This window comes from Lycium barbarum, chromosome 7 (assembly GCF_019175385.1).
Source record: "Lycium barbarum isolate Lr01 chromosome 7, ASM1917538v2, whole genome shotgun sequence".
NCBI classification, from domain to species: Eukaryota; Viridiplantae; Streptophyta; class Magnoliopsida; order Solanales; family Solanaceae; genus Lycium; species Lycium barbarum.
In genome coordinates this window covers 114438022-114510110 of record NC_083343.1, presented here as the reverse complement: position 1 = coordinate 114510110, position 72089 = coordinate 114438022, and the positions used below count along the sequence as shown (strand labels likewise).

General features: G+C 38.1%; 2 pseudogenes; both read right to left on the bottom strand.

The window, feature by feature from the left end:
* Nucleotides 1–40091: 40091 nt before the first annotated feature.
* On the bottom strand, nucleotides 40092–41953 carry LOC132602457 (cytochrome P450 71AU50-like; annotated as a pseudogene).
* A 16927-nt stretch (nucleotides 41954–58880) lies between these two features.
* On the bottom strand, nucleotides 58881–71594 carry LOC132603881 (cytochrome P450 71AU50-like; annotated as a pseudogene).
* Nucleotides 71595–72089: the final 495 nt, after the last annotated feature.

The window sequence follows — 72089 nt, the reverse complement described above, 5'->3', positions numbered from 1 at the left end:
CCCAAAATCCTACCCGAGAAAATTCTGAATCTTCCCCTACAAGACCCGGTCTGAGTGACAAGGGAAATGAAAGGTCTGACTCAGATAACAGCTATCGGTCTATGACTACATCACAATTCCTTCAAATCATGAAAGAATTAAGTGAGAAAAATAATGGAGCAGAGGTTTTTTTTGTAAGCCTAAAGATGCTAAGGATAAAAATGTTAAAGAACAAAGTGATGGTGGTGAAAAGAATGATCAAGGTGTCATGCGTGATACTGGTAATGTTGGTGATACAACGATGCTTAAAAAGGGAGATGTCTTCAAAAATGCTCCTTCAAGTTCAAGTAATCCTACTTCTTTTAGTAGTGATAAAAAGTCAGAGGATGCGTCTACAATGGTTGATAAAGAATTGGCAGATGTTAGGGTTGAAAATGTTAAAATTTTAGTTAGTAATGAAGAACGTGTAAATGAAAACATAGAGAATGTGGGTGTTAGCAATGTTAATAAACCAACCAACTGAGGCAATAAGTGTAGAAAATCAAGGTTTAACAAAATCAGGTGAGATAAATGAGGGACCTGGTCCCTCGGAGGTAGAGTTGGTAGATGCCTACCAATAAAGAATTGTTACCATCCATGTACCTTGGGGAAAACCTTCTTCCGAAAAGGAACCTGGTTCTCTATGTCATGATCAAGAAGATGTTTCCGATGATGAGCTTCGTGTTACTCTATTTCATGGAGCAAGTCCTTCTCTGAAAGATGTAGCTAAAAACACCACCAAGGGAGGTAGCTCAAGAAAAAGCAGTAGGAGGTTGGTTAGAAAAGAAGACCTAAATAAGTTGATTGATGAAGAGGAGGTTATGATAGTGTCGAATAAAGAGAAGGAAAAGGAACAATTTCCAGCAGAGAAGAAAATTACTCGGAATAGCAGGCAAGAAAAAGGGAAAAAGTTGGTTGTGGAAGCTGTTGAATCTGCTAAAGGTGAAGAGTCTGAGGAAAAGGAGAGACTGTCCCGATACACCAAGAAAAGAAAAGGATGTGCTAAGGAGGAACCTGGTTCGTCTAAGAAAAGAAATCAAAACAAAGATGGGAAGAAGAGAAGGGAAAACAACCTGAAAAATCATAAAGTACTGTTGGGAAGGGTTTTTGACCCTAAAATCATTAAGAGGCCAGAAATGAAAGAACTGATGGAAATTGTATACTTCCAATAGTGGCAGCACTTGTTTTCTCTCCGGCCACTAGTGTCTTTAAAGAGAAGATAGCAGAGTTCTACTACAATCTTGCATGCACTGATAACTCAACCCTAACATGCTTTGTGAATGTAGTAGTGTTTGAATTGAATAAAGAAATACTTGGGGAGATTCTTGGAGTTCCCACAGATGGAGTAAAAAAAGTTGGAGGAAAGGCTTCTGATGGGGTTCAAAAGCATGGTTCAGTGACAAGTGAGACACTATTCAAGAAGCTACTCAAGGTCCAATATCAGCTTTTGTTTGAGTTCATAAACAAAGTGGTGCTTCCAAGGACTGAGGGGACATGCATCGCTTCCATCACGGACCTGGTCCTTTTAGAGCTGTTAGCCGATTTCACTTCCGTTAGCTTGTCCGCTATATTGATTGAACACATGATTAAGGTGGCAAATGCTAGAGAATGCAATCATGGTCTGCCATATGGGTTCTTCCCGACTAAAGTCTTTAATCACTTCAAGATACCAACAGGTAAAGCCCCAAAGTAGATTGCACGCGGATGTTCACAACTTCCACATAGGAGGAATGTGAATGCGTGCCAAAGAAGGATGGAATGAGCAACAAATCCACTATCTCCAGCTTGATTGAAGCCCAAGAGAAGGCTACTGCGGTTATTGCGCACTTACAAACCTGAGAATGCCTTGCTCAAAGCTCAGCTGGTAAAGCAAGCAGGCGAACCTGGTCCAAATAGCGAACTGGTAACAGCGTTGCAGGCTGAGAACGACAGATTGAAGCAATAGAATGAGGAGCTACGAGATCAAATAGTCAAGGATCAAAGGGCTGCCAATGACCAAATTGATCTGATCCTCAAGCCCTTAAGAAAAATTGATCTGTCCCATCTTGCCTATCCCTGCTCTTTCAGCTCATCTTCTTTCCTCTCAAGCACTCTCCTGATTACTCCCTCTCTTAATGACATTGATACTCATTGCAATTGGTTAAATTTTTTTGTGCTATGCAGATTACTGATCGATCCTACTGTTTTTATAACTTTTTTTTTCGTGAATTTACTCTAAATATGCAATGCTTGCCTGTTATGTCACAACCTATTTTGCCTAAGCCGTGCGGGCACTTACCTTCCTACCTCGGTAAGCGAACCCTCAACCCCAAAATGAATAAATATGTAAATAATGAAATTAAGCAACGAAATAAAATAAATATGTAAGTATTACGATATATATATATATATATATATATATATATATATATATATATATATATATAAGTAGTAGAATAGTGCAAAATAATAATAACACCCCCCAGGGTCTAGTCTGAATGATACAAGAGCATCTAAACGGGAAATAATACAAGTCTGAAACGATAATACATAAAGTGTCTATGTCTCTGAATGAATAGGACATAAAGATAGAGACGTCTTCAAAGCAGTGGACGGCCATGCTCATCCTGGAAACTCGAAGATAAAGCTGAAGCGTCTATCAGCCACGCGCCACAGAAGTGGATCCGACCTGATACTCTGCATTCATAAAGGAATGCAGCAAGTGCAGGTCAGTACAAAACAACGGTACTGGTAGGTATCATCAGTCGACTAAGCATAGCTAACACAATCCAGATAATAAAGCAGATAAACCAACAAGTATAAGTCACAAGTAATCGAATCCAAGTACACGTCATCATTTAAGTAAAGCATCTAATCGCAAATGAGCCAAGTCTGAATCCAACATCACAAGTACGACACCAAAACATCTCAAATCAAGCCAGAATGCAATTCAATGCAATAGTGTATGAATGCAATGCATATGCTGTGTAGACATGTACTCCGGACGAAAATATCGACTACTCGGTAGCACAACCCAGTGTGACTCGTGAAGTCTAAGTGTCACCCATCCCAGGATCTTTGCCTAATAGACAGACGGGATCCCGGATCTTTGCCCACGGGGGGTTCTCACCGGTACCACTCTGGGGGACCCACGGAGTCCACACACTCACTCAATCAATGATTCCGGGACAAACATCAAATATCAGCCATAATCAACCATTTCGGAATGAACATCGGATATCGGCCACCTCACGTCACTAAAGTAAAATCGAGCCTAGCTCATCAAAGTGTTTCATCAAATATCATCAGTATCTCAACAGTGTATCACGAAAATGAGAGTGTGTGCAATGCATGTATCAACATCAATAATCATGCTCAATATCACAAGTACTAATAATGGGTATGCCAACAATATATCCGAATCACAAATACCAACAGTGGGTATGCCAATAATATATCTGAATCACAAATACCAACAATGGGTATGGCAACAATATCATAATCAAGATGATAAACAGAATCCAACATCTATCAACAACTCACGGCATCAAGCCAACGCAATAGAACACTCAATCACAAAATAACGAGGTGGCTAGCCCCAAACACACAACATGGCCCAACCTAAGGCAATATCCAACCCAACTTCATACCCGAAGGTTCACATGCTATCTCCGACAATATTATCTAAATATGCGCTTCGCTATATGAAGTATCACCAAGGGTAAGCTATAACCTACCTAGATGGTTGAACCGTAACACCAACAACTCACTCATTTGCTTTGCCTTTTCGCTGAACCCCAGAACCAAAGTAGTCTAAGCATAATCGAAATCTAGATTAGAAATCATGAAGAATGATACTAATATTGCTACCATTCAATTTAGGTCAATTCCAACCCTAGAAATTGGAAAAACGAGCCCACAAGAGCAAAAAGGGGAAATTCGGAAGCAAAAAGTCAAATTAAGTAGTAGGTGATCATAACCCAACCACTAATTGTTGATTTAACTCAAGGATTAGTCTAATTTCTGATTTCAAGCAAAATCCCCAATTTGGGTATAAACCCTAACTTTTTGATTCCGAAATTCAATACTAGAAATGGAAGATATATGATTAACAAGCTTAGATTCATCAAAATCTAACATAAACCCCATCAATTTCATCATTTATAAGCCTAGAGAATAAGTTCATCAAAACCCACATTCATCTTCCATTACTAAGGGATTATTAAAGGAAAGGGGGAATCTGTGATGATTAGGATCAATGGAATAGTAAAGGGATTAGCAAGGTTTACCTCCTAAGAATATTCTCCAAATATCTCTAGGAACAGTCCCCAAAGCTCTAATTTTGAAGTGGAAATAAATGAGGGTCTAAAGGCTTATTTAAATCACATTTAATGAAATAACAGGCTCGTTACCACCATGACGGTAACGGCACCACAACAGCGGCGCCGCTATAGCGCCCCCCAGACCGCCTCAGCAGTCTGGGCCAATATACTCTTTGCCGCCCTAGCAGCCAACATACCACCATAGCGGTGCCGCTGGGACGGACTTGGTGCTGCCAATGCAGGCACCAAGTACAAGAATTCCTCAATTTTTTTTAAGTCCCAGTCAAAATCCCGAACCATTCTCGAGGTCATCTGCTCACAAACCACATACACAGACCCATACAAAAATACGCTACGAACGCGCCCGTGACCTCGAAATTCCCAACAGAGGTCTCGTTGACTAAGTTAACCCCAATACCTCATTTTCATTTCCTATCCCATGTCCAAAAATGAATATGAGTGCATCGGGAACCGAACTAGATATACACATAAGTCATAAATGACCATATGTACCTCTCTGAATCAACGGATCTCTGAAAAGGGTTCGTTTACCCCAAAGTCAACTTCGAGTCAACTATTTTTCACTTTAAGCCTATATTTCACAAAAGTTGCCCGAATCGATCTAGACACCTCGGGAAGTGTACCAAAGATCCCCTCGGATCAAAATAAGCTAATCAATGCTCGGGAACGGGCGAAAATGCCGAAAAGACTATAATGACCAAAGGGGTCGTTACATGTTATATGCTTTGCTGCTCCTGCTATATGCTTTGCTGCTCCTGATTATGTTCATTATGTGTTGGCCGTATGGCTCAGAGTTTATACCGCTAAAATTCCTTTTACTTGTCTTGTCTTGTGTTCCTCTTTTCGATGATGCCAAAAGGGGGAAAAGAAAGAATATAGATGTATTTTGATTGGTAATGTGTAAGGGGAGTAAGAGAGAAGAACCTCAGATAATGATATGGTTGCTATTCCTTGAAGAACAAGTGGGATCTAGTTCTCAGGGGGAACATCACTTACAAGTATGTCTGGTTCTCGGGGGGAGCATTAGTTCGAAGTTTGTCATCATCAAAAAGGGAGAAATTGATAAGTTATGCTATGATTTTTATTGTTTTGATGATTTGACAAATATGTATAAAGAACCAGATACACTAGCAGGGGGGATATAGTTGTCTAGTTATTTCAGACTTTGTGATATCATGAGAGATCAAATGAGAGACCAGGTAAGGAATCAGATCTCTGTCCGTACAAAGGCAACATTACAGCTGCAAAGCTGCTGGCACAACAATAGCAGTACTGCAACATAATAGCAGAGTTGCTGCGTCTTGACCAATGGTCCAAGGTTTATGACTTGTCACTCTCTTGCCTCTCCTCTATATATACACAACATATCCCAAGGGAAACATCATTCTTGAAACATCCCAAAATTGTTCAGATCTTGAGTGCAAGTCTCCACCTATCAAGGTGTGTTCAAGAACAAAGCTTCAACTAATCCAAGGACCTGTTCCTTACAACTGAAGATGTGTTAAGTCCTAGGAGTGTTAAGTCTTTCGTTATTTTGTTCTATAACTTGTAAACCTACTCTTCTCAAAAGGAAGTTGTTTTGTAGGTAGCTTAAATTCTCAGAAGAAGTTGTTGTAGGTAGTTTGCCTCTTCAAGCTTTTGAGTAGTGCACTTGTCTAGAGGTAGTCAAGGTGTATTAGTTTGTTTGGCTAAACATAGTCAAACCTTGCTGAGTTCTTGGATAGAGTTAGTCAAGAGTTGCTTACAATAGGGTTATTGTAAGAATGAGGGATTAAGAGGTTAATTCCTAGGTTACAATAGTGGAGCTGAAATCCTACGTGGTAGGTCGTGATTTTTAATCCCTTAAGCAAGGAGTTTACCATGTGAATATTCCGTGTCATTTACTTTCTGCACTGCATAAGGAAACTGGTAGATAACCAGGTCCGTTCATACATTGTTTGGTGGACGCATAGCTTCTAACAAGATTCTTGTAGTTCAACCAATTTTGCTTTGATATTATGAGTTCAGAGTTTTATCACAATTCATTTATTTTAGCACTAAAATTTATTTTATCTATATATAAGAGGTCGAGTGATCTGTAACTTATGCACTACATCAACCTCTATCTAAACAATGACAACAAATTAGGTGGAGATGAGTGTCGACCGAGACTTTCACTAATAAACTAATAGGCTTAAAAAAATTATTAGATATATGGGTGAAATGTTTCGACATGACAAACAGATTTTCAATCTATTCCAAGTTGCTTCCACGCCAACAAGTAATTATAGAAGACGTGAAATTAAATCGATAATAATAAAATAGCGAGTCAAAATTTGTTCTGTATCTGCCATTTTCTTTAATTAATTAATTAATTAATGGTGTGTTCCTTTCCTATCCGTCGTTTCAACAGTTTGCTCAGTATGTTTTGAGTGGTCGAATTGAGAAAAAAAGGAGAAGAAATGGCCACACTAAGTGCCTGAAACAAAATTAGATTCAAAGTAAACAACTAAAAGAAAATGACTTTAAGCAGAGACAGAATTAGGATTTAAAGTTTTTGGGTTCGGAATTCTAGTTCTTTTAAATTATTATGTTATAAACTAAACAATTTATAAATATTTAATGAACTTTTTAAAGATAAATACAATATTTGGACTAAAATTACCGGATTCAACCGAACCTACAAATTGTGTGCTAGCTCCACCCCCTACTTCTAAGTTCTAAAGGAGGGTATGAAGTACGTTACCAAGAGCCTGTTTGGATGGGCTTATGCCTATAAGCTGTTTGCAGCTTATAAGCTAAAAAAAATAAGCTGGGGTAGTCTAACTTATTGTTTTTGGCTTATAAGCTGTTAACAGCTTATAAGCTGCTTTAGATAAGCTAAGTCAAATGGACCCAATTATTTTTTTGAGCTTAATTTAAGCACAAAATGACTTTAAGCTGTCCAGCCAAACACTCAAAAAAGCTGAAAACAACTTATATGCAACTTATAAGCCAATCCAAACGGGCTCCAATCCCATTTCCACAAAAAGTGCTAGAGGCACAAGCATTATAAGCATGACTAGCTCAGAGGGGACGCTAGTGAATTTTACTTAAGGCCCCAATTTTTTTAATTAATAGTGAATTTTACTATTTTATTTTCGCTTTGACAATATTAAAGCTTGTTGAAAAAAGAAAAAAAAAAATCACTGCCCACTTTTTATAGTAGAAATATTTTAGTATTTTGAATTAAACTACTCACATCTTCATATTAGTAAATAAAATTTTATACAACAACATCCAAAAGATTGTATTGCAAACACATGGCTAACATCTTATTAACTTAAGTTAATCCTTACTAATATAAATAATAGCAATAGTATTACTATGTGAAGTTAAATAAGTTATGTTTAAGAATAATACACTATAAACAACAAATATGAAAGGAAAAAATAATTTAGTACACTAATTTTATTAAGTCAACCTTGATTACAATTTGAAAATGCATGTGCATGTAGTGGGGCATCCCTGGTGAAAACCGTGGTAGTTGTGGAACTACTCTTTCTGTCACGCTTTGAGATTTTAAGGATTTGTGACCAACATTAAACTTGTCAATCAGGTCGGATCAGGCCAATCTGATGCCTTAAAAGTTATCCCCACCATTTTTGTCAAATATAACTCCATTTCTAATGTTCTTGTGGGCAATCCCTACTTTGTTAATGGCTTGCATTGCTAAGTCATTTTTGTTGAAACACTTTTCTGAAGTTTGAGTCAAGACGATATATGTTTTGCTTAAACACTTTTTTAAATACTTTTATTGAAACACTTTTCAAACTAGAATCAGTGAAAAAGACCAAAATTTGTAGCAAAAAATGCATTATATAATTTTTGCTCTAAGCATTCCCAAATCAACTAAAACAGGCGAAAAATTGAGAGAATTTCTATCTCCATTTCTAGGGAAACAGTCATAGAATTCCTGCGGGGAAAATAAGATGGCGCGCTGGGGAGCCAGGACAACTTCTGCACCACCTATGCCCAGAGGAGCAACAACACCTCTGCCCACAGCACTACCTCTGCCCGCAGCACCACTCTGCCACGAAGAGCCACATATAAATCCCTCTTACGAATTGCAAGCTTTGCAGATATGCAGTCGCAAACGGCATGACATAAACAAGACTCTGCAACAAATAAAAAAATTAAAAGGATTCTCTTTTTCAAACAAGCAAACATGTTATATAGTTAAAACTTACGTGTATTGAGTTGGTCCCTGAAAGGGGTCATAAATTGAGGCCCGGTCCAATTACAATGGGCCTAATGGAAAGGAAAAAAAACAATTAGGACAAACTTACTCAAATGACAACCTTATTGTAGCTTCCTACCATTTACAGCTACCTTTTTAAATATTACCATTTGTAGCTACATTTTGGCAAAATAGTGTATGTTTTCACGTGTATTTGTTGCCAACAAATACATGAGAACACGATAAAAAAAAACAGGATCCTTGATTTTAGCCTTTAACGGTGAAGCTATTAAATTAGATATTAATATATATTTTTTTTTATGTATTTTAGTGATTTTTTTTTATTTGCTTTGATGTATTTCACTGATTTTTTTTTGATGTATTTCAGTGATTTATTTTAATGTATTTCAGTGATTGTTTTTTCTATATTTTACTGATTTTTTTTTTTTTTTTTGTTTTTGATGTATTTCAATGGCTTTTTTGGATGTATTTCATTGATGTATTTCAAATACATTGTGTACATTCCAACTACATATGAAGCTAAAATATATTCAAATTTTCGTGTATTTGAATAGATTTCAACAAATACATTCAGATACAAAGACAAAAAAAAAAAAAATTCAAATACATTAAAAAACAATGTGTCTGGCTATTAACAAAATACACTCAAAAATACACTCAAAAAATACATTAAAAAACAGTGTATTTGTGAGATGTAAATTTTGGAATGTCTTTGTATTTGGTTTTTAACAAATACACGTGACCAGATTTGAGAAACTACCACCACCAAAAAACGTAATCTCTCCACCACCACCAAAATCCTAATCTGAGACATCACTACCACCAAAAACCCAAATCTAAGACACCACCACCACCAAAAAAACCCTAATCTTTCCACCACCAACAAAACCCTAATCGTCTCCACCTCCACGTCATCTTCTCCGCCGCAATCTCAAAATCAGTGTCATCGTCCCCGCCACCAACAATACACACGGCCAGATCTGTGCCATCGCCTCACTGGATAGAGTGAAAAGAGAGAGAGAGAGGGGGGTGAGCACTAGAGGGAGAGGGATAGGGAGAAGAGAGAGAGGGGCAGCGGAGAGAGAGAGGGGTGAGCATAGAGGGAGAGGGAGAGGGAGAAGAGGGGGGGGGGGGGGGTGGCCATGGTGGTGGTGGTTGAGAAAAGGGGAGAGAGATTTTTTCGGATTTTGAGAAATGAAAAATCTGAAATGGGTAGTGATTGGGAAAAAAAAAGATATATGTGTTTAGGTATGTATTTTTGATATAGCTGCCATTTGTAATTTAGAAAAGTTAATTAGCTACTAAATATAATTAAATAAAATGGTAGTTAATATTAATAATTAGGTCTTAAAAGAAGCTACAATGAGTAAAAATTCCAAAAAATTAAAACCACATCATATCCGTCCAAAAAATTTACTGAGTTAAGATTATTACATTTTCTTCAACGGGTTGTCCATAGTCTTGAGCTACAACAATTTTTCACTATAGGGACAAATCAAAACATCAGCTCGCCAAAAATTTTAACCATAACACAACAATTAAAAGCATGCACAAGCAATAAAAACTACAATTAGGGTTAAAAAAATCAGATTTAGGGGGGAAAATCCATATTTAGGACTAAAAGTCATGTTAAGGGCTAAAAACCTTATTTAGGGCAAGAAAACCATATTTAGGGCTAAAAAAAAAAAATCATATTTAAGGCAAAAAGCATTGATAGGAAAATACCAATAAGTCACAATAAGACTCACAAATAATCTGCTCAACGTAATAGAACATGTCACTAACAACAACTCATCTCTGAAGGGAATATATGAACTCCTTCCTTTCAACAATATCAAGAATACAATGCAAATTTATCAGCCTCGACAATGGAAAACCACTTTACACAATTAAATCATACAACTAACAACACTCACCCAAACTCCATATCCGAAGTCCTAGACATGCTTTCTCCCATATATTCTACGACATATACAATCAACTAATCAAAGTCTAACTCAAGTAAATCGTAACCTACCTCGAAGCCGAACTGGAACAATGCAATCACTACGCAATAGCTTTTTCTTTCCTCAAAGCTTCGGAATGTTCAAAGTCTAGAATTACAATTCTAAGTAAGTAAAGGATCATCAACTTAACAATAACAAACTGGGGATGACAAGCCTACCAATTCTACCCTTAATTAAATGGGTTAACTACCCTTAGGGTCATAATCATCCTAATGCTAGTCTCAAGCATCATATTGATTCAATTAATGGGTTCCCTAATCATTTCAACCCTAAAATTGTTTTTAGCCAAATTTTCCATTTTTATTGGAACCCTAGGTCTCAACAACCAATTTTCATCATTGAATATCAAGTTCTCATGCTATAAAGCGATAATATCTAATCTTAAATAATTAAACAACCATAAACAATACCCATTAATGTTCTACTATTTTCTTGGTATTTGTGTTCTACCCTTCAATTCCCATTAAAGGTCCTTTGATTGAAACAAGAATCGAATAAGAATATTATGCGAAGGAAGTTAGTGATTAAGGCTTACCTTTGATGGAGAATAGTGCCCTAGCCTTAAAAAGTCGCCTCTATTCTCTTGGGAAGTGTTTTTGGGATTATGTGAGGAGTGGGGTCGAAATAAGATATTTAAATCGGGTTTCTGACATAACGAGGCCGGCTGCAGCGAGTAACACCTTCACTGCAACGGGCATTTGGAAAGCCAACCCTTCGCTGAGCGGGACCCTTTCTCGCTACAGCGGTGGATTTTGGGCGGTGAGCACGGAAATTTTTCACTTTTTATACTTAGTCTGTAAAAATCATTCTTAGGACCTATGAACACGAGCCAGCAAACAACCAAGTTAAAAATACCTCACAGAGTCACTTATAAGTCACAAAACACAACGTAAAACACACCCCAATTTATTTAGGCCCGCTCATTCCTAACCTCGGGAAAGTACTAGCTAGGGTAGAATGGTCAATGCACGCATAACGACCAAGCGGGTTGTTACAGAACGGATACTGAGAGAATGACCATAAATCATGTCTCTAAGGTTGAGGGATAACAACTTGCCTATGAGGCCAAGGCAGTATCATGTTTCGCGATCAACTCTTATACCCCTGCAAACATTTCGAGTCTGTTTTTACATATTGTAGAATTAGCATCAGCATATTAAGTTATGTATTTCTTATTGTCAATTTCATGTTAAGGTGTAAAACAGTATTGTTATATAATTTTAAGAGGTAATATTGTTTGTCTTGTTTTGTTTCATTATATTATGTTTTTTTTTTTTTTTAATGTAATTTGCTGGTGTGTAAAAAATGACAGTCGCGTCCTTCATTATAAGTTGCTACTCAACAATGGATTACAATTTATCCAAGATTAATTTAAGCCAAACACAAGTCGATAAAGTGACCGTGCTAGAACCACGAGATTCGGACGAGATTTGGGGAATGCCTAATACCTCCCCCGGTCTAAGAAGGATAATGTTGTAATTATGTCAAAATGAAGAAACTCTATTGGCTGATAAAAGATTTACTGTAGCTCGCATACAAATTTATGACTGCACTATCCCATTTATCCTTGCTACGCTCAACCCGTACGTGGGTCCCATTTCCCATCTCAACCTCTTCTTTAACTTTTTTATCCTCACTTTTGTTATTGTTAATAAGTTATATTCGTTCCAAAATAATTTGAGTAATTTAATTAACTTTTTAACTGATCAAGTTATTTATGAAAATTTTGATCAGTTTAAATAATTGAAATTCGTGTATGAAAACATACAGCTGAACATAATGGCATGAAAATAATTCAGCAAAGGCTCAAATATGCCCCTGAACTATACGAAATTGCACATATTTGCCCGTCGTTAAAAGGTTGGTGCAAAGATGCCCCTAACGTTTTTTTTTTTGCTATATATGCCCTTGAGTTAACGGAAAATATTGGAGGGCATATTTGTTCAGTTTCGCATAGTATAGGGGCATATTTGATCCATTGAAATTCGTGAATATTATGGTACGAAATATCATTGCATTCCAAAACATAAAAAAAATATTTGTAATTACAATTCATCCACCATTGCATTACATCAAAATTATACAATTAAAAGAGCAAATGCAATTACAACCATCTTTTAAAGACTGTTTTCACAAACAAGAGCACCATTTCCCCTTTCAAAAGATTTTTTTTTACTAATGATAATACCATTTTTATTTTTCAATTTGTTGATGATCTGGATAGTTCTTTCTGGATTATTTTTCGTCTTCTCAGTCCCAATATATACATGATAATGGATGCAACAATTGCCGCAATAAAACATAAACATAAAATAGGAGATAACTTACATTAGACTTATGACACATGAAAAAATGTCTCCCGCAGTGCTAAATTTTTTGACAATAATAATAGAAAGAGCATCACATTTTAAGCATTTATTACGATTTCTTACATAACATTCAATGTGGTTTGACCCTTTCGCGAATTTCACGCATAATCGAAATTTAGTAGAATTATTTGAAGTCCATAAGTGAAATGGAGTGCAGTAACTCCACGTCCACAAACCCTTCCACAACTCCACATCCACAAACCCGTCACAACTATTTAAAGAACTCGAAGCTTCCGACATTTCATAAACAAGTGAAAGAATAAGAGAGAAAAGTGAGGGGTTGTACGATAAGTGTGGAGTTTCAAAATGCAGTTGCAATAAATCATTGGCTAGCATAAAGTGCACTACAAAAAAATCTGAGAACTATTTGTGCCATAATATTCACGAATTTCAATGGATCAAATATGCCCCTATACTATGCGAAACTGAACAAATATGCCCTCTAATATTTTCCGTTAACTCAAGGGCATATATAGCCAAAAAAAAAATGTTAGGGGCATCTTTGCACCAACCTTTTAACGACGGGCAAATTTGTGTAATTTCGTATAGTTCAGGGGCATATTTGAGCCTTTGCCGAAAATAATTACGTAAGATGTAACATTGATGATATAAGAAAAGGGGTAAATTGGTCAAGGGATCAAAATATTTATACGGCTACAATAGTAAATCAGTTTCTTGACCATTAGCATTGCATCACTTTAGTACATTTACAAAACTAACCTCCTGGGCCCATATTACAAAACATAGGACAAGCATGGCATTTGAGGGAATGATTTTTATTTTTTTGATATTGTGAGCTACAAGAAAATACTAAAAGCCCGGAGAACAAGCAAGTAATGCACAAGAGTAAAGCCAGACCAGAAGCTAACATGTTGACGGAGAGCTGCTTAACTCTCACTTATAAGAGGAGAAAAACATTTCTGATAATTAACTCTCACTTATAAGAGGAGAAAAACATCTCCGATAAGTTTTCAGACTTTAGAAACTAAATATTAAGAGTTTTCAGCGATCGGTGCACATATATACATAATTCAGCTCATGCATCACCTTACTGCATTTCAGCGAGACTCCTAAACTGGAAATCGTCTTGCTATATTTCCAACCTAAGGAAAGATCAAACAATCATGAACATCAATAGCATTGGAAGACTTCATAAAAGGTAAAAGAAACTATAAAAATGAATAATAAGAGATTGCTCACCGTCGGATTGTAGACATTAAACCCTCCCCGAATGCCATAATGGCGGGTAGCAGCGATTATTGGGTGACTATCCAACGCTTCCAGAACTGCAACTTCTCCAAAAAACTATTGGCCAATCTACGACTTGCAATTTTGTGTCCCTATAACAGAAAAAAATGAAATTACAAGTACCCAAACTAAATATTATAGAAAGAAAACAGATTTTCACTTACTTCAATACCAATTACACAATCTTGGCGACCGGATACCACGGGAAACGGATAGTCACTGAGAGTGTGAATCCCACACTGAATAACATAGTTCATGCAATTATTAATATTGACAGAATTTTATCTCCATTTCTAGGGACATAATCGTAGAGTTCCTGCGGGGAAATACGATGGTGCGCGGGAGAGCCAGGACAGCTTCTGCACCACCTATGGCTAGAGGAGCAACAACACCTCTGCCCGCAGCACCACTCTGCCACAAAGAGCCATATATAAATCCCTCTTACGAATTGCAAGCTTTGCAGATATGCAATCACAAACGGTGTGACATAAACAAGACTCTACAACAAACAAAAAATAAAAAGGATTCTCTTTTTCAAACAAGCTAAACATGTTATATAATTAAAACTTACGTGTATTGAGCTGGTCCTGACAGGGGTTATAAGTTGAGGCCCGGTCTAATTACAATGAGCCTAATGGAAAGGAAAAAAATAATTAAAATCACATCAAATACATCTAAAAAATATACTGAGTTAAAATTATTACCTTTTCTCCAATGGATTGCCCATAGTCTTGAGCTACAACCATTTTTTACTAGAGGGACAAGTCAAAACATCAGTTCGCCAACAATTTTAACTATAACACAACAATTAAAAGCATGCACAAGCTATAAAAACCACATTTACCCGGGGGGGGGGGGGGGGGGGGGGAATCATATTTAGGGCAAAAAAATCATATTTAGGACTAAAAGCCATATTTAGGGCTAAAAATATTAATAGGCAAAAATCATATTTAGGGCTAAAAAATCATATTTAAGGCAAAAACATTAACAGAAAAATACCATATTTAGGGATTAAAAATCATATTTAGGGCAAAAGAACCATGCTTGGGGCTAAAAGAAACATAGAACCAAAATCAAATTTTTTAGCTGAAAACACAACATTCACACACTCAGAGAATGGAAATAGCCAAAGATCATGGTTTTTCTTAAGCAAAAAGAGAGATTTTGTTACACACAAACTAAAAGCATTGAAAATGGTCAAAATTTGTAGCAAAAAGTGCATTATATGTTTTTTTCTCTAAGCATTCCCAAATCAACTAAAACAGAAAAAGAAAAAAAACGCATAATTTGGAAATACAAAAGTAAGAGGAGTTGAACTAACATTTGCTATGGAATGAGGAGCTCTACAAGAATGATAATGACAACACTTGATGTTTTAGGAAGCTGGGCAAAACTCACTTGTAACACAGCTGGGGGATAAAGAGGGGACTTCCACAATTAGGGTTTAAAGAAACGGGAAACTCCTTTTACTTGTTTTATTTCTTATGTTATTTAAGTTACAATTACTATTATCTTTTTTCAAGACACATATTTGTCAAATTTAGCTTATATCTGTGAATTCAATATATTGGTTAAAAACTGTTTAGAAAAATAATGTTAGGCTTTAAAATTAGGTCTTAATAAAAAATAATATATATGGCTTAAAAGGTGTAAAAAGTGTAGGGAAAAACATCAAATCTTAAGAATTGTTAAACATGTTGATGAATACCATTACGCGTATCAACAATTTCTCCAAGTTCAAATTAAAAGTTTTCCATGACGAGCTTATACCTTGATTCCTATCTTTCCCCCCAAATCAGTGGCAAGATGAGTTGATTCCATCAATTTATATCTTTTCCCCCAAACTCGTAAACAGATTATTACAAGCGTAAGGAACTGGTAATGACAAATATATCTTTGAGCAAAATATAGAAGGATGGATTGTTAGGTTGAGAGATTAGGGTTTAGATAGTTCACATGGCTCAATCTATTTGTGAATTTGGAAGTTGGTGTTATATTTATTATGTGTAATTGCAATCTCTTTGCTCTTTTTAAGGAGTTATAAAAGATTTTTGAGTTATCATTGGAACTCTCTTATTACTTATAAATATTATATGTAACTCTCATTTACCGTGTTGAAATACCTTTCAAACATATGTATGTGATTGTGATGTATCAGCAAATAATGGAAATGTATTAATGTCAGGCATGCCTATGGCCCATGTCTTGCACGGGCATCCAATTTTTTTAGCTATGTACATTTTACATCAATGAGTTTTTTTGCTTACAATTTTTCACGAGCTATTTTGCCTAAACCGTGCGGGCACTTATCTTTCCACCTCGGTAAGCGAACCCTCAACCCAAAAATAAATAAAGTCACAAATACATAACTAATCAAGCGGAAAAGAATAGATAAGTAAGTCTCACGATAGATATATAAATATAATAAGATAGTGCAGAATGATAATAATACCCCCAGGGTCTAGTCTGAATAATACAAGAGCATCTTAAAGGGAAATAATACAAGTCTGGAATAATAATACATAAAGTGTCTATGTCTCTGAATAGAATAGGACATAAAAATAGAGAAGTCTTCAAGGCAGCGGACGGCCATGCTCACCCTGGAGACTCGAAGATAAAGCTGAAGCGACTATCAGCCACGTGTCACGGAAGTGGATCCAACCTGATACTCTGCATTCATAAAAGAATGTAGCAAGTGCAGGTCAGTACAAAACAACAGTACTGGTAGGCATTATCGGCCGACTAAGCATAGCTAACACAGTCCAGCTAATAAAGCAGATAAGTAGATAAACCAACAAGTATAAATCAATGAAATCGAATCCAAGTACACGTCATTGCCTAAGTAAGCATCTAATCCCAAATGTGTCAAGTCTGAATATATCAAGTCTGAATCCAACATCACAAGTACGACACCAAACATCTCAAAGTCAAGCCATAATGCAATGAAATAGTGTATGCAGTAAGATGCCATGTAAATGTTGTGTACACATGTACTCCGGACGGAAATATCGGCATCACAGTAACACAACCCAGTGTGACTCGCGAAGTCTAAGTGCCACCCGTCCCGGATCTTTGCCTAACAGACAGAAGGGACCCCGAATCTTTGCCTACGAGGGGTTCTCACCGGCACCACTCTGGGGGACCCGCGGAGTCCATGCACTCACTCAAGCAACGATTCCGAAACCAACATCGGACATCGGCTATCTCACGTCACTCAAGTAAAACCGAGCCCAGCTCATCAAGTGTTTCATCAAATATCATCAGTATCTCAACAGTGTATCATGAAAATAAGAGTGTGTGCAATGCATGTATCAACATCAATAATCATGCTTAATATCACAAGTACCAACAATGGGTACGCTAACAATATATCTAAATCACAAATACCAACAGTGGGTATGCCAACAATATAACCGAATCACAAGTACCAACAATGGGTACGCCAATACTATCGTAATCAAGATGATAAAACAGAATCCAAAATCAATGAACAGCCCATGGCATCAAGACAACACAATAGAACAATCTAATTACAACATAACGGGGTGGCTAGCCCCAAACACACAACAGGGCCCAACCTAAGGCAATATCCAACCCAACTTCATACCCGAAGGTTCACATGCTGTCTCCGATAATATAATATAAATATGCGTTTCGCTATACGAAGTCTCACCAAGGGTAAGTCATAACCTACCTGGATAGCCGAACTGCAACACCAACAACTCACTGCTTTGCCTTGCCTTTCCCCTTAACCTTAGAACCAAAGTATTCTAAGCATAATCGAAATCTAGATTAGAAATCATGAAGAATGATACTACTATTGCTACCATTCAATTTAGGTCAATTCTAACCCTAGAAATTGGGGAAACATGCCCACAAGGTCAAAACGGAAAATTCGGAAACAAAATATCAAATTAAGCACTAGGTGATCATAACCCAACCACTAATTGCTAAATTAACTCATAGATTCACCCAATTTTGAATTTGAAGCAAAACCCCCAATTTGAGTATAAACCTTAACTCTTTGATTCCGAAATTCAACACTAGAAATGGAAGATATATGATTAATAAGCTTAGATTCATCAAAAACCTAGCATAAACCCCATAAATTTATCATTAATAAGCCTAGGGAAGATGTTCATCAAAACCCTCTTCCAACTTCCATTACTAGGGGATTATTAAAGGAAAGGGGAAATCTAAGATGATTATGATTACAGAAAGAGTAAAGGAATTAGAAAGATTTACCTCCAAGAATATTCTCAAATTATCTCCAAGAAAAGTTCCCCAAAGCTCTAATTTCGAAATGGGAGTAAATGAGGGTCTAAAGGCTTTTAACACATCACTAATAATACACACTGGCCGTCACCAGCTTTAGCGACACTTGGACCGCTCCAGCAGAGCAACTTCAGCGGTCAAGGCAAAATCCTTAGACCGCTCCAGCGGTACCATGCCGCGGCGCTGGTGCCGCCAAAGTGGGCACCAGACACCAGAAACTTACCCAAGTTTCACCATTTGATCCTATTTTTCAACTAGTTTCCGAGGCAATCTGCTCACATACCATACACATAAACACATATAAAAATACGCTAAGAACACGCCCTTGGCCTTTCAATTCCCAACGGATGTCTCGTTGCCGAGTCAACCCCTAATGCCTTAATTCCAATTTCCCAACCCAAGTCTCAAAATGCATCCGGGTGTATTGGGAACCGAACCAAATATGCACACAAGTTCTAAACAACCATCCAGACATCTCGAAATTGACAAAATTCCGAAAAAGGTCTGTTTACCCAAAAGTCAACTTTGGATCAACCATTTTTGCACTTTACGCCTATATTTCACAATAGTTGCTCGAATCCGGTCTAGACACCTCGAGAAGCATGCCAACGGTCCCTTCGGGTAAAAAATGAGCTAATCAATGCTCGAAAAAGGGCGAAAATGCCGAAAAGACTATAATGACCAAACGGGTCGTTACATCAGATACCTATTGAACTGTCGCTCGTCCTTGAGCAAAGAAAAGAAAAGAAGCAGGGAAATACCTGAATTAGTAAACAACTGAGGATATCGGCTACGCATGTTGGACTCGGTCTCCCAACCAGCCTCCTCAACTGGACGTTGCTTCCATTGCACCTTCACAGAAGCAATCTCCTTCGACCTCAACTTTCGAACCTGCCTATCTAAGATCGCGATAGACTCCTCCTCATAAGTCAAATTCTCATCAAGCAATATAGAAGTCCCGCCAAGCCTGGCGACAAAGCTAATTCAGAAGCTACATCACCCATACGGTCAACAATCTCAAACGGACCAATATACCTGGGGCTCAACTTTCCCCTCTTAACGAACCTCAAAACACCCTTCATGGGTGAAACCTTCAATAGAACCTGATTACCAATAGCAAACTCCAAATCCCGGACCTTACGGTTCGCATACATCTTTTGCCTACTCTGAGCTGCCAAAAGCTTGGCCTGAATAACTCTCACTCTATCAAGGGACTCTCTCAACAAATCTATACTCCAAGGCCGAGCCTCGAACCCATCAAACCAACCAATCGGAGATCTACATCTCCTACCATACAAAACCTCAAAAGGGGTCATACCAATACTCGAATGATAACTGTTATTGCACGAAACTCTACCAAGGGAAAGTGTTTATCCCAATGACCGCCAAATCAATAACACACGCTCTTAACATGTCCTCGAGCACCTGAATGGTTCGCTCGGACTGGCCATCGTTATAGGAATGAAAGGTTGTACTAAGATCCAATCGGGTACCGAACTCCACATGAAACGCCCTCCAAAAATAGAAAGTGAAAATAGTACCCCGATCAGATACAACAGAAATAGGAACCCCATGCAATCTCACAATATCCCGAATGTACATCTTGGCTAACTTCTCCGCGGTATAGAAAACCTGAACTGGAACAAAGTGAGCGGACTTAGTCAACCGATCAACTATCACCCAAATAGAATCAAACTTGCCAAGGGTCTTCAGAAGACCCGTGAAAAAATCCATGGTAATTCTCTCCCATTTCCACTCGAGAATGAGCATCCTTTGAAGCACCCCACTAGATCACCGGTGCTCATACTTTAGCTGCTGACAATTCCGACACTTAGCCACAACATCAACTATATCTCTCTTCATCCGATGCCACCAATAGTGCTGCCTCAAATCACGGTACATCTTAGTCGCTCCCGGATGAATGGAATAGCGGGAACTATAAGCCTCAGACAAGATCAACTGAATCAAATCACCAATACGAGGAACGCACACGCATCCTCTAATCCTCAGAATGCCCTCTGAATCAATCACGACCTCTAGAGCTGTCAATATGGGCTTAGCCCGCGAGGCCGGCCCAACCCAACCCTTTATTTAAGTAGGGTTGGGCTAAGATTTCGTTGGCCCATATAAAAGTGAGGCTCAAAAGCCTAGACTTTCTTGGCCCGCCGGCCTTATGGGTTGGGTTGAGGCCAGAAAAGAATAATAAATTAATTAATTTAAAAAAATATATAACTAAATTAAACAAAAAGAATGTACTTACTACAAAGTAGTAATTAGAAACTGGAGTAATACTTTTTAGTCTTAGAATTTATATTATGTTTAATTTCTTTTGAACGTGATCTGAGTTAATGATTAAAAATAATAATTTATATTTGCTCTTGATTTTTTTTTTCTATGATATGGATTTGCACAAGAATGGGTGGTAGAAGATTCTATTTCATATTGCAAAAGTTTCCTCTATTTCATAGTGCAAAAGTTTCATATTCAAATTTTACTAAAAATCACTTAGAAAATATTATTTGGAAGACGAAAAAACTTAAAGGGCTGGCCCGTCCTAGCCCGCGGCTCGCTTAGGGTTGGGTTGGGCTGCCATTTTACAGGCCCTTCAATTAAAAGCGCCAGCCCGTCCTAACTCATTGAATTCTTTGGCCCTTTAGGGCTGGGTTGGGTTGGGCTGGGCTAGCCCATTTTGGCACTTCTAACGACTTCCTTGGCCTCACCTCTCAAAACTCTGTCTCGAACCTTGCTCAACTGAGCATCCTCAAACTGATGAGTCCTGATCCGATCCAATAAAGATGACCTCGCCTCTACACAAGCCAAAATCCTGCCCGGGGCTGAAATATCAAGACAAATTAAACTGTTGGCCAGAGTCCGAACTTCCATGGCCAACGGACGCTCGAAAACAATCAATCGAGCTAAACTCCCCATACTCACTGCCTTGCGACTCAAGGCATCAGCCACCACATTGGCTTTCCTGGGATGATACAGAATAGAGATGTCATAGTCCTTCAGGAGCTCCATCCATCGGTGCTACCTGGAATTAAGATCTCTCTGTGTAAACACATGCTGAAGACTACGGTGATTCACCCATTGCACAAATAACCTCCAAATCTTCAAAGCGAAGACAACGGCCAGTAACTCCAACTCATGGGTAGGCTAGTTCTTCTCATGAACCTTCAACTGACGAGAAGCATAAGTTATCACTCTACCCTCCTGCATCAACACAACACCCAAGCCCATACGGGAGGCATCACAATAGACAGCGAAATCCTTACCCTCCACGGGTAATGCTAAGATCGAAGCTGTAGTCAAAAGAAGATTAAGCTTGTAAAAGCTCTCCTCACAATCATCCGTCCACTGGAAGGGAACATCTTTCTGAGTCAATCTGGTCAAGGATGAAGCAATAGCAGCAAAACCCTTCACAAAGCGACGGTAATAACTGGCCAAACCTACAAAACAACGAATCTCAGTAACAGTAGTGGGACTCGCCTAACCTTGCACGGCCTCAATCTTCTGTCGATCAACCATAATCCCATCCTTAGACACAACATGGCCCAAGAATGCTACATACTCCAACTAGAACTCACACTTAGAAAACTTAGCAAACAGGCTATATTTCTTCAACAACCCAAGAACAGAACGAAGATGGCTCTCATGCCCCTCTCTACTCTTGGAATACACCAAGATTTCATCAATAAACACAATCACAAAGGAATCAAGGAATGGCCTAAAGATGCCATTCATTAAGGTCATAAATGTAGTCGGGGCATTGGTAAGCCCAAAAGACATCACTAGAAACTCATAGTGGCCATATCTCATCCGAAATGCTATCTTCTGAATATCCTCTGCCTTGATCTTCAACTGTTAATAGCCGGAATTCAAATCAATCTTCGAAAACACCGAAGCACCCTGAAGCTAGTCAAACATATCATCAATACGAGGCATGGGGCAATTGTTCCTAATAGTGACCTTGTTCAACTGGCGGTAATTAATACACATCCTCATGGTCCTATCTTTCTACTTCACGAAAAACAAAGGAGCACCCCAAGGGGAGACGTTCGGTCCAATGAACCCCTTGCTTAATAAATTCTATAACTGCTCTTTAAGCTCTCTCAACTCAGCAGGTGCCATCTGATATGGCGGAATAGAAATAGGGTGAGTGCCCGGATCCAAGTCAATACAGAAATCAATGTCGCGATCGGGTGACACACCAGACAGATCCGACGGGAATACCTCCGCGAACTCGCTCACAATAGGTATAGACTCAAGGGGTGGAGATGCAACAGTCGTATCACGAACATGAGTCAAATAAGCTAGACACCCCTTACTTACTAACTTTTTCGCCCGAAGAAAGAAAATGATCTTCTTCGGAGCGGGACTAGGAGTACCTCTCCACTCAAGCCTAGGAATGTCCGATATGGCTAAGGTGACTGTCTTGGCGTGACAGTCTAATGTCGCATGATAAGGAGAAAGCCAGGACATCCCCAATATAACATCAAAGTCCACCATATCGAGGATCATCAAATCTACCCAAGTGTCATACCCCATAAAAGTAACCAAACAAGACCGGTAGACTCGATCAACAATCACAGAATCTCCGACCGGAGTAGACACATGAACAGGTATATCTATGCTATCACAAGGCAAATCCCAACCAACGGCATGAAATGCAGATACATATGAATAGGTGGATCCAGGATCAAATAACACAGATGTTGCTCTATGACGAACAAAAATGGTACCTGAAATCACAGCATTCGAGGCCTCTGCCTCGGGCCTACCAAAAAATGAGTAACAATGGGCTCCATCACGCCTATTATGAGATCCCTCTCTCGTACTCTAAGAACCACCTCTAGCTGACTGGGAACCACCTTTAGAACCATTGGAAGTATCGCGGCCTGACTGAGCACCGCCTCTCTTAGAAGTCCCACCTCGACCACCAAATGATATAGGAGTCCTCGACAGCTGATAATCCCACCTGGGTCGGGGACATCTCCTAGCAACATGCCCAATCTCTCCACAAGAATAATAGGTAATAGGAGATGAATGCTGAAACACGGAAGCTATAGACCCGGATGAAGCAGCCCTGTCCACAGGTCTGGAGAATGAACTCTCAGGAGCTCTCTGCCTGGGTGGCTCACTAGGGGAAGCTTATAATGCTGAATGCACATGACGGACGGAATATGGCTGATGTGGCCTCAAAAATTGACCGGCACCTTTTGAACCAGAACCCCCAAAACTACCAGTCTGACGTGGCCTCTTGTCACCACCACCAAAAGCACGGGCCTTAGCGCCCTCAACCATAGAAGCATGCTCGATAATGGATTGAAAAGAAGCCCCAATAGACTCTATCTGAAGACAATGAATCTGTAGAGAGCCCACTAGTCCCCCTGCAAAGCGCCTGATCTTATCAGCCTCAGTTGGGATCAACGGAGTAGAATAACGGGCCAGATAAAAGAAACGGGTCACATAGGACTCCAAAGACATGCCCCTATGCTCAAGGTGTAGAAACGGGTCACTTGTGTTAGATTCAGTTATTTTTATTTGGGCTTTTTCCTACACTTATAAATTTTCATAAGCCACAATTTTTAGACATTTTTGGCATAAAACTCAAGTTTGGAGGCTAGGGTTCCTACGTAAATATTCTTTCTTTTATTTGAACATTGTTTATGGAAATTTCTTTGTGACAATTGAGATTGATACTCTTGTTTTGATTATTTATTCATCGACATTATTTTTAAACAAGTAAGTTCTTGTTATTTTAATTATTCTTATTCTTCAACGTTTCTCAAGGGAGTAGCTAACTCTAGGACTAGCCCATTTACTTTGTTTGAAACTCGGAAGAGGAAGAACGGGGTTGGGATATGTTACACCTTGAAAATTTTCCCCGCGAACGTACAGTGAATAGGCTAACAAAGGGCATAGCGTGTACGATGTTTTAATAAGAAGGGAACGACGTTTGACGACCTTAAGTAAGATTCCAAAGGCAATTGCAATAAGAGATAGGTTATGCTCCATAATGACTAACTATAGGTTCTGAAAATGTGAAAAGTTGCAGATTTGCACTTTGGCCAGTTGATCGTAAAATGAAATACGGATCGTAAAGTAGTTTACGGGCCGTAAACTGCCATGTCGTATTTCAACTTCCAAAACATCAACTTTCTATCAAATGCTTGAATGGTTAAAGACGACTTGAAATACGGTCTGTAAACTGAAATACGGCCCGTAAACTGTGTTCGTAAATGACCATGTCTCAGCCTGACTTTCTGGTTCTGTTATGATTAAATACGTCCACGAAATACGGCCCGTAAATTGGAATACGGACCGTAAACTGAGTTAACGACCACTGTTGTACTTTCGACGACTATTCATTTCAGATCAGATTTTGGGTTATTAAAAGGGGGACCAAGTTTATTATTTCATTTCCATATTTCACCCCTTCTCTCTAAAACATCTCTCTACATTTATTCCACAAGAATTCAAGGATTATTAGTGATCAACAACATAAACCAAGTGAATCAAGTGTAAGAAAACCCATTAAAGAACATACAAGTCAAGAAATCACATTAGAGATGAACAAGGGTTTTTGCTCAAGTGGAGTATTATCAACCAAGGCTTGTTCCTACGACATCTAAGGTAAGATTTATGATATTTCTATGTTGTGTAAGGTATTTGAGAGTTTAAATACTTGGATTGTAGAAGGGTATAGAAAAATGGGTCATGAATGTGGAATAGTGCCATTTTGAGAAATAACTTAACTTGAGTTACGATTCTTGATGTGTTGTGATGTAAATATGTTATAAATGATGTTGAGAACATGAGATGAGCAATGTATGAGAATAGACGTCGTCGTGCGTTATGTCCATGGATAATGTGGATGAATAATGACTATCGTTATAGTATTGTGAATGTATTATTGACGTTTGAGAGTTGATATACGCTATAGAGGAATGTCGTATAAATAGAGGCGACGTTGCCAGATTTTCTCTAGTTTTTTTCATCATATATGCTAGCTATCGATTTTAATGATAGTGTGACTTTAATGAAGGTAGAGACGTGAGCTTCGGAGTAGAACGTGCAAGTGTAGAATAGTTCAACGGAAAGGTATGTAAGGCTAACTCTTCTTTCATAAGGCATGGTTCTTGGCCAAACGTCTAGATCTTCTATAAGACTATGATATCTTTCAAATGATTTGATCTTCCGAGCTTGTAAGCTCACGATTCTTGATACGCCACGATTGTGCTAAGTTCCTCGTATGACGAGTAAGCCTATAAAGATAGATATGATGAATGACGATAATAGTGACAATGATATGGAAGACAACTATGGTGGTAATAGCGATGACGATAACGATGCCGACGATGATAGTAACTATAATAGTAAAGACGTTTATGAGCTATTATGTATATGTATCTATGTATGACTATTATGGAACCCCGAGCTTATGAGGCCGGGTAGGATATGTAAATAAATATGTATATGATTATGTAATGCACGCACACCTCTGCAGATGGTACGGATAACCCTGACGCCTTGGTAGGGCCAGGTAGATATAACCATGACGCCTTGGTAGGGCCAGGTAGATGTAACTCTGACGCCTTGGTAGGGCCAGGTATGTGTAACCTTGAGCCTTGGTTGGCCAAATATGTATGAAACACCGATCCTGCATGGTCGGATATGCTATGTATATGATATGATTATGTATATGATATAGATACGAGTACGAATACGAATACGAATACGAATACGATACGATATGAGTACGAATAAGGGTATGTATACGAATATGAGTACAAATATGGAACGGATAAGATTATGGATACGGATATGGATGTATGTGCACAAATACACATTAGAATGGAAAGTTTCTATGAAAGGCAAGTAAGTGCCTATGACGATGATATTACCATCTCCCATCTTGTGCTATTCCTCATGTTGTTCATTATGCTTCTATATTGTTATTGATTATGCTTTACATACTCAGTACATTCTTCGTACTGATGTCCTTTTGTTTGTAGACGCTACGTCATGCCCGCAGGTGCACAGGGAGACAGGCTTGACCTATAGCTACATTCTCAGGGACTACATAGTGGAGCTCCATTTTATTCGGAGCTATAGATTTTGGGTACTTATTCTTTTGTGTACGTAATTATGGGCATAGCGGGGTCCTGTCCCGCTTATGTGATATGACATACTCTCCTTAGAGGCTCGTAGACATATGTACGTGGTTAGATGTGTTTGGCCTTGTCGACCTATATTTTGTATATCATTTTGTTAGCCTTGTCGGCTCATGTACATTGATGTGGTATAAATGCCAATGATGATATAAAGGCATTCTTGTCCAATGGGACTAGTATGACTGATGAATAGAAATGTATGTTTAATTTTGTGGCTCACCTAGATGTAAGTGTAAGTGCAAGCCAAGGGTGCCCGGGTGGGCTAGCACCCGGCGCTCGTCGCGGCCCCCTAGACGGGTCGTGACAAAAGTGGTATCAGAGCAGTTCAGTCCTAGGGTGTGTCTGCGAGCCGTGTCTAGTAGATTCTTGGTTATGGGTGTGTTGCGTGCCACACTTATAAACAAGAAGATGCGGGCATTTTAGGAATGATTGACCTTCTTTCCTCATAAGAATCGTGCGATAGAGCTATGATGTAAGAAATTCTTGTTCATTAACCGTGTGTTGTGTATTTCAGAAATGCCTGTAAAGAGAAAGGCTACAGCAGCCCAAAAGGGCAAGACGGTGAAAATAAAGTGGGCTGAAAGAGCACCGCCACCGGTAGTAGAGGAAAGTGAGTCCCAGTGTGCGGCTCAATCTCAGTCCTCTTGTTCAATACCTATATTAGAGGAGCGTGAGGGAGCCTCAGCTCCAGCTCCAGCACCTGCGGCTCCTCCACCGGATGCTTCAGGCCAAGATGTAAAAGAGGTCATACATTTGCTTACTTAGTTGGTTGCTTCCCAGACTCAGCGGCAAAGTACAGGGCAGGGTGATAGGGCTGTTAGTGCAAGGGCCCGTGACTTCATTACCTTAAACCCTCCGGAATTCTTTGGATCGCCGGAGGAGGACCCTCAGGACTTCATTGATGGCATGTTGAGGACGCTTCGATTGATACATGCTTCGGACACCGAATCGGTGGAGTTAGCGTCGTATAGATTGAGAGATGTCTCGATCCAATGGTACACGGTTTGGATGGCTTCACGGGGAGCCAATGCACCTCCCCCGGTATGGCAAGAGTTTGTTGATGCTTTCCTCCGACACTATATGCCTCCAAAAGTTCGGCGAGCTAGAGCCGATAAGTTCTTAAATTTGAGGCAAGGTAGCATGAGTGCTCTAGAGTATAGTCTCTGTTGACACGCAATTTTGTCCCACTTCTTCTTCAATTAATTTATCTGCGTTTCTTGATCGTTGGTAATTTGGACGAGTTATTTCAAATTTTAACAAAGCACTATATTAATACTTTCACCATTAATTGCGCGGTTATTTATAAGAAGTTATATCACATATTTTAAAGTGGTTAATCCTAGCCCAAATTATTAAGATGAAGATGTCCACATAAATTAATTAAGGGAGGAAAAGGGGACAAAATTTCGGATCCACCAGCCCACAAAAGCTCTTTTTAGACCAGCCAATTAATAGCCCAACTTAAACTTCCAGCCCATCACCCTTAAACAAATTACCCGACCAGCCCAACTCAAACGACCTAGCCCAGTACCCATTTCAACCGACCCGACCCGGCCCACTATTTCTATTCACCTAACCTAAACAAAATACCGATCAGTCCTAATCCCTTCAGCCGCACACACGCTCCCTTCTCTCCATATCTCTTCTCTCTTATTCATCTTCGTTTTTCCTCTTTCAAGGAAGAGGTTGTGCTTCATAACAATGGCAGATCCTAAACAAACCCATTTTCGTGCAACACCTTTCCGTTTCCTTGTCGTCTTCTTCACCCCTCTGCTCAGCCTTTCTCTCTCCTCCCTCTCTCACCTTCAACGAAAATAAAAAATCTCAAAAGCTCCTTTGTGTTCTTACAGACCTTGCATGACTTAAATCGGGTGGGATAATTAATAGGTACATTGAAAGAGCGTGTTCATCCTTTTTCTTTTGTTTTCTTGTGTTTGTTTCGATCCGAGCTTTAATGATTTTCGTCCATTTGTGAAAAGAGAATCTGCTTTATTAGCCTTCTAATTTCTCGAAGTACAAGTTTTCAAGGGGATTTTGTCTCCATCTTCTTCGTTCCGGAAAAAGTCAGCACAAGCCCAACGTTCGGATTTGAAAGATTCCAACTTTAAATCCCGCCCAAAAACGAGCAAAACCCTAGTCATATTTTACCTATAAATACATCCTTAAGTCATAGCCGAAAGAGGAGACTGGGAATGCTTTACCATACTCGACATTTTCCACCTTTTCCACTACTACTTTAAGTCTCAGCTTCGTTCAAATTCGATTCTGTTTTCGAGTTCTTTTTTCAACCATAAAAACCCCTTTTGAAATATATACATTTTTTCGATCACTGTACCTCGGTTTATTTTTTATTTTATTTTTGGGTCTTGAACATCTGGGGGATTGAACACTGATTGGGGGAACAACCGACTTTACCACATTCAACATTTCGACCTTTCCATTACTTTAGATTTTGAATCTGTTCCAGTTCGAGTCTGTTTCGAGTCATTTTTTTATTTACGTTTTAGGATTATTTAAAAAATCAAACCAAACTTCCTTTTAAAAAGAGTGTTCGGTTCTGTCGAAATTTTCGATTCGAAAGACTTTTTCTCGAGTTCGAGTTTGTCGCGTTCGAGTGTAGATTCGAGATTTGACGTCCCCACTTCACTGCACCCACAAGAGGTAAAATCGTTATCCTTATTTCTATTTTGTTGTTCGTTGCTGTTAAGACAAGTCTCTGTGTAGTATAAGATGTATGATTTGCAATTTTGTTGCTTTCCTCTGTTAATACAATTCTGTGAATACGAATGCATATGTCGAGTATAATCTCGTTTGCTGAAGTTGAGCTCGTCCTTTTTTCCAAATTTGAAATGTTTGGTTGAAATTGGATTTTAGAGTTTAACGATGTCGTTTTAATTTTATCCGAAACAATAGATGATAAAATGAATAAAACAAGCTGGTCGGTTAGTAGTTGTTATAATATGAGGGATATCACTTTACAGATTAATCGTCCACTAAATCTCAGCTGAATATCGGGTTTGAATGTGAAAATATGTTGATGTCATACTAGTGAATATTGAGATGAGTATGGTCTTCCCTTCCACTCTCATATGAGGAGAACTCTATTTTAGGAAGTGGTAATGAATCCATAGTGTTAACCTCTACAATTCTAAATAGAGATAAGGTTATGTATTCCTTAAATACTAGGAATCAAGTTTCCATATTCGTCTAGATTATTCTGAAAAATCATGTTTGTGACGTTGTTATGCGCACATAATGCATCATGTGTTTGCTGGTCTATTTCGCCTCTTATATTAAAACTGTTCAGCTCATTGTAGAAACATAATGCTCCTTTAGATGTTCGATAATATTCTGGAACTGTTGGTGCACGTTAGTTACTTTGTTGTTGCTTTTTGGTGTCGAAACTGCTGCTGCATGTTAATCATTTTGCTGCTTTATTTTGAGCCATGAAGTGTTGCCTTTTAGCTATTTTTTTTCGCTTTATTCACGGTCCCGAACTGCTGTAGTTTTAGCCATTTTATTGTGCACTTTGGCCGTGAACCGCTGCACTCTTTTGAACTGAATTTCTGCCGTGATTGGAGCCGAATTTCAGCTTCATTCTGAGCTGAGTTGTTACTGTATTTTGAGGCTGTGAACCCTGCATGATTCCTTTGTTTCCAGCCCCTAATTGAATGAATAATCCTGCTCCAGTCATTAGTATTTGTCTCATGTCACGTGTGCTTTTTTTTGGAACTGAACTTGTATTTGAAGTAGTTAGCTATCCATGTCTTTTCTTTCTCTTAAGGTTGCTTTCTTTAAATTTCTATCAACTTGAATGCTAATCCAGTTTATGATGTTACGGGTTCAATTTCAGTGTAATGTTAGTGATAGTTGCCTAATTTTTACACTCCTTAGTCTAGACATTAGTTTGTTTGCCCTATGTTTTTCTCCTTTACTTTTTTGAAGTTATATTAAGGACCTGTTAGCTTATAACAGATCTGCCACGTAATAGTGCACATCTTTATTTGTCTATTTTTAGAGTTCATTTGTTTGCATACATTTTCCTGGTCACTAATTTTTTTTATTTTTTTTTTACATGTACACATCGGAAAAATGGAGTCCCAATTCGGGACTCGCCCTCCTCCACGTTCGATGTTGGGCTAAAAGCCCAGCGTAATTTCTCTTCTTGAGTCAGCCAACCCGCAGCCACATATTAACTCTGTTGGACCGAAGCCCAACAGTAGCGGACAACAGTAATTTAGAGGATGCCTAATACCTTCCCTCTAGGTTAGTTGAACCTGTACCCAGAATCTTTTTGGTTTCGTAGACTTTAATAAAATCAACTCTAGATAATTACTTTAATAAACTTTAGGTGCCCTAATTCACCGTAAATAATTAGGTGGCGACTCTTAACTTTAATTAAACCCCGAAATTACCGGGATGTTGTAAACTATTTTGACCCAGGTTAAAATAGGGTATAACAATCTCCGCTTCAATTCCTTGGCTAGGTATGCTTCGGCCATGGTAGCGGATACGGGTGACTGAGTGCACCGATTTGCGGAAGGCCTGGGGCCGCATTTGATGGATAGGTGCTTGACTGCGTCCCTTCAAGACAATATGGATATTGCACGCATTCAGGCTCATGCTCAGAACTTAGAAGAAAGTTTACAACAGCAAAGAAGTGAACGCGAGCAGGATAGGGGTCATAGCAAGAGGGCCAGATCTTCAGGTCCGATGAGTGAGTTCAGAGGTGGGCACAGACAGCAGCTTTCTAGGCACTCAGGCTATTCTATGACTAGTGCACCTCCACGGTTTTCCGGCCAGAGATTCGATAGATCTATTTGTTCCAGGTCGAGTCAGAGTTATTCGGGGTCTCAGTTTAGAGATGATTCGGGTCAGGCGATGCCACCCGCACTACGATGTTTCTAGTGTGGGAAGTTGCATTGGGGTCGATGCCGATTGGGTTCAGATTTTTGCTATTCATGTGGTCGACCAGGCCATATCATGCGTGATTGCCCTTCATTTCATGGTAGAGGTAGGACCCGGCCTTCAGGGTCGGCAGCTGGGTCTTCAGCATCTGTGCGCCCTATGGGGCCAGGTTCACATGCGCCAGTCGGCCATGGTAGAGGCAGAGGGAGAATTCCCAGTTCTAGCGGTCCTCAGCACCATGTTTATGCTTTGGCTGGACGCCAAGATCTTGAGTCTTCTCCTGACGTGGTCACAGGTATATTATCGGTATTCTCTCATGATGTATATGCTTTGATTGATCCGGGTTCCACATTTTCATATGTTACTCCATTTATTGCGGGTCGATTTAGAGTCGAACCGGAGTCGATCAAACCTTTTGAGGTGTCTACATCCGTTGGTGAATCGGTAATAGCTAGCCGAGTATATAGAAATTGTGTAGTTGTGATCGTCGTACCATGATTGATTTGCATGAGTTAGAAATGGTGGATTTTGACGTTATTATGGGCATGGATTGGTTGGCTTCTTGCTACGCCAACGTTGATTGTAGAATGAAAATGGTTCGTTTCCAATTTCCGGGAGAACCAGTTTTAGAATGGAAAGGAAATACGGCGTCACCAAAAGGTAGGTTTATTTCCTATCTAAAGGCAAAGAAAATGATCACGAAAGGTTGCATTTACCATCTAGTTCGGGTTCAAGATGTAGAAGCTGAATCACCGACTCTTCAGTCAGTGCTTGCAGTAAATGAATTTTCGGATGTGTTCCCGGAAGAGCTTCCAGGCCTTCCTCCCGAGCGGGAGATTGATTTTGCTATTGATGTGTTGCCAGGCACTAATCCTATATCTATTCCTCCCTATAGATGGCACCCTCAGAATTGAAAGAGTTGAAGGAGCAGTTAAAAGACTTGCTTGAGAAAGGATTTATTAGGCCTAGTTCATCCCCGTGGGGAGCACCCGTATTGTTTGTCCGAAAGAAAGATGGCTCCTTGAGAATGTGCATTGATTATCGGCAATTGAATAAGGTGATGATTAAGAATAAATATCCTCTCCCGAGGATTGATGACTTATTTGATCAATTGCAAGGCGCCAAATGGTTTTCGAAGATAAATTTGAGATTCGGATATCACCAAGTGAGAGTTAGGGAGAAAGATATCCCTAAGACAGCTTTCAGAACAAGATATGGTCATTTTGAGATCCGGGTAATGTCATTTGGGCTAACTAATGCACCGGCAGTGTTTATGGATTTGATGAACAATGTGTTCAGGCCCTTTCTGGATTTATTTGTGATTGTATTCATCGATGATATCTTGGTGTATTCTAGATCCGAGGCAGAACATGCGGATCATTTGCGTACTGTCCTTGGAGTTCTTCGAACTTGAGAGTTGTTTGCAAAATTCTCCAAGTGTGAGTTTTGGTTGAACTCAGTGGCATTTCTGGGGCACATTGTTACCGTAGATGGTATTTGAGTGGATAGTCAAAAGATTGAGGTCGTGAAGACTTGGCCAAGACCCACAACTCCTACGGAGGTTCGTAGCTTTCTCGGCTTAGCAGGTTATTACAGGAGATTTGTTGAGAGCTTTTCTTCTATTTCTGCACCACTCACAAAGTTGGCCCAGAAATAAGCAAAGTTTCAATGGATAGATGCTTGTGAACGTGGCTTCCAAGAGTTGAAAGGTAGATTGACTTCCGCCCCAGTTTTGACACTTCCAGAGGGATTGGAATGGTATGTTGTTTATTGCGATGCTTCAGGTGTTGGGCTAGGCTGTGTATTGATGCAACATGGTAAGGTGATTGCGTATGCTTCAAGGCAATTGCGGAAACATGAGAGGAATTACCCTACCCATGATCTAGAATTGGCCGCAGTGGTTCATGCATTAAAGATATGGAGACATTATTTATATGGTGTCCATGTGGATATTTATACAGATCATAAGAGTCTTCAGTATATCTTCAAACAGAAAGAGTTAAATTTGCGGCAACAACGTCCGCGTTATACCATTAATAGGTGTAATTTGAGCGTATCAATTATCAAGATCAACTGCCATATCAGCATCTGCGTAACCCTTCAAGACTGGATCAGATCCTCCGAAACACAAACAGTTTCCAATAGTACCTCTCAGGTCCCTGAGTATCCACTTGACTGCTTCCCGGTGTTCTTTTCCAGGATTTTCAGGAAATATGCTAACAACACCAACTGCATGAGCAATATCAGGTCTAGTGCATACCATTACATACATCAAGCTTCCGACTGCTGACGAATAAGGAACTTTGGCCATGTCACCTTTCTCCTTCTTTGTTGTAGGACACATCTGCTTGCTCAACTTCAGATGATCGGGAAGATGCGTGCTAACGGGTTTAGCACTCTTCATGTTGAAGCGTTCTAGTACACGTTCAATGTACTTCTGCTGAAATAGCCACAACTTTCTGCTTGTTCGTTCTCGAACAATCTTTATCCCCAGAATTTATTGTGCTGGGTCCAAGTCCTTCATGTCAAATGACTTGGACCAATCTCCCTTCAACTTTGCAATCAGCTCCTTGTCCCGTCCTACAATTAATATGTCATCCACATACAATAACAAAATAATAAAGTTGGTGTCAGAAAATCTTTTGAATATACATATGTATCAGAATAGGTCTTTGTGTAAGTTTGACTTTTCATGAATGATTCAAACTTCTTGTACCACTGCCTTAGCGTCTGCTTTAACCCATAAAGACTCTTATTCAATTTTCACACCATGTGTTTTTTCCCTGATACTTTAAATCCTTCTGGCTGCTCCATATAAATATCCTCTTCCAAATCTCCATGAAGAAATGCATTTTTCATGTCCAACTATTCCACTTCAAGATCCATGCTAGCTGCTAATCTCAAAATGGTTCGAATAGAAGTCATTTTGACAAAGGCTGAGAAAATTTCGTCAAAATCAATAAACTTATATTCGAAGCCTTTTACCACCAATCGAGCTTTGTATCTGACCAGCTTGCCATTTTCATCCTTCTTGAGTTTAAAGACCCACTTTCATTTTAGCGGTCTTTTGCCCTTTGGAAGTTCAACCAGCTGGTACGTGCCATTTTTATGTAGAGATTCAATCTCTTCTTGCATGGCTTTCATCCACTGGCTCTTTTCTGGATGGGACAACACCTCCTTAAGACTTTCTGGCTCCACCTCATCACTAATAAGGATGTACTCTGAGGAAGGGTACTTGGATGACTCTACCCTTTGCCTTTCTGATCTCCTCAGATGTTTAGATTGTTCTTCTTCTTCTTCTTCTTCCTGAATAGGATACTCAACTTGCTCGGCATAATCACCAAGTTGCTCCCGCTGCTCAGCAATCTCGTCAGGTTGCTCTCCCTGCTCGGCAACCTCGTCGGTCGTACTTTCTGCACTTCTGGGATGGTTAGAAGGAATGGTAACAAGGTTAGGGTCTATACCATTCTTCGGCTTCTCTAACAGATCATTAGCAGTTCCAACTTCACTTTCTCCGAAGATTACGTCTCTGCTTCTGTGACCTTCTTCTTTACAAGTTCCCACAATCTGTACCCGAACTCTTCATCTTCATATCCGATGAATTCGCAGGGAACAAATTTATCATCTAGCTTTGTTCTCTGCTCTTTCGGTACAAGTGCAAAAGCTTTACAACCGAACACCTTCATATGCGAGTAGGACACCTCCCTGTTGGTCCAAACTCTCTCTGGGATGTCAAACTCCAATGGAATTAATGGACTCCTATTGATCAGGTAGCAGGCTGTCTGAACTGTTTCACCCCAGAATGACTTAGGCAGTTTAGCTATTCTAAGAATGCTTCTGACCTTCTCAACAATGGTGCGATTCATCCTCTCAGCTACACCATTATGTTGTGGGGTTCTAGGAATTTTCTTTTCATGTCTGATCTCATGGCTTGAACAATACCTTTCAAATTCCCTTGAAGTGTACTCACCTCCATTGTTACTACAGAGACGCTTTAGCTTTCGACCTGTCTCCCTCTCCACCAAAGTATCAAATTTTTGGAAAACTTAAAACACCCGATCTTTGGTTTTCCAGAGGGAACAGACGGCTATGTGATATATTGTGATGCTTCAGGTATTGGTTTGGGATGTGTATTAATGCAGCACGACAAGATTATCGCTTATGCTTCAAGACAGTTAAAGCAGCACGAGAAGAATTATCCAACCCATGATCTTAAGTTAGCTGCAGTGATTCATGCCTTGAAAATGTGGAGGCATTACTTATACGGTGTTCATGTTGATATTTATACTGATCATAAGAACCTCCAGTACATCTTTAAGCGGAAGGACCTGAATTTACGCCAGAGACGATGGCTAGAGTTGCTGAAAGATTATGATGTTGATATTATGTACCATCCTGGAAAAACTAATGTAGCAGCCGATGCTCCTAGTCGTAAGTATATGGGTAGTCTGTCACATGTGCAGCCAGAGAAAAGGGAGATAGTCCGTGAAGTTCGTCAACTGCTAACCTCAGAGTTTGGTTGTTAGATTCAGGTGATGCAGGGGTTATTGTTCAAGATACCACGATGTTATCTTTGGTGGCTGAGATAAAGGATCGTCAGTATGAGGATCTAGTGTTAATCCATTATCGGGTTACAACTCCTCAGAAAGAAAAGACACCTTTTACGATTACAGGAGATGGAGTACCAAGGTATAGGGGTAGATTGTGCGTTCCTAATGTTGTAGGGATTTTTCAGCAGGTTATGGGGGAAGCTCATTATTCTCGCTATTCTATTCATCCAGGCACAACAAAGATGTATCATGATCTCAAGGAAGTTTATTGGTAAGATGGTATGGAAAGAGATATAGCAGGATTTGTTTCTCGATGTTCAAATTGTCAGCAAATTAAGATAGAGCATCAGAAACCCGGAGGTTTATTGCAGGCTATGGACATTCCGACATGGAAATGGGAGGTAATCAATATGGACTTCATTACAGGTTTGCCCCGTACTCCATGAAAGTATGATTCAATATGGGTCATAGTTGACAGGCTTACAAAGTCAGCCCACTTTCTGCATGTCAGAACTACTTATGCAACTGAAGATTATGCGAAGCTTTATCTTAAAAAGATTGTACGACTTCATGGTGTTCCTAGAACCATTATTTCAGATAGAGGATCGCAATTGACAACCAACTTCTGGAAATCTTTTCAGAACGGATTAAAGACCCAGGTGAGTCTTAGTACTGCATTTCATCCGCAAAAAGATGGACAAGCGGAGCGTACTATACAGACACTTGAGGACATGTTGAGAGCTTGTATGATTGACTTCTGAGATGATCATTTACCTCTTATTGAGTTTACATATAAGAACAATTACCATTCCAGCATTCAGATGGTCCTTATGAGGCTTTATATGGGCGGAGATGTAGATCGCATAAAGGATTGTTTGATGTTGGGGAAAATCAGTTAATAGGTCCAGACTTGATACAACAAGGGGTTGACAAAGTTAAAGTGATACAAGAAAGATTACTAGCGGCGCAAAGTCGGCAGAAATCCTATGCAGATAATCGACGACGCAAGTTAGAGTTTGAGGTAGGTGACTGGGTTTTCCTGAAGGTTTCGCCTATGAAGAGAGTGATGAGATTTGGCAGAAAGGGTAAGTTGATCCCTCGATACATTGGGCCATATAAAATTATTTGTACAGTGGGTAAGGTGGCATATAAGTTAGAGCTACCTTCTGATTTAGAGTCTGTACATCCGGTATTCCATGTGTCTATGCTCCGCAAGTGTATAGGAGATCCTTCGAGGGTTGTACCGATAGATGATATCCAGGTGACTGAGCAGTTATCATATGAGTAAACCCCAGTGGCTATATTAGATAGACAAGTTCGTCGACTGCGAACTAAGGATGTGGCTTCTGTTAAAGTTCTTTGGAGAAATAATAAAGTTGAAGAAATGACTTGGGAAGCTGAGAAGGACATGAAGGCTAAATATCCCCATTTATTCCCTTCATCTCAGGAGGCTCAGTCTGAGGCATCATCTCCTCAAGGTATTGGTTTCATTTATAGTTATTGTGATTGGTCGTGTGAGGTCATGGTTTTGTATATTTTAGCATGTGTCGCTATGTGGCATTATTTCAGGTTGCTGTGTATAGGTTGGATTGGTATATTTACAGGGGATACTCTGCCGAAATTTTTATAGCCCATGACTTTTATGAACATTCGAGGATGAATGTTTTTTTTTTTGGGGGGGGGGGGGGGGGGGAGGGGGGAGGAAATGTTACACCTCCCGCTTTCGTCACAAGAAAGTCTTTGGCTTATTGGAAGGTTATACCCTAAGTATAGAAACCCACACCCGAATTTTTGGAAATATTAAGTGTCTACCTTGCGTGTACATAAGTATAAGTATGCATTCTTTGCAATACAATAGGATTAGAAGTGAAACAAGTCGAATCGACGCGAACTAGGTGACTCAGGGAATTTAGGCCTCAAAGCACACTGACGATGCAAAGGGACGGCCCGTCAACATGTTGACGCCGGCGTCCTTCACACCCTCAACTTCCAGTAGCCTCTAAATCTCAGATGGAGCAGGGACGGTGCAAGTCGACGGACCGTCGACAAGTTGACGGGCCGTCGACTTGCTCGTCGACCCACAACCACTGGGACTGTTTTGTCCCACCTATAAATATAGAGCCCTCACATTTTATTTCATTATTTTCCACTCCCCAATCAGAGCAAACCCTAGAATATTTCTCCTTTACAATTTCCATCATATTGGAGGAATTCTAGTAAGATCCAAGCCCCGTAAACCCGAGCTTGTGAAGAAGAAGGTTGTTCCTAGGGTTTCATTGAAGTTGTGAAGCTTGGGAAGTTGGATGAAGTTAATCCTTGGAATCTTATACCCCTCAAGGCATTTAAATGATTCCTACCTTTGTATTTAAGTTAATTACTAAGAGTTTTAGTGGTTTTAGGTAAAGAGAAGATAGTTATAAAGGTGGTAAGTTGATGAAGGGTAAGATGGTGATTAGGGGCTGTTTTAAGAGATGATTTGGAATGGATTTGATTATATCTTGATATGTAGGAATTGATATTGTTATGGATGATGTTGTTATCGATGTTTGGATTGGGTTGGAATTGAAGGGTTATTAAGTTTACAAAAGAGATGTTGCCCGAATTGCGTAAAGTTGTAAACTAGATTAAGGTTGGTATATGAGTATGTGCTAGTCTAATAATTGGTACTTGGTCTCGTGTGTAGATTTTTCAAACTCGAGATAGTAGCATAGCTAGCTTAAAAAGCGGATAAGGTATGTTAAGGCTATCCTTTCCTTCATTTTTGGCATGATCTTATGATATGAACAAATAAGCAAGCAACGAGCTTCCATATTACTCTACTCTTAGAAGCACTAGGAGTACTTCAGTCTTTGATGTTCCTATACCCCGTTTATGATAGTTTCTTCTGTTCATGGGTCTTGAGATTTCTTATTTTGATGATGTTAGCCCAAAAGATGTTCATCGGAGATAGTACGACCTTGTGTCACTCCGAGAGTTCTATGTATTCGGTTTATTCATGCATTGCATTCATACATTCATATGCATATTGACTCGTGACCGGAAGGCGTTATATACGCGAATATTATATGTATATGGGGTATGGGGAAAGGGATAGGCGTTATATACGCATTACCACCTGATTAGCTGGTGTACCTTGATGATGATATATGGATTGGGCCGTACATTCCTCGGCACTATTACATTATATATGGATCGGGTCGTACGTTCCTCGGCACTATTATATTATATATGGATCGAGCAGAACGTTCCTCAGCACTATTACATTATATATGGATCAGGCCGTGCGTTCCTCAGCACTATTATATGATATATAGATCGGGCTGAACGTTCTTCAGTACTATGACTTATATATATATACTCCGTTCATGATTCTTATGTTCATGTTACTCTTATGCTTTACATACTCAGTACATTATCCATACTGACTCCTCTATTGCTCGGGGGTTTGTGTTCATGTCCGCAGGTTCAGGTAGACAGATAGGTGGTCCAGCTTAGTAGGACCTCTACCTAGCAGTGGTCAATGCGCTCCATTTGATCCGGAGCTGCAGTCTGTTTTAGTATGCTATTCTTTTGAGATGTATATGTGTATGGGTATGACGGGGCCCTGTCCCGTCCTTTCTACAGCTTTTATTCCAGTAGAGGTCTGTAGACAGTTATATGTATTTGGCAGATGATGTGGCCTTGTCGGCTTCTATTCTTTTGTGTACAGTATATATAGCGACCTAGTCAGCTTGCATTGTTCTTTCCAGTTCACATGTATATATATATATATATATATATATGTGTGTGTGTGTGTGTGTGTGTGTGTGTGTATGTGTGCAGATTGTACAGAGATCATGATGTTCTCCTTTCTTGAGACAGTATAGCCCAAATTGAGTTATTTATGGGTCCTTATTAGATAGTGTTGTCCAGATATGAGCGTAGGCGTGCTTGGTCACTAGAGATCAGGCACTCGTCGCGACATTTAAAACCACAAATTCAAAGGACATTTTAATACATTACAAACATCTTTATATTAGGATTACAAGATTCAAAAGTCTATTTTTATTCCTTAAACTTTGGGCCTAGTCAAAGTCAAACTAAGACACTTAAAATGAGACAGAGGGAATACATGTATAATAAGTAAATTTTTTGATCAAGAGGTATCATCTGAACATAATTAGGCATGGATGATTAACTATCGTTTAGTCGATAAGTAGGAATAGCCATTAAAGGCGTTTCTCTGGATGTTACCATCCCAAAGTGCTCATCAATGTCCAAATCACAAGGCGCCATACTATTTGGTAGCTCCCAATCAAAGCAATGTACCAGTTGTGCCACAAAAAGACGGACAATGATAATTCCCAACTGTATTCCAGGGCAGCTTCTTCTACCAAAGCTAAATGGTAAAAGTTGGAAGGCTCAGGCCAAATACTTGGATCTCTCTGAACAGCATAAAAGTTTATCACGATCCGAGATCCCTTTTGTATGTGAAAGCTATCGACTACACAATCTTCCATGGCTTCGTGAGGCACTAGTGGCACTACGGAATGTAGCTTCATGCCCTCTGTTACAACCATGTCCAAGTACTTCAAATTCTCCAAGTCTGATTCTTTTAAACCATTCTTTCAAAGCCTACCACGACTTCGAGTTCTTTTTGGAGTTTCTTCATCACATGAGGGTGCCTAGAAGCTCTGTCAGTATCCATTCTACAGTTGTTGCTGAAGTATCCATTGCTGCAACAAGCATGTCCTGTTATAGAAAAAGGAAACGGGGAAAATTAGTACGAACAAATCGTATCGTATGATGAGCTTATAATAATATATAGAAGTATAAATTAACGGGATGAAATAACATACGATGAGGATAGCTTTTATATGGCTACAGTCAAACTGAAATTCAACTTCTCCTGATTGCATAATGTCCAACATGGTGTCCACAAAGTCTTTGGATTTCTTCTGGTCATGAGACTGGACATGTTCATCAATAATCTTCTCAAGAAACTCATCTAACACCTTCGAAAGATCCTTGAGCTGGCGAGTGAGTCCCTGGAGATCAATTACACCAAAGTAGGGGAAAAATCTCCAAGATTGGGTGTTGCAACTAAATGATTAACATCTTGAACAACAGCTTTGAATCCCTTCTTGTCCAAATCTTCATCCATGTACTTCTTCCCAAACACCATCAAGCAAGTCAAGTCAGCATTCAAGGATGCAACCTTTGCGCTAAGATCAACAACAAGGCGATCATGAGCTTCATTTTAAGTGATTTGATCATAAGCTCAACTTCTTGCCATCTCATGGATTGAAATGAATTGATCTTTTGATTAGTCAAAAGGTGAAGAGTGCATAATTTGCGCATGTTGCGCCAATAAGGCCCATACTTTGCAAATATTAGATTCTTCTGGCCATAAGCCAAATATTGACATGCCTCGTTATGAGGCCTGCGAGCAAAGATATGATCATATGTCTTGAGGACTTTTTCGACTGCATCAGCAGATGAGGCAACAATTGTTGGTACTAGTCCTAATCGCATATACATAATCGGACCATATTTCTTGGCTAGTTTTTGTAAATCTTGGTGTGGATTTTTCCCTAACAAATGAAGATGTCCTAAAATGGGAAGCCCCCTTGGACCTGGGGGAAACTTTTTTCTCTTCTGGACATTTAACAGCTCATACAAGGCATACACAATAGAAGCTACTACTAGTGTTGCAAATATTAAAGCCATGGTTAATATGACTTCCCTAGCTTCTAACCTCTAATGGAATAGTATATAAATGTTTTAGAAGGGTAAAGACTAACTGAATAATATGATGGCAACCAACGTATATAGAAAAAATCAAATAGAAAGGGAAAGAAATTAAAAAGTCAAAACTAATTTCTGATGCATTATTAGATGAAATCGACGTGTACAATAAACATTGAAAGGTATGGAGTATTCATTTTGATTGGGCTTTGTTCGTTTTGTTCTTTTGTAAATAAGATAATCTTTTATAAAACATTTAAAAAGTGGCAGAATGGTCAGAAATTCATCCCATTAGTCAATTTTATACGAAGTTCTAATTGAAAATTATGCATCTCAAATTGACTGGAATCCTTACAGAGGGTACATTGTCAAGCTTGGGGACTAATTGCTGATTGTCTTGTCTTAAACTTAATGAACGAAGGGACAACTTTCAATTTCAAGTTTTTAGATTTCAAAACCTTATCATCTTGTTTTTACTTTCCAATTATAGCTTTAATTATAAGTGTCCTGTTGTTACGGCTATGACAAGCATGGTAGGGTTCGATCGCTTGGTGCGTGTTCAATGTTATGTGAATGCTAGTCACGTATCCCAGCAGTTTTTGGTATATTAGTTTAAGCCTACAAGATTTAAAAATATTTTTTATTTTCTTAGACCCCATGCCGAGTCAAACAAGACAAACCAATTGAAACGGAGGGAGTGCTTCCAATTAATCTTGCTTCCCTATCTTTCTGAACTGTTTAACATTTGGTTTGTGATCCTTTTTGTGGTTTAAACAGTCATAGTAATATAATTCTAAGAACACACCTCCCATGTGAAGAAGAAACTCCAGAAAGAGTGTCGGAGAATAATTGGACCTGGAAAAGTTTGCATAGCCATGTTAATTAGGGAAGCTTTCGGGCAGCATTCTGCAGTCTCATAAGTTAATTGCCATTCTTTAAATTTTATTCATTCTTGATGCTTTTTTATGTACAGTTAACTTGATTGCTGTATTCCTTTTTTTATCTTTTTGTATATTTACTAGTTTTTGGACACGTGTGTTACACGTGTGACGTGTGACCATATCACTCAGTATTGACTTTATAAAATGACATGGGAATGTATAATTCTAATGAATTAGTTTGCGCTTCGCGCGATTATAAAACTCTTGAAATAACTTCTTAAAGCTCGAATGTTAAAAATGTCTAAATCTTTTTTAGTCCTCAAATTCAAATTGACTAGATTTTAAGTTCCAAGCTATTTTATTATTGTTACTTAATTTTATTCCTTTCTTTAATTTTTTATCAGCTGCGGATTCTTAATCATTCAGAAATATTTGAATTTTCTATAATAATTTAAAAGGTGAAATTATAATTTATATCTTCGCTTAATGAATCATGAAAGAAAGAGATAAACTGCAAAAGAATTAATCTCTTTAATGTTGATATGTTTTATAAACATAATTTTCATTTATTTATATTAAGTATTTATCTAACTGTTGATCTCTACTTTTTAAGAGTTACATTATAAATCTTTCTTTTTAAAAGATTTTAGAAAAAGGCATCAATGACGACTTCTACTACAAAAATAATAAGGAAAGGAAAAAACGTGCAAACGGAATTTTTTTGGGTCCATTTCTGCCTATTTGTTTTTTCTTGTTATTTCTTTTCATTTTTGTTTCTTCTCTTTCTTTCTTACTTCCTTGCCCATTTATTTTAAGAAAAAATATCTACCCTTTCTTCTCTTGTCGCTTCAGAACATCATACTCTTTATAGCAACCACTCCTCTCTAAAGCTACTCCTTTTCTGTCCTCAAAATCATGAAGCCGATACTAAAAAAAATCGTATACTGCTAATTTCTTTTTAAAAAATCCTAGGAATTCAACACAGGACATAAATAATATAGGGAGAGATTCAAAATACAATGAAATTTTTAAATTTCGATTTCATTGAGTATTCTTTTTCAAAAAATTGAGATATTTATCATTTACTAATTCTTTTTCATTGAAATTATATAAAATTATTTGGTAAAATTTATTCTAAAATAACATCTTCACTTACTATTGTTGATATATTTTGTAATCTTAGCAGCTAACAGCTAAGCAACACTAGCATGCTATACTATCTATAAAACTACAAGATAGAGGAATTAGAAGACAGTTTATATTTTTTTAAAATCGACAATTGACACTCAAAACTCTAATACTTGGAAAAACCTACTTTGGATTAAAAAAGTTCATTTACATTGGAGATCAAAGTAGGAAGAAGAAGAGCATAACATAGATAGAAAATCATATCAATCTGTCAAACACAAAATATCAACATCTTATCAAACAAAATAGGTAAAATTGCACCCACATGTAGCCCTATTAGTCACTTATTTTCGGTTTGCCAAAAATTACAACCTTGTATCAAAAGCAACAATATAATATATTATTAAAAAATTATAAAAGTAAAAAAGAAAACAGAAACAATAAATTGAGAGGAACTAATCCGGCTGGTTACACGGATTAGTTCTAGTGAAATGACAAATACGGCTGGTTACACGTACGGTGGATAAAGAATTTACTTTTGGCTGCTATAGGTATTTGCTATGTCTATAACTATTGTGATAGATAATGAATGTCTTAAAAATAGGTAGTAATGTTAGGTAACCAAAGGTTTAAAACTGAAATTTTAAAGGGCCCATTTATGGGTTATTTAACATTTTTTTGCGCGGATTGCCCTTCTTTTGGGGTGGTCTTTAAATTTTGCCCCTCATATTTGTGGTCTTTAAATTATGCCCCTCATATTGCTGGTCTTTAATTTTTGCCCTTCGCGTTGCAACCCTGAACGTTCACGCAGAAATCATGAGGTACTGAGTTCGAACCCCCGCTCAAGCATAAATTAAAATAGAAAGGGAAAGAAATTAAAAAGTCAAAACTAATTTCTGATGCATTATTAGATGAAATCGACGTGTACAATAAACATTGAAAGGTATGGAGTATTCATTTTGATTGGGCTTTGTTCGTTTTGTTCTTTTGTAAATAAGATAATCTTTTATAAAACATTTAAAAAGTGGCAGAATGGTCAGAAATTCATCCCCTTAGTCAATTTTATACGAAGTTCTAATTGAAAATTATGCATCTCAAATTGACTGGAATCCTTACAGAGGGTACATTGTCAAGCTTGGGGACTAATTGCTGATTGTCTTGTCTTAAACTTAATGAACGAAGGGACAACTTTCAATTTCAAGTTTTTAGATTTCAAAACCTTATCATCTTGTTTTTACTTTCCAATTATAGCTTTAATTATAAGTGTCCTGTTGTTACGGCTATGACAAGCATGGTAGGGTTCGATCGCTTGGTGCGTGTTCAATGTTATGTGAATGCTAGTCACGTATCCCAGCAGTTTTTGGTATATTAGTTTAAGCCTACAAGATTTAAAAATATTTTTTATTTTCTTAGACCCCATGCCGAGTCAAACAAGACAAACCAATTGAAACGGAGGGAGTGCTTCCAATTAATCTTGCTTCCCTATCTTTCTGAACTGTTTAACATTTGGTTTGTGATCCTTTTTGTGGTTTAAACAGTCATAGTAATATAATTCTAAGAACACACCTCCCATGTGAAGAAGAAACTCCAGAAAGAGTGTCGGAGAATAATTGGACCTGGAAAAGTTTGCATAGCCATGTTAATTAGGGAAGCTTTCGGGCAGCATTCTGCAGTCTCATAAGTTAATTGCCATTCTTTAAATTTTATTCATTCTTGATGCTTTTTTATGTACAGTTAACTTGATTGCTGTATTCCTTTTTTTATCTTTTTGTATATTTACTAGTTTTTGGACACGTGTGTTACACGTGTGACGTGTGACCATATCACTCAGTATTGACTTTATAAAATGACATGGGAATGTATAATTCTAATGAATTAGTTTGCGCTTCGCGCGATTATAAAACTCTTGAAATAACTTCTTAAAGCTCGAATGTTAAAAATGTCTAAATCTTTTTTAGTCCTCAAATTCAAATTGACTAGATTTTAAGTTCCAAGCTATTTTATTATTGTTACTTAATTTTATTCCTTTCTTTAATTTTTTATCAGCTGCGGATTCTTAATCATTCAGAAATATTTGAATTTTCTATAATAATTTAAAAGGTGAAATTATAATTTATATCTTCGCTTAATGAATCATGAAAGAAAGAGATAAACTGCAAAAGAATTAATCTCTTTAATGTTGATATGTTTTATAAACATAATTTTCATTTATTTATATTAAGTATTTATCTAACTGTTGATCTCTACTTTTTAAGAGTTACATTATAAATCTTTCTTTTTAAAAGATTTTAGAAAAAGGCATCAATGACGACTTCTACTACAAAAATAATAAGGAAAGGAAAAAACGTGCAAACGGAATTTTTTTGGGTCCATTTCTGCCTATTTGTTTTTTCTTGTTATTTCTTTTCATTTTTGTTTCTTCTCTTTCTTTCTTACTTCCTTGCCCATTTATTTTAAGAAAAAATATCTACCCTTTCTTCTCTTGTCGCTTCAGAACATCATACTCTTTATAGCAACCACTCCTCTCTAAAGCTACTCCTTTTCTGTCCTCAAAATCATGAAGCCGATACTAAAAAAAATCGTATACTGCTAATTTCTTTTTAAAAAATCCTAGGAATTCAACACAGGACATAAATAATATAGGGAGAGATTCAAAATACAATGAAATTTTTAAATTTCGATTTCATTGAGTATTCTTTTTCAAAAAATTGAGATATTTATCATTTACTAATTCTTTTTCATTGAAATTATATAAAATTATTTGGTAAAATTTATTCTAAAATAACATCTTCACTTACTATTGTTGATATATTTTGTAATCTTAGCAGCTAACAGCTAAGCAACACTAGCATGCTATACTATCTATAAAACTACAAGATAGAGGAATTAGAAGACAGTTTATATTTTTTTAAAATCGACAATTGACACTCAAAACTCTAATACTTGGAAAAACCTACTTTGGATTAAAAAAGTTCATTTACATTGGAGATCAAAGTAGGAAGAAGAAGAGCATAACATAGATAGAAAATCATATCAATCTGTCAAACACAAAATATCAACATCTTATCAAACAAAATAGGTAAAATTGCACCCACATGTAGCCCTATTAGTCACTTATTTTCGGTTTGCCAAAAATTACAACCTTGTATCAAAAGCAACAATATAATATATTATTAAAAAATTATAAAAGTAAAAAAGAAAACAGAAACAATAAATTGAGAGGAACTAATCCGGCTGGTTACACGGATTAGTTCTAGTGAAATGACAAATACGGCTGGTTACACGTACGGTGGATAAAGAATTTACTTTTGGCTGCTATAGGTATTTGCTATGTCTATAACTATTGTGATAGATAATGAATGTCTTAAAAATAGGTAGTAATGTTAGGTAACCAAAGGTTTAAAACTGAAATTTTAAAGGGCCCATTTATGGGTTATTTAACATTTTTTTGCGCGGATTGCCCTTCTTTTGGGGTGGTCTTTAAATTTTGCCCCTCATATTTGTGGTCTTTAAATTATGCCCCTCATATTGCTGGTCTTTAATTTTTGCCCTTCGCGTTGCAACCCTGAACGTTCACGCAGAAATCATGAGGTACTGAGTTCGAACCCCCGCTCAAGCATAAATTAAAATAGAAAGGGAAAGAAATTAAAAAGTCAAAACTAATTTCTGATGCATTATTAGATGAAATCGACGTGTACAATAAACATTGAAAGGTATGGAGTATTCATTTTGATTGGGCTTTGTTCGTTTTGTTCTTTTGTAAATAAGATAATCTTTTATAAAACATTTAAAAAGTGGCAGAATGGTCAGAAATTCATCCCCTTAGTCAATTTTATACGAAGTTCTAATTGAAAATTATGCATCTCAAATTGACTGGAATCCTTACAGAGGGTACATTGTCAAGCTTGGGGACTAATTGCTGATTGTCTTGTCTTAAACTTAATGAACGAAGGGACAACTTTCAATTTCAAGTTTTTAGATTTCAAAACCTTATCATCTTGTTTTTACTTTCCAATTATAGCTTTAATTATAAGTGTCCTGTTGTTACGGCTATGACAAGCATGGTAGGGTTCGATCGCTTGGTGCGTGTTCAATGTTATGTGAATGCTAGTCACGTATCCCAGCAGTTTTTGGTATATTAGTTTAAGCCTACAAGATTTAAAAATATTTTTTATTTTCTTAGACCCCATGCCGAGTCAAACAAGACAAACCAATTGAAACGGAGGGAGTGCTTCCAATTAATCTTGCTTCCCTATCTTTCTGAACTGTTTAACATTTGGTTTGTGATCCTTTTTGTGGTTTAAACAGTCATAGTAATATAATTCTAAGAACACACCTCCCATGTGAAGAAGAAACTCCAGAAAGAGTGTCGGAGAATAATTGGACCTGGAAAAGTTTGCATAGCCATGTTAATTAGGGAAGCTTTCGGGCAGCATTCTGCAGTCTCATAAGTTAATTGCCATTCTTTAAATTTTATTCATTCTTGATGCTTTTTTATGTACAGTTAACTTGATTGCTGTATTCCTTTTTTTATCTTTTTGTATATTTACTAGTTTTTGGACACGTGTGTTACACGTGTGACGTGTGACCATATCACTCAGTATTGACTTTATAAAATGACATGGGAATGTATAATTCTAATGAATTAGTTTGCGCTTCGCGCGATTATAAAACTCTTGAAATAACTTCTTAAAGCTCGAATGTTAAAAATGTCTAAATCTTTTTTAGTCCTCAAATTCAAATTGACTAGATTTTAAGTTCCAAGCTATTTTATTATTGTTACTTAATTTTATTCCTTTCTTTAATTTTTTATCAGCTGCGGATTCTTAATCATTCAGAAATATTTGAATTTTCTATAATAATTTAAAAGGTGAAATTATAATTTATATCTTCGCTTAATGAATCATGAAAGAAAGAGATAAACTGCAAAAGAATTAATCTCTTTAATGTTGATATGTTTTATAAACATAATTTTCATTTATTTATATTAAGTATTTATCTAACTGTTGATCTCTACTTTTTAAGAGTTACATTATAAATCTTTCTTTTTAAAAGATTTTAGAAAAAGGCATCAATGACGACTTCTACTACAAAAATAATAAGGAAAGGAAAAAACGTGCAAACGGAATTTTTTTGGGTCCATTTCTGCCTATTTGTTTTTTCTTGTTATTTCTTTTCATTTTTGTTTCTTCTCTTTCTTTCTTACTTCCTTGCCCATTTATTTTAAGAAAAAATATCTACCCTTTCTTCTCTTGTCGCTTCAGAACATCATACTCTTTATAGCAACCACTCCTCTCTAAAGCTACTCCTTTTCTGTCCTCAAAATCATGAAGCCGATACTAAAAAAAATCGTATACTGCTAATTTCTTTTTAAAAAATCCTAGGAATTCAACACAGGACATAAATAATATAGGGAGAGATTCAAAATACAATGAAATTTTTAAATTTCGATTTCATTGAGTATTCTTTTTCAAAAAATTGAGATATTTATCATTTACTAATTCTTTTTCATTGAAATTATATAAAATTATTTGGTAAAATTTATTCTAAAATAACATCTTCACTTACTATTGTTGATATATTTTGTAATCTTAGCAGCTAACAGCTAAGCAACACTAGCATGCTATACTATCTATAAAACTACAAGATAGAGGAATTAGAAGACAGTTTATATTTTTTTAAAATCGACAATTGACACTCAAAACTCTAATACTTGGAAAAACCTACTTTGGATTAAAAAAGTTCATTTACATTGGAGATCAAAGTAGGAAGAAGAAGAGCATAACATAGATAGAAAATCATATCAATCTGTCAAACACAAAATATCAACATCTTATCAAACAAAATAGGTAAAATTGCACCCACATGTAGCCCTATTAGTCACTTATTTTCGGTTTGCCAAAAATTACAACCTTGTATCAAAAGCAACAATATAATATATTATTAAAAAATTATAAAAGTAAAAAAGAAAACAGAAACAATAAATTGAGAGGAACTAATCCGGCTGGTTACACGGATTAGTTCTAGTGAAATGACAAATACGGCTGGTTACACGTACGGTGGATAAAGAATTTACTTTTGGCTGCTATAGGTATTTGCTATGTCTATAACTATTGTGATAGATAATGAATGTCTTAAAAATAGGTAGTAATGTTAGGTAACCAAAGGTTTAAAACTGAAATTTTAAAGGGCCCATTTATGGGTTATTTAACATTTTTTTGCGCGGATTGCCCTTCTTTTGGGGTGGTCTTTAAATTTTGCCCCTCATATTTGTGGTCTTTAAATTATGCCCCTCATATTGCTGGTCTTTAATTTTTGCCCTTCGCGTTGCAACCCTGAACGTTCACGCAGAAATCATGAGGTACTGAGTTCGAACCCCCGCTCAAGCATAAATTAGAAAAAAAAAATTGCAAGGCAAAGTTTGGGTCGCGTGTATGCCGGACCCGGCATACACTTGTTAAGGAATTACCAAATTTATGCCGGACCCGGCATACTTATGCCAAGTATGCCCATAAGGCATAAGTATGCCGGGTCCGACATAACTTTGGTAATTCCTTAACAAGTTTATGCCGGTGGGGGCATACTTATGGGCAAACTTTTATGCCGGACCCAGCATAAACTTGTGAAGGAATTACCAAAGTTATGTCGGACCCGGCATACTCATGCCAAGTCTGCCCATAAGGCATAAGTATGTCGGGTCCGGCATAACTTTGGTAATTCCTTCACAAGTTTATGCCGGTGGGGGCATAGCGAAATTTAAACTCTGTCTTGCGATTTTTAAAAAAAAAATTGACTGTGTGGGGGTTTGAACCTGGAACCCATGAGTTTTAACCGAAGGGCAAAATTTAAAAATTTCAAATTTGAAGGGCAAAATTTAAAGACCACCCCAAAAGAAGGGCAATTCTGCGAATTGCCCGTTATTTAAGAGCAATAATTATCTTGAATTGAATGGATGAATTGTGTGCGCAACGTGAGAGAGTTATGGAAATAAAATTTTAGTCTTTAACACGGCATAAGGATAATTAAGAGAGTTAAGGAGTGGCTTTGAGTTTTTTTTTTTTTCAAAAAAAAAAAAAATTAACATAGCACATAAATGAGGAAAAAATAGAGAAAAAACCAAAAAAATGAGAAAAAAGATAAATGTGATTCTAGGTCATAAAAAGGTGTCACATCACCTTATCTATGTGCCTAGCTTTATATATATATATATAGGGCAAAAGTCATAGATAGCCCCCTAAACTTTGCCACATTTTCCTCTGGACTACCTAAACTAAGGGTTGTACCTATTGGGTACCTAAACCAGTCTAAATTGATCCTATTGGATACCTTTTGCCTATGTGGCGCATCAATTGATTCCACTTTTTCTTGGGCGCGTGGACAGTCCTTTCATCCTTAATTTTTTTATTTTTTTGGTTAAAAAATTTTGCCTCTTTTAAATAAAATTTAATAGATAAATTAATAAAAAATTAACCCACCTGCCCAACCCCCACCCCTGCCTGTCTGACCCCACCCCACCCCTTCCTTTTTTTCCCGTCTGTCTCCACTGTGAACTGAAACGTTCAGTTCTCTCCATCTTCTTCTTCCTTTTTTTTTTTTCTCTTCTTCCTCTTCATTATAACAATTCATTTCTTTTAATTATTTATATAAAATTAATTTGTGAATTGGATGTTATTTCTTACCATCATTTTTTTTGTCCTTTTTAGATCTGAAAAGTAACATTACCATCTTGTTCACCGGAAAAAATGGAGATTTACCATTACTATGACTCTTTTTTTTCATCTCACCTTTCATTAATGGTTGGTGGGTCTTATGAAGATATTGATAGACCTAAATAAGAGAAGAAAAAGGAAATAAATTATTGGTGGGGTGGGGAGACGGCGGTTGGGCGTGGTGGTGCGGCAGCCAGTGGTGGGGGAGCGGCGGTTGGTTGCAGTTCGGGGAGGGGGGGTTGTATAATTTATTTTTTAATTATTATGATGGACCCCCCCCCCCCCCCACCGCCACGTGTCATGTTTTCATTTGGCAAAGTTGCCACGTCACGGAGAGTGTAACACACTCTCCTAATTTTACTGATTATTGTGAAAAAGGTACCCAATAGGATTGAATTTGGACTGGTCTAGGTACTCAATAGGTACAACCCTCGGTTTAGGTATCTCAAAGGAAAATGTGGCAAAGTTTAGGGGGCTATCTATGACTTTTGCCTATATATAGATATAGATTATATTATGTGTGTAATGAACAATTAAAATTGAAAGGGGAAGAGTGCAAGCTCAGATTGATGAATAGTCACTAAATATCAAATGACTTGATTGCTTAGCACAAAAATTATTACATATCATTTGCACCTGTAAATTCGAGCAATTAAGTTTAGTTATGGAGTATATCCAAAAACAATATAATGGTAATACAAAAGTGCTTTTCTGCGATGTAATATGAATGAGATACATTTTAAATTTTCTTATTGAAATAGCGAACAACTTCAGCTGACAATAGGTATAATTATACATACTAATGTAAAATAACTGTAATTATAAAAGGTCAGAACTGTTAGTTTCATGATAGAGTGCTTCAAGTAATATGCTAGAAAGATAAAAGCACCAAATTTAGCTTCAATAGCAATGGTCAATCTAACAGGCTAACACCAGGCCAAGAAATAGAGCACAAAAATCAAATGAAGTTTGATTTGAGAGAAAACGGCCTTTAGGATTATTGATATGGTACCTTCATTGTTTTAACTTTTTCATTGTGCTTTTCTTACCCTTTGTTTGGATGGTTGTTTCCCGTGGTTCATTAATGTACAGTATGGTATGGTACAATATGGTGTTGTATTGTGTTGTACTGTATTAATGAATACAATGTTTGGATAGACTGTATCGTTTGTTGTCGTTTAATAACATTTGTATTGTGTGGTTTGACTGTATGGTACTGTATAATAACTTGTAAGTTTACTAAAATACCCTTAACTCTTAATTAGAAATTAATTTTTATCTATTAATAAAACTCAGGTAAAAAATAAAATAGGAACTTTAAAAAATAATTAGGTAGTGGGTGGGGATGGTGGAGGGGTGGGTGGTTGTGGGTTGAGAGTGGGGGTAGTTGGTGGTAGGGTGGGAGTGAGTGGTTGTGGGGGTGGGGTTGGGTGGTGGTGAGGGGTAGTGGAGGGGTGGGTGGTGTAATGTGGGGGTGAGTTGTTGTGGGGTGGGGTTGGGCGGTGGTGAGGGGTAGTGCGTGGTGGTTAGGGTGGTGGGGGTGGGTGGCAGAAGAGTGGGGTAGTTGGGGTGAGGGTAGGTGGTAGGGTGGGGTGGGGGTGAGTGGTAGGGTGGGGCAGGGGTGGGGGTGAGTGGTATGGTGGGGGTGGGGAGGGTGGTGGAGGGTGGGGTATAATGAAGAAATGAAATACATAACCACGGAAAAACCATCAAATCGGTGATTTAAAAAATTAAGATTTTTCATGGTTATATAATCATGGAATGAATCACGGGTTTACAATACCATACCACATAATTTTAAGAACAATGGAAACAAACATTATTTCATAGAAAACCATACATTAATGAACCACGGGAAATCACCATCCAAACAGGGGGTTAGAATAAGCATCAAATATTACAGAATCCCAAAACACAATAGAGTTAGATTTGAAATTAATTGCTATGCCTTCTATTCAAAATAAGTTAGTTTCAGAAATGGATACCCAATGTATTTCCAAACCCAAAATACTTTTTAAGTTTATGATGACGGGAATATCTTTTTAATGGGATACTGCCAAAGTTTTCCAACAAATGCACAATAAGGTCTAAAACGATGTGTCAAAATTTACATGAAGCTCCTCTGTAATTGTATTTTGCTATCGGTGTTATTGGAACATGGTTGGTGTAAATTATATCAGGCAGTCTTCTAATGATTTGCTTATATTATCCCTTCGAATGAAAAAAGAAGAATATAAAAGAGGCATAGAAGAATTGCTAGTAAAGAAGCAAATCACACATTCACACCTTCAAAACCATACAGGAAATCACAAAGTTTCCACCAAACTAACCGGCACCATAACCAATGGGAGTATCCAGACGGTTGCTAGTATTAGTTTTATATTGTGATTCTTCATTGAATTGAATGTGTACAGTGGCATTGAAAGATAAAAGGGAAAAGGTTACAAAACACACTCCAACTTTGGTCGAAATTGCTATAATACACTCCAACTTTGCGGGGTCCTATGACACTCCCGGACTCTTTTTTGTGCATTATTGATGCTATTATCGGGTGATATGGATAAGAAAGTGAGCACATAAAGAAGGATTATTTGGAATTCAACATGGCAAATAGAGACGGGTCTGTTTAGTTTTAAGTCCACCCTTGCGCGCTCAACCAACATGTGCTCACTTGCCTGTCCACGTCACTCGATAATAGCATCAATAATACACAAAAAAAATAGTCCAGGGGGGTCATAGGACCCCCCGCAAAGTTAGAGTGTGTTATAGCAATTTCGGCCAAAGTTAGAGTGTGTTTTGAACCCTTTTCCCAAAGATAAAATGACCCTATTTTCTATTTAATTGGATTTTGGTTAATCTTCTGATCATTATAGCTATTCATTACACTTTGAAAGGTTACAATTTCAAATGTAGAAAAAATAAATGGTGATACATGCATCATCTGCCAAGAAGCCCAAAAGACTTGATCAAAGCTAAGCATCTCAACTCAACGGGTCCACAATTATATTTTTCTAATTTAACTTTTATTTTTATGTTTTATTACATTTTGATTTACTGCATGGGCAAATCGTAATCCAACTTTGAAGGTAGGTGCTTCTCACTTTTAGTATAACTAGTATATGTACCCGCGCGATGCGCGGATTATTTAAAAAAAAAAAGAGTTGAGAGAGATAATTATATTAACAATCTTGTCGTTTAAGTTCTGATCATCTTGAATAGTGCTGACATATTAAGAAACTATATTAACACAACATTGTAATAACATGAAAGAGTTGAATCGCAAAAAGTTTGAATACATCTTAAAAGTGTTAGTGATGTAGACAATTCAATTTTACCTAATTTACCCCCATCATCGAGAGGTTTCCGCATCGTGTTAGTGATGTAGACAATTCAATTTTACCTAATTTACCCCCATCATCGGGAGGTTTCCCCATCTACACATTTTGAAATAATTTGTGTTTTCAATATTGGAGATTTCAAATGGTTTAGCTTTAAACACTTTCACATATAAAAATTGAAAACTGTTTTACACAAAATATATAGACAGTACGAAAAACATCTTATTTGTGACAAAAAATAATTGCTAGAAATAAAATATTTTTTTTGGCATTTCATGAAATATAAATATACTTCTTTAGAATCAGTAATGACTTCGAATATTTCATAATATATCTAAAACGATCATTGAAGTCATCGAGATCTAATCTTCCCCACAGATCACCTCCACCCATATAGCTAAATATATTCTAAATCAAGCCCTAAACATCCTAACAAAGCATATATAGTAAAAAATCGACTTAATGATTTTAAAACATAAAAAGATTAAATATTTTATTTTCCAAAACTTTGCAATGTGTGTACTTTTGGTATCTTTTTGCCATCTCATCAACATAACTTTGGCTTTCTTTTCCTGTTGCAGGTGCTCCATCTATTTTGCCCTCTTTAAGAGCACTATTTAGCAGAGCAATAAGATATGGTAGGCCTAAGTTCCCATCGCTTAAAAGTGTATAGTTTCAATGCAAAAACAGTAACAAAAGACAGTAAATTATTCCATCATAAAGTCGAAGATTTAGAAAAATATATGTATCATAACCAAACGCCAAGATATATATTCCTTTATGTACAAAGCTAGTGAATGTAGGGAAAGAGCATCCGATCTCTCTTTTATAGGCTATTTTCCTCTTTAAAAGTGTCATATATGTCGTCAATAGTTAGCCACTTAGCCCGTGGAAAGATACTCTAATATGTGCGGTCGATATTTATTTGAGCACATCGAATGAGTAAATTTTTCTTTCTATGCAATATATAACAAATGAAATTATAAAATCAAAGATGGTAAAAGCTTACTCGCGCTAGTGTTTACATCAAACTAATGGATAAGCTAGTAACACTTGATTAATTCAATCCGAACGGCTATGTGACTAAGCAAATATAAACATCTTAAATTATTGTTGAAGACCAACAATAATTTATGGTACCTGGTAGTGATTCTTTTGTCAACATTTTGATCAATCAGTGAAGAATTTTTTTCCAACAAGCCTATCAACAATAAGATGGACGGTGAGTGACTTAATCCAAGCAAAGACTTGAGCAACTTCAATATACAACCATTGTAACATTTTCTAGGCGGATGGATTGGAAAAAACATGACTATGTTTAACAATATAAAACTTTTAAAAGCCCACATACTGTAAAGCTATGTGTTGATGTTATAAAAGAAATAAGTCAAGAACCATACGTGAGATTATCACCTCATATAGCTCCTTAAAGGTCACAAATAAATCGAAGAGCCACTGTACAATCTGTATTCGGATCTGTAAAATCAAGTTTCCTTCTCAAGTAGGTATGCCGAAGTATCAACATGTTAAAGGAAAGCAATTATAAGTACATGGCTTCCACAGATTGCACAATAAATAATCTTTAATTCGCAGATTGCATATCCAAAACCATCCATGGCTTACCTATGATATGTATGCTTATATGATTATGCTAACACAAATCAATGATGAAGAACAAAATAAATAGTAAATAACTTGAAGTAGTAGCCAAAAAAAAATTAATTTCCCAATAATTAAAATTAGTTACCAATTTTTATTCTGAAAGATTTAAGCAACTCACGAAAATAACTTGAATGATGTTGTGGCGTAGCAGGATTGAAACTCAAATTTCCATATTGCATATTGAAAAGACTTGAATCCATAATCTCATTCACCAAAATGCCTTTACCCTTCTTCTGGTTTGTATTTGTAGACGAACAACTTTCAAAATCTGCCATTAAAATTAAGATCATATAAACTTATAATCTAGATCTTTTAGAAAAATATAGATAATTTTAGATACAAATGAACATCAGCTTACAATTCAAATAAGATATTTTTTAACGACTCGTGGTAGAAAACGATATAATATCAACCGGTGTCTTCATGATAATGTGGTCAAATTTGGATGGTGAAAATGTAAAACAATTCAAGCTTTACCGTCATCACCTGGAGCACAATTTAAATCAGACAGTATATCTTGACTTTGGATACTTGTGATTAATTTTTTGAACATAAAAAGCTTAATTAATAACTCAAGCTAGAAGCAAAAGAAATATTTTATTCACAATTCTAAATTTAGTTGCCCAACTCACCAAATAATTTGAATGATTCTGTGGCATAGCACTATTTAAAACTCAAATTTTCATATTGCATACTAAAACGACTTGAATCCGTAACCTCTTTCATTTATATGCATTTACCCTTCTTCTGTTTATTATCTATGGACAAAGAATTTCCAAAATTTGCCATTAAAGAATTAAGATTTTCAAATAAACTTAAATCTACATCTTCCAGATAAATTTAGATACTAATTTGGTACAAATTTAGAAATAGAACACACAAAAAAAAAAAAAAAAGACTAACATTCTCAAATCTCGTAGCGGAAGGGACTTTGAATTATGTGGAAGAGGTTGTCCCTTTGTTTTATCTCCATCAGGTGTATGCATTCCAAATATCTAATTATACTCAATCCTAATTTATCTGAATTCTTTTGTATTATTCCCTGACATACAGTTCTATTAATTGACATGTTTGAGCTCATCACATTCTCTTGTTTTCTCATTTCATTGACATTCATTTAGAAAACACCTCTTTTTTTTTTTTTTTTTTTTGGCCGGGCAAATGTTCGTGAACATTTTCAAAAAGGTAAGCATGTAGAATGTTTGTAAAAATTTAACATTATACATATACATATATTGAAGCTGACTATTCGTTATATCACATAGAAGCCAATGAACTCTTTTCTCTTTTTCGATTCCATTCCTTTTGCAATACGTGGGTCAATATTCTCTATAGAAAAAATGACATTCTTTTTAAAATAAGATAGATAAAGAAACAAAATGGAAAAGTAATAATACGACTCTACACATCTATTACCAAAACATATAAATGGACATGCTCACCACAATCTCACATGTAATTAGAGATTAGCAATCCTTTGCAGTCGCCCACAACTTCGTGCATGAGATCAAAGAACATAAGCATCTAATTTTACTACCACAATGATTAGTGCCTATTCCATTCCTTTAATCCTTGATAAACGAAAGAAAAAAACAAAGTAGGAATGTTATGATGTTCATCCGGGTAGCAAAAAGATTAAGAGTGGTTCACCAATATGTTTCATAAGGTAGCCACAAAATACAGAAAGTTATAAATAGAAGTTATAATCAGTTTTGAGGAGTAAAACCATGTGGAGAAGTTACAATAATCAGTTTCAAATTCAAAAATATCAATTAGGTATGAGTAGATTAATTCAAATTTTTAGGACACGATTGAGAGATTGAGAGTTTAGTTAACAATTTTTTTTTTTTTAAATTTACATTCAAATTATACAAAATTGTGGATAATACTAGCGTACATTGTAAAGAAAGGAAAAAACATGCTACTATAAAACAATTTGTTTCCACGTAACCAAATAAGAAAGTAAATACACAATAGCAACATGTATTTGAAAAAAAAAAAAAAAAAAAACAAAAAACAATAGCAGCATCAACATAGAACGTGCTCTACCCCACGGTAAGATGATTGTCGGTTTGCTTGGCTCTAATATTTAGGAGCACTTCCCTTTTAATCTAATTTTATATTTTTAAAAATTATAAATAGTTTAAATTTTAAAAAAAACAACTAATACCTAATTATTAACTAATAACTATTTTTTGTCCTAAAACTACCACGTGTCATTATCCTACGCTGCCACTTGTCAAAATCCTATGGCAAACGATCCTCTTTTTAATAATATATAGATATAAAATATAATATGATATGCTATGGATGAATTTTAGTTAGTAAAGTTGAACCAGATGATGATTTCAAATTTCTGAGTTCAATATCTAATTGCCACTTTGTCAGTACTCTGAGAGATTACATAACCAATAAACCAGAAAATACATGGTTTTCATTGCACTGGTCTATATTTTATTAAGGACAAAAATTTCAGCCAACTCCACCATATATGTATATAATCTTTATTTTTCGGCTTTGGAGTACTATTTTTGTGAACAGATCTTCCTTTAATTGATTATTGCACCATATTGTATGTGCCATTTGAGATTAAGCATCGCTTAGTCTATAAGTAGGAATAGCCATTAAATGGTTTTCTTTGCTTGTCGCTAACCCAAAGTGCTCATCAATGTCCAAATCACAAGGCTGCATACCATTTGGAAGCTCCCAATCAAAGCAATGCACCAGTTGTGCCACCAAAAGGCGGACAAGAACAATTCCCAACTGCATTCCAGGGCAGCTTCTTCTGCCAGAGCCAAATGGTAAAAGTTGGAAGTCACGTCCACGAACGTCGATACTGCTCCCAATAAACCTCTCGGGCAAAAACTTGTCAGGCTCAGGCCAAATATTTGGATCTCTCTCTGAATAGCATAATAGTTTACCATGATCCGGGATCCCTTTTGTATGTGGAAATTATCGACTAAACAATCTTCCATGGCCTCGTGAGCCGCTAGTGGCACTATGGAGTGCAGCCTCATGCCTTCCTTTACAACCATATCTAAGTACTTCAAGTTATTTAAGTCTGATTCTCCAACCATTCTTTCAAGGCCTACTGCTTCTTCTAACTCTTTTTGGAGTTTCTTCATCACATGAGGCTGCCTAAGAAGCTCTGTCAGTATCCATTCTACAGCTGTTGATGAAGTGTCCATTGCTGCAACAAGCATGTCCTGTGACAGAAAAGGAAATTAGTACGAACAAATCTAATCTACGATGAGAGTATAATAATAGAGGTATTTAAATGAGATGAAATAACGTACGACGAGGATAGCTTTTATATGGCTATGGTCAAACTGAAATTCTTCATCTCCTGATCGCATAATGTCCAACATGGTGTCCACAAAGTCCTTGGATTGCTTCTGTTCATGAGACTGGACATGCTCATCAATAATCTTCTCAAGAAAATATTTTGTAAATCTTCTATTTTAGGTTAGTATAGTTTGTATCCTAATAGGACATTGTAACTATGGTATATTTACCAACTCAATCAATGAGAATAATCACGGAATTAATCTCTTTCATGGTATCAGATACTAGGGTTTCTTTTCCTTCTCTTCCGCTGCCCTAATTCTCCGACGTCCTCTACCCACTTTTCCGACGTCTTCTACTTCTTCTTCTTCGATTTCCGTCCATTTTTTCTTGCCTTCCATCAATGGCAGACACCAAGTTCCATCCTGCTTTGGTTGTCTCCAACATCAAGAATCACATCCCAATCATTCTTGAGATGGAAACGGATCATTATTCGGCTTGGGACGAATTATTCAAACTTCATGCCCGGTCTCACTGTGTCCTTTCCCACATTCTGCCAACCGGAAAGGAGAAGGCTCCTACCACCGACGACGAAAAGGAGTTGTGGTCCACTTTGGATGCCACGGTACTTCAATGGGTATATGCAACCATCTCCACGGACTTATTGCATACAATCATCGAAGAAGACCTATCGGCAAAGGAGGCCTGGGATCTCCTCCGTAATCTTTTTCAAGACAACAAAAACTCCCGTGCCGTTGCTTTGGAACATGATTTCTCTCATGTCAAGATGCGGGATTTTCCAAACGCTTCGGCGTATTGCCAACGTCTCAAGACCTTGGCCGATCAACTTAAGAGTGTGGGGGCTCCGGTGACCGACAACCGCCTCGTTCTCCAACTGGTGGCTGGACTCCCTGAGGCATACAAGAATTTGGGTACCTACATCCGCCAAAGTAAGCCTCTTCCACCATTCTCCGAAGCTCGGTCAAGTTTGTGCCTTGAGGAAAAGGCATTGGCTGAAATGCATGATGACTCACCCGCGGCTATGGTGGCTAATTCCAAACGTGATTTTGATGACTCATCTCATCTGGAAAATTCTGGTCGTTCTCACCATCATCGGGGCAAAAATAACAACAAAAACCGCGGCTCTAGCGGCAGGAATAATAACGGCGGTGGCCGTGGTTCGGGCGGCGGCAGTGGCAGCCGACGCCGTGGAGGACGCCCCTCAGGTGACCAACAGCAGTGGCAACAGCCCTCCTCACCGTGGCAGTGGGGTTGGATGCCTCAGTGGGCTCCCCCTTGCCCGTATCCGACCACGCAGTGGGCTCGGCCACAGCAGCAGTGGCAGCCGCCATCTTTTTCGTCTGGCCCGAGGTCGCTGGCCCAGCCTGGAATTTTGGGCTCGCGACCACAGCAGTAGGCATATGCAGCCGCGGGCCCCCCGACGCAATGGACTCCGACGGATATTGAATCGGCCATGCACACGATGACGTTGAACCAACCCGATTCGAATTGGTATATGGATACCGGCGCCACGTCCCATATGACATCCACAAAAGGTACTCTCTCGTCTTATTTTAATTTGAGCAATCGTAATACTGGCATTGTTGTTGGTAATGGTAATTCAATTCCAATTCGAGGTTGTGGTCATGCTAAATTGCCTCCCCCGAACCCTCCTTTATTGTTAAACAATGTCCTTCATGCGCCAAAACTCATAAAGAATTTGATATCGGTTCGTAAATTTACTACTGATAACTATGTGAGTGTTGAATTTGATCCTTATGGGTTTTCTGTGAAGGATTTCCGGACGGGGATGGCTCTCATGAGATGTAATAGTAGGGGTGCTCTCTATCCATTGTCCACCTTGAAATTTTCCACCAAATCACCGTCGAATTTTGTTGCCTTGTCTTCTACCCGTTGGCATGATCGTTTGAGCCACCCGGGAGCTTCTATTTTGGATTTTCTTAGGCGTAATAAAAGTATTGAATGTAATAGTTCTAGTTCATCTAGTATTTGTCATTCTTGCGTTCTTGGTAAACATGTTAAGTTGCCATTTGCTAGTTCTATTTCCGAAACTTTGTTTCCATTTGACATTATTCATAGTGATTTTTGGACTTCTCCAATTTTGAGTTCTATGGGCCATCGTTATTATGTTCTGTTTTTGGATGATTTTACCAACTATTTGTGGACTTTCCTTTTGGCTAGAAAATCTGATGTTTACTCAAAATTCATGGATTTTAAGACCCATATTCGTACTCAATTTGAACGTCCTATCAAGAATGTCCAATGTGATAATGGGAGGGAATATACTAATAGTCAATTCGGAAAATTTTGTGCATCCAATGGGATGTCTTTCCGTCTTTCGTGTCCTCATACATCCTCTCAAAATGGGAAAGCAGAAAGAAAAATTCGTTCACTAAATAATGTCATCCGGACTCTTCTTGCTCATGCCTCCATTCCTCCGTCTTTTTGGCATCATGCATTGCAAATGGCGACGTATCTCATTAATATTTTACCAAGTAAGCTATTGGGTCACAAATCACCTTTAGAGGTCCTTTACCAACGGAAACCATCTTATTCTCATCTCCGAGTCTTTGGGTGTTTATGTTATCCCCTTTTTCCGTCTACTACTATTCACAAGTTGCACCCTCGGTCAACTCCATGTGTCTTTTTGGGATATCCACCAAACCATCGTGGCTACAAATGTTTTGATTTATCCTCAAATAAAATCATTATTTATCGTCATGTTTTATTTGATGAGACTCAATTTCCGTTTTCCAAAATCCATACTCCGGCTCCCACCTCTTATGACTTCCTTGATGATGGCCTCTCTCCTTACTTGATCCATCATATAGCCGCCAGCCCTCCACCGCTGCCCTTTCCCCCTCCGTCGCTGCCCGTGACTCAGGACCACGCCGACCCCTCCCCACCTGGGCAGCAGCCTCCATCGCCCTCTACGCAGGACCAGTCCGCCCCTCTCCCCCACCAGCTTCCCACCACCCCGCAAAACTCGACCATTTCTCCACCTGTCCAGCCTAATACCCACACACGCATGGTCACTCGTAGTCAGCGCGGGATTTTCAAACCCAAGCACCCATTTAATCTACATGCGACGGTTACCAAGTCCCCCATACCTCGTAAACCGTTGGATGCGCTACGTGACCCGAATTGGAAATTGGCCATGGATGATGAATATGATGCTCTTATTAAAAATAAGACGTGGGATTTGGTACCCCGTCCACCTAATGTGAATGTTATTCGGTCTATGTGGATTTTTACTCATAAAGAAAAGTCTAATGGTGATTTTGAGAGGCATAAAGCCCGTCTTGTAGGTGATGGCAAAACACAGCAGGTTGGCATTGATTGTGGTGAGACTTTCAGTCCGGTCGTGAAGCCAGCAACGATCCGCACTGTCTTAAGTCTAGCTCTATCTAAACATTAGCCCATTCATCAGTTGGATGTCAAAAATGCATTTCTTCATGGCGAGCTCAAGGAGACGTTTATATGCATCAGCCTATGGGTTTTAGAGACCCATCTCGTCCCGATTATGTGTGTTTGTTGCGCAAGTCCTTATATGGGCTTAAACAGGCACCGAGAGCTTGGTATAAAAGATTTGCTGACTTTGTTTCTTCCATTGGTTTTGCTAATAGCAGGTCTGACCACTCCTTGTTCATCTATCGCAAAGGGCACCACTTGGCTTACATTTTACTATATGTGGATGATATTATTCTTACTGCTTCTTCAGATGCTCTCCGCTGTTCTATTATGGGCCTTCTTGGCTCAGAATTTGCTATGAAGGACTTAGGTCCTTTGAACTATTTTCTTGGCATTGCGGTGACCCATCACAAGAGTGGTATGTTTCTATCACAACGAAGTTATGCTACGGACATTATTGAACGTGCAGGAATGTCCTCGTTTAAGCCTTCTTCCACTCCGGTTGACACTAAACCGAAGGTCAGTTCCTCTTCTGGCGATCTGTGTGATGATCCCACTCATTTCCGGAGCCTTGCAGGTGCTCTTCAGTATCTTACCTTCACCAGACCGGATATTTCTTATGCCGTACAGCAGATTTGTCTTCATATACATGCTCCACGAGATACGCATATGCTTGCTCTTAAGCGGATTATTCGGTATATTCAGGGTACTCTTGATCAATGTTTGCATCTCTACTCATCTTCAGTTACTGATTTGGTTTCATACACTGATGCTGATTGGGGGGGATGTCCAGACACCAGACGCTCGACATCGGGTTATTGCGTGTTTTTGGGAGATAATTTGATATCCTGGTCATCTAAACGCCAACCTACTCTTTCCCGCTCTAGTGCGGAAGCAGAATATAGGGGGGTTGCTAATGTTGTCTCTGAATCATGCTGGATACGTAACCTCCTCTTGGAACTACATTGTCCGATCCCTAAGGCTACGTTAGTTTATTGTGATAATGTCAGTGCCATTTACCTGTCAGGAAATCCAGTCCAACATCAACGCACCAAGCACATTGAGATGGATATACATTTTGTTCGTGAAAAGGTGGCGCGCGGCCACGTCCGTGTCCTTCATGTTCCGTCCCGATATCAGCTCGCCGATATTTTCACTAAAGGACTGCCACAGGTCTTATTTGAAGATTTTTGGGGCAGTCTCAGCGTTCGTAAACCTCCCGTTTCGACTGCGGGGGTGTGATAAATAGTGTAAATATGTAGTAAAAGAATATTTTGTAAATCTTCTATTTTAGGTTAGTATAGTTTGTATCCTAATAGGACATTGTAACTATGGTATATTTACCAACTCAATCAATGAGAATAATCACGGAATTAATCTCTTTTAGCTCCCAATAAACCTCTCGGGCAAAAACTTGTCAGGCTCAGGCCAAATATTTGGATCTCTCTCTGAATAGCATAATAGTTTACCATGATCCGGGATCCCTTTTGTATGTGGAAATTATCGACTAAACAATCTTCCATGGCCTCGTGAGCCGCTAGTGGCACTATGGAGTGCAGCCTCATGCCTTCCTTTACAACCATATCTAAGTACTTCAAGTTATTTAAGTCTGATTCTCCAACCATTCTTTCAAGGCCTACTGCTTCTTCTAACTCTTTTTGGAGTTTCTTCATCACATGAGGCTGCCTAAGAAGCTCTGTCAGTATCCATTCTACAGCTGTTGATGAAGTGTCCATTGCTGCAACAAGCATGTCCTGTGACAGAAAAGGAAATTAGTACGAACAAATCTAATCGTACGATGAGAGTATAATAATAGAGGTATTTAAATGAGATGAAATAACGTACGACGAGGATAGCTTTTATATGGCTATGGTCAAACTGAAATTCTTCATCTCCTGATCGCATAATGTCCAACATGGTGTCCACAAAGTCCTTGGATTGCTTCTGTTCATGAGACTGGACATGCTCATCAATAATCTTCTCAAGAAACTCATCTAACACCTTCGAAAGATCCTTGAGCCGACGAGTGAGTCCCTGGAGATCAATTACACCAAGGAAGGGGAAAAAATCTCCAAGATTTGGTGTTGCAGCCAAATGCACAACCTCTTGAGCTACAGCTTTGAATCCCCTCTTGTCCAAATATTTGTCCATGTACTTCTTTCCAAACACCATCAAACAAGTCAATTCTGCATTCAAGAACACAATCTTTTCACCAAGGTCAACAGCAAAGCTATCATGAGCTTCATTTTTAAGTGATTCGATCATAAGCTCAACTTGTTGCCTTCTCACGGATTGAAATGAATTGATCTTTTGGCTACTGAAAAGGTGCACGGTGCATATTTTGCACATGTTGCGCCAATATGGTCCATACTTTGCAAATATCAAATTCTTCTGGCCATATGCCAGATACTGAGCTGCCTCGTTATAAGGCCTACTAGCAAATATTGTTGGGGGTGGGGGGAATTATAATATCGAGCTAATATGAGAGAAAAAAAATACTTCTATTACTTTCAAGAATAGAAAGAAGAGACATACAAGCTCTAAAAAAACTCAACAAAAAAAAACCTCACAAATCTCTCAAGGATATTACACAACTCTTCTTGGTTGTGCTGTGATGATCTAATGTCTGATATTTTTGGTGTGTCAACAAATGATGGAAGGCTTCCCTATTTATAGGGATGCAATGAACCTATTGATGTCATTTGTGACTCAAGCAAGCACTTGACAATTTGCCAAATACAAGGAAGATGTTTTCTTCCTTAAAACAAGGACTATGTTTTCTTCCTCAAAACAGGGGAAATGTTTTCTTCCTTGTTTTCTTCCTTAAAATGAGGGAGATGTTTCCTTCCTCAAATTATGAGATGGACCCAACAAATATCCCCCTCCAGTCCCATACACCTGAAGGAGGGTAAACTGGCTTTTTAGTTTGAGTGTATGCCGACAAGTTCTTTGCACAATTCGAACTTGTCTCTCGGTACCACCTTGGTCAGCATGTCTGATGGATTCTCCTTTGTGTTGATCTTCACTAGTCTCAACAGTTGTTAATCAATCGTCTCGCGTATCCAGTGATACCGAACATCAATATGTTTTGTACGGGAATGGTACATGGAGTTCTTGCTCAAGTCTAGAGCACTCTGACTGTCACAATGTATCTTGTACTCTTTCTGCTGGATCCCAAGTTCTTGGAGATAGCACTTTAGCCACAACATTTCTTTACCAGCTTCAGCGGCAGCAATGTATTCTGCTTCTGTTGTAGATAAAGCGACACACTTCTGCAATCTTGATTGCCAAGAAACAGCTCCCCCTGCAAAAGTGTAGATATATCCTGAAGTAGATTTTCTACTATCAATATCTCCGGCCATATCAGCATCTGTATAGCCTTCCAAGACTGGATCAGCTCCACCGTAGCAAAGACATAACTTCGTGGTACCCTTCAAGTATCTGAAAATCCATTTGACTGCCTCCCAATGCTCCTTCCCGGGGTTAGAGAGAAAACGACTCACTATGCCCACTGCATGAGCGATATCTGGCCGTGTGCATACCATGGCATACATCAGACTTCCAATTGCTGAAGAATAGAGCACCGCTGACATCTCCCCGATCTCTTCCTTAGATGTGGGACATGTTATTTTGCTCAACTTGAAGTGATTCGCAAGTGGAACACTAACTGGTTTGGTATTATTCATGTTGAATCTCTCAAGTACCCAATCAATGTACTTCTCTTGAGATAGCCATAACTTGCGATTCTTCCTGTCTCGAGTGATCTGCATCCCAAGAATCTGTTGAGCCGGTCCTAAGTCTTTCATATCAAAAGACTTAGAGATGTTTTTCTTCATTTGGTTTATCTTCATTTGATCTTTCCCAACGATCAACATATCGTCTACATATAGTAGAAGAGCAATGAAGGTACCGTCTGGAAGTCTCTTGATGTATACACACTCATCCGCAGTAGTCTTCTTGTAGCCTTGACTCTTCATGCATGAGTCAAACTTCTTATTCCACTGCCTTGGTGCCTGCTTCAAACCATACAAGCTTTTAGATAGCTTGCACACGAGATTATCACTTGAAACCTCAAAACCTTCTGGATGCTGCATATAGATTTCTTCTTTCAAATCTCCGTGAAGAAATGCTGTCTTCACATCCATCTGTTCAAGCTCCAAGTTCATACTTGCTGCTAAGCCAAGTATAACTTGGATTGAGGTCATCTTGACAACTGGTGCAAATATCTCATCAAAGTCAATTCCTTTCTTCTGCTGGAACCCTTTGACAACCAACTGAGCTTTGTGTTTCACCACTTGTCCGCTTGCATTTTTCTTTAACTTGAACACCCATTTGTTTCTCAGTGCCTTCTTCCCTTTAGGAAGTTCTACGATCTCATAAGTTTGATTTTTCTGCAGAGATTCTAACTCATCCTGCATTGCTATCAGCCATTTTTCTTTATCCTTATGAGACATAGCTTCTTGAAAACTCTCCGGTTCTCCATCTTCAGTAAGCAAAAGGTATTCAGATGATGAGTACCTTTTGATGGTATATGGCCTCGTTCAGATCTACGAGCAGTTGGAACCATCTGAGAAGAACTACCATCATCTGTGTTGTGTGATGGTTCTGGTGAGGTGGGTTGTGGCTCCCCTTGCTCAGCACTCTCTTCTGTCTCCTCATCTTCTTCTGCTTCTGAGTTTTCTTCTGGCACTTCGTCATTATTTCTCAAGAACAATTCTAGTGCTTCATTTGAAACTTGAGCACCCTCATTTGACTTCTGAGACATCGTGGATTTTTCAATGTCTTCTATTGTCAAATTTTCGTGAAACACAACGTCCCTGCTTCTGATCACTTTTTTCTCCTTAGGATCCCATAACCTGTATCCAAACTCTTCATTTCCGTAGCCAATGAAAAGGCATGGGATAGTTCTCTCATCAAGCTTCTGTCTGAGCTCTTTGGATACATGTGCATATGATGAACACCCAAATACTCTAAGATGTGAGTATGTAGGATCCTTACCTGTCCATAGCCTCTCTGGAACTTCAAAGTTGAGTGGTACTGAAGGTGATCGGTTGATGAGATAACATGCGGTATTGACTGCTTCTCCCCAAAATGGCTTTGGAAGTTTAGCCATGTTCAGCATGCTCCGGACACACTCCATGATAGTCCGGTTCATTCTTTCAGCAACGCCATTGTGCTGAGGGGTGCGTGGTACTGACTTCTCATGTCGAATGCCATATGCTCTGCAATATGCGTCGAACGCCTTGGAAGTATACTCGCCTCCATTATCAGATCGGAGACATTTCAGCTTCTTTCCTATTTCACGTTCCACCAAGACGTGAAATGACTTGAAGCACTCGAACACCTGGTCCTTCGTCTTCAGGAAATACACCCACACTTTCCGAGAAGCATCATCGATAAAAGTCAGAAAATATCTGCTTCCACCGAGTGATTCAACCTCCATAAGACCGCAGACATCAGAGTGTACCAAACTTAACAACTCTGATATTTTTGTTGAAGTGAAATTAAATGACACTCTGTGTTGCTTACCGAATAGACAATGATTGCAAGGACACAGTGCAGCGTTCTTGTCAACATTTATAAGATTCTTCTTCATCAAGGTAGTCAACCCTTTCTCGCTCATGTGGCCAAGTCTCTGGTGCCATAAATCCTGAGAAGCCTCCTCTGCAATGTTGAGGCTGTCTGTACAAATTCTCAAATGCATTTTGTACAATGCCACAAACATGTCCTCGAGCGATTGTCAAAACGCCCTTTGACATTTTCCATGTGCCTCTGCTAAAATGGTTTTCATACCCTTGTTTATCAAGAGATACCACTGACAGGAGATTGAGCCGAAGATCTGGCACATGTCTGACATCTTTCAAAGTGATTGTGCTCTCGGTACCTATCTTTATTTGTACATCACCAATTCCGGCTATTCCAGAGGAACTGGAATTATCCATCTTCACCGCTCCAAAGTCTCCAGCTTTGTATGTTGTGAAGTAGTGCCTGTGGGGAGTTACGTGGTAGGATGCTGCAGTATCTACCACCCATTCCATGTCTTCTCTTGAGACGTGAAGGCATGTCTCATCATGGGTAGTACAGTACGCTACATCACCTGAGATTGTAATGAGCGCTTCACCACCCTTGTTCTTCGGTTGAGAACTGCTCTTGCCTTGCTCCTCTAGCCATTTGTAGTAATTCTTCTTCATGTGACCCTCTATACCGCAATGGTGGCAGGTATAAGAAGGTTTTCGGCCATCCGATGATCTCCCCCGACTTTTTCCTCTACGTTGCCATTTTCCTCTACTGTTTCTTTGTTATTTTCCTTATGATCTTCCTCGATTCTCCATCACAAGGGCATGAGTCTGATCTGTGCTCATGTCTTTCCTTCTTGCCTCTTCATTGAACAATGCATCCTTGACCACAGACATGGTAAGTTTGCCATCTGGGGCTGAGTTGCTGAGAGTAACAACTAGTGTTTCCCAACTTTCAGGAAGGGAACTAAGAAGTAGTAGAGATTGCATTTTGTCTCCAAGTGGCATTTCTACACAAGATAATTGATTTACCAGACTCTGGAACTCACTGGTATGTTCGGCAACAGAAGTTCCACTTTTGAGCTTCATATTGACAAGGCGTCTCATCAGAAGGGCCTTGTTCCGAGCGGTCTTGGCCTGGTACATGTCTTCCAACTTCTTCCAAAGGGCATAAGCGTCAATTTCTTGTGCAACGTGGTGGAAGACACTATGGTCAATCCATTGTCGGATTTGACCAATAGTTTTTCTATTAATTTTCTTCCACTCTATTGACTTGGGCGGGTCAGGATTAATTCCCTTTAGCTCTATTGGATCAAAAAGGTCTTTACCACTGAGGAAATCTTCTATCCGAGGTTTCCACAGCGTGTAGTTGGTAGCCGTGAGCATAATCATAGCTCCAGAAGATGAATTTGACTCGTCAATGGTCATTTTCACCTTCTGAATAATTTAAAAAAAAAACTTGAGGGACCAAACTGCAATTTTTCAAAAAATTACAAAACTGACCGGTGACGTGGCAGCTGATGCAGAAGGACCAAGGTAATTCTTTTCTGATGTGGAAGTTCAGACTATGCTGCAACCACAGAGCATACTCAGACAGAACCTTGGCTCTGATACCACTTGTTGGGGGGGGGGGGGGGGGGGGGAATTATAGTATCGAGCTAATATGAGAGAAAAAATACTTCTATTACTTTCAAGAATAGAAAGAAGAGACATACAAGCTCTAAAAAAAACTCAACAAAAAAAAAAACCTCACAAATCTCTCAAGGATATTACACAACTCTTCTTGGTTGTGCTGTGATGATCTAATGTCTGATATTTTTGGTGTGTCAACAAATGATGGAAGGCTTCCCTATTTATAGGGATGAAATGAACCTATTGATGTCATTTGTGACTCAAGCAAGCACTTGACAATTTTTCAAATACAAGGAAGATGTTTTCTTCCTTAAAACAAGGAATATGTTTTCTTCCTCAAAACAAGGGAAATGTTTTCTTCCTTGTTTTCTTCCTTAAAATGAGGAAGATGTTTCCTTCCTCAAATTATGGGATGGACCCAACAAATATATGATCATATGTCTTGAGGACCTTCTCCGCTGCATCTGCAGACGAGACAACCATTGTAGGTACTAGTCCCAGTTGCACATACATAAGCGGACCATGTTTCTTGGCTAGTTTTAGGAAATCTTGGTGTGGATTTTTACCTAACAAGTGAAGATGTCCTAAAATGGGAAGACCTTTTGGACCTGGAGGATACCTTTTCCTCTTCTGGATATTGTTTAGCAGCTCATACAAGGCATATACAATAAGAACAACCACTAGTGTTGCCCATATCAAAGTCATGCCTAATGCTTGCTGATGTTTCAAGCTTCTAAAAGAGCTCTGATGGAAAAGGTCCAGAGATTTGAATCATATAATGGCTATTGGCAGCCACAATAGAAAAATCATTGCACTATTAGGGTGGGGTTGGTATGGATATTTATTTTAAAAATTCATGCCAGGTCATTTTCTTGGTTTATTGGAAGTGGCATTTCCGGCTAGAGTATGACTTCGTAAGATAAGTTGAGTGACTTTATTGATATTAAAATAAGTTGACTGATTTTATTAAGTGATTTTCATACTTGAGTGACCGTTTGAGAAAACTTGAGTGACCGTTTGAGAAACTTACTCGACTATCGAGTTGTAATTATGAGCTTATCGTGGAAGCATTCAATTGTGATCTGGAATAACATTGTTTAAAGCCAGAATTAGCTTCAGGATTACCAATGTATTATGAATTTGGCACTAAATGTGTTATGAATTTGGCTCTGTTTTAGTGGAAGAGTTAGTTTAAATCCCACACGGGTGTGGTATGGGGGTTTTACACCTTTGATTATAGGTGGTTTTCCACGTAAAATCGTGTGTTCTTTATTTTTAAGCACTATACATTCCTACAACAGACTAGCAAGCAACATCACTTACCGGTTCAATCAGTTCGTTCCTGTAACTCTAGCAAACTTTAGGCAAATTTTAAGAGTGCGAAAATTTGAAACGATCCAAATTTTTTAAATATAGAAAATAAGACGTTGAAATCCATGTTTCTAAAACTAAATAGGTTATTTAGTTAAACTAGCCCAAAGATACTCTTAATATGGTGTGATGATGTCCGCTTTGGACCACACTCGCACTATTCTTCCGAAATAATTACACCATTAAAATTATCTACTACTAGAAACAAAGGTTTTCCCACCGACATTGAGTGGGAAATTTGAGCAATAAACTTCCCACCTTAGTCCCACCGAACCAGCTCACTAGGAAAATGCATGGTGGGAAACATGTTCCATTG